This window comes from Nuphar pumila, chromosome 10, assembly GCF_984573655.1.
Source record: "Nuphar pumila chromosome 10, dmNupPumi1.hap1.1, whole genome shotgun sequence".
NCBI classification, from domain to species: domain Eukaryota; kingdom Viridiplantae; phylum Streptophyta; class Magnoliopsida; order Nymphaeales; family Nymphaeaceae; genus Nuphar; species Nuphar pumila.
The window spans coordinates 104,875,228-104,938,360 of record NC_143258.1 but is presented as its reverse complement, the minus strand read 5'-3'; the positions used below and the strand labels follow the sequence as shown (position 1 = coordinate 104,938,360).

Below are 63,133 nucleotides of genomic sequence, written 5' to 3'. Positions count from 1 at the left end.
TTGAAGCGGAGGCATAAAAAATGATTGACGAGTTGCAAAATAAAAAACTTAATGATCGATAATCTTTTTAGTGACTAACAAGATACTCAAATGATAGAAACATTATTGTCGGCCAAAGGTCTAGTGATCTAAAACATTTTCATGAATTTTTGAATGATCATGTGATCAGGTATAACTAAAAAATAAAATTCTTGAATAGTTGTTGTAATAGAGTAATTGTTGTATACATGAGAAAGAACACACAAACTATTGTTGATTGCTCTGTGAAGATCTATTATACAAAGGTGCACAAAGCAACACTCTTTAAAGTTAAAAGAGCATATATGTAGTGGTTCATTGGGCAACCTTCGAGTGAAAAAAGTATCTTCCATGTAGATTTCAAGTGTTTTAATATCCTATATGATAAACCAAAGATGACTTAAAAAAAATCATTAATGACATCAATCATGAGAAAGCTATGGAGAATTCTTCGATCTCCTGAGTGGTCAGTGCCATTTGAGATTATGTGTGACGCATCGGATTATGCGGTTGGAGCAATTCTCCTATAACAAGTTTAGAGAGAGAAGACAAGTAATTATCATATTGAATATTGCATGAAGTACTTGGCAGATAACTTTTCAAAAAAAATTAGTTTACCACTCAATGCACTTTGGTGTAGCGCAACACGAGCATTCATGATATAACAATGCACATATTTTTCTGAAAAAAAATCAAGAAAAAAATCAAGTCGTATATAATTATATTATCACTAACATGGAACCAAAGTTTTGATCTACAATTCATTTTCAGAAAAAATATATGGGTGTTTGACATCTAATGTAGCATAGAGCTTCAATTCGTAGATTTTTCGCATACGTGACAAGCCCCAATTGCCTCTTCTTAAGAGATTTTGTATCATATTGATGATACTATTTAAGAAAAAAAAAAGAATATCGAGTAGAAAATGTCAAGCATTATGCCCGAGGTAAAAGAAATATAAAAGCACTAAAAAAAGGCACATCAACTCTGTGTGGTTGTCATACATTACCATTGACATCGGTATAAGGCCCGCATCCAATGTCACAATTGCAACATTGATCTTGAGAAGAGAGAATACTTTTGTAAGGAGCCATTGATGCATGAGGTTATATGTAAACATGCATTCTATATGAAGGCAAACTACGATAAGATTGCTGCAGCAAATACTTTAAAGTAGATTCATATAAAACGGCATATCATATATTCACATTTTTTTAATGGTGAATAATGTCTCACACAACCCCTCATTGAATCTTATTTTAGCCTATCCACCAAAAGTGACATGTAGATGAGGGTGTCCTAAAGTGAAGAGACGAAAAATAATACCAAAGGATGTTATGTCATACAAGTACATTATATGTGGTGAGATTGACCACCACAAATGAAGGATATAAGCTTACTACATTAAAGAAAAAAGGCAGGCAACGGAGACTCACATGAAATTTGAATTAAAAAAATAAAATAGGCTATTGAATATGAAATTTTTTTTGCCTATCGTGCCATTGTTTTCCTGTTTCTCAAAATAACTAGTTGGGGACCACACAGGTTGGGGATCACAAAACCCTGGCAAAGAAACCCTAATATTATGCGAAAATGGTCATCAAGTGTGAAACACAACTTTTATACATACACAAAGTTGCATTTAATGTGCATATGGAGCTTCACAAATGTAACATACGAGTGTCAAGAGATTCATGAAAAAGTAATGAAAATGTTTGCAAAACCTGAAAAGTTTACATGTGAACGCAACTGACATTTAAAAGGTCTACATATATGAAGGAGGTTTGCTAGTTGTTTACACGAACGTCCGCAAATGTATAACGCAAATATTTTGAATTCAAACCAGAAAACATGCGAAGATAAGGACATTTACAAACTAACCCTAAGACATTCACATGTTAAATAGATTTGTATTGCATTGATAGGTTTGCTTATAATATTTGTGAATGTTGGACTTTTGCAAATATCACACCACACATTTACAAACGTACGTCATGAATTTATTTGATTTTTTAGTTAAATAAGGTTTGCATGTCATCTGCATGAAAGTCAAGACATTCACAAATGTATAGAGCAAGCCTGTCGAGTCTGAACTTTTAAATTCTAGAAGGTTCGCATTAGGTTTGCGAATCTCAGAAGATCTGTGCATTTCATATGTAAATTTTCTGTGTTGGGATTCAAGTTAGTCAAGTTTGTAAATTTTTTATGCGAATTTTATCATGTATTCAAAATTTTCATGTGAATCTCCTTGTTATTGAGATGCTGCAACCTTCAAATGACGTACCTATCTATCACGTGAACATCAAGAGGTTTGCATGTACGAAGGGTAAAATTGTTCTAAAAATAAGAAATCATTATTTTGGACATGAGGAGGATTTTGTCAAATTGGTAGGCATTTTGGAAGGACAATATGTTCATTTTTTGTTTAAAATATATGTGATAACACTAGATCCAATGAAAAATGATAAAAAGTTCAACTCTTTATATGAAAACAAAATGGATTGGATTTGAGTTATATCTGATCTAAAATACTGATCCAAGTCTGACCGATTCCAAAAGCAATCTGGTTTAGCAAAATCGAAATTTTGATCTAAATCTGCACTCATCTTTTAATGTAAGGATGGAAACCATGTGTCAGATTCAGAGCGGATCTCTGTTTATATCCCCCCCCCTGTCAAATGGTAGTGTCATTTTCATTTATCTGATACCAGGTAGTTACCCTATGATGATGGCAAGATTTTACACGGTTACGGCTGGAAAAGTTTCTCATGCAGCATCATTCCCGTGTCCTATATACATTGAATGTGAAGTAGTTGGATGGTGAAAAATTAGATCATTACTTACCAAATTACCTACAAACGGTGAGCCCACCCTGTGAAAGTTGCCATAATAATAGCCATGTAGCTGTCTTTTTTCTTTCCTTCTTTGGACAGAAATGAAAAATTGTAGCTGTGTTTGTTTAAGTGAGAATAATTGATGGTGCAAGAGTAGGAGCTTCCATTTACTGTACTCATCATGTTTGATCAATGTGTGTGTGTAAAGAGAAGCTGTGCAAGAAAAATTACACCTAAGAAAAGAAGAGCACTTCGTGATCCACATATATAAATCTTAGTCTCCTGAGATTTTATTTATTTAAACTCTGTGTGCACGCACATGCCTGTATCCTTACATGAGTTTGCATATGTGTGGTCGCTTTCTCTATATGTAAATGGAATTCAGTTGAATATTTATTCATAATAGAACATAAACCTAAGAGAAACGAGTATGCCCTTGGGAGCAAGAGATTGGCAACCATGATTTGGATCCTTGATGAAATAGTATTTCAATAAGAGGATGATAAGTTTAGTGGTTCGGGTTTTGGGTTTGGATTATTTTTCTGCTTGTAAAAAGAACATTATTTTGTTTTTTATAAGCCAAAGTAAAAAAGAAAAAAAGATTTACTTCTGTGAAGGTTGCAAATGTAAACAATCTTTCTTTCTCATGACCTCCCAAAAAGTAGGTCTGAAATTATCATACTTTTTTTCAACTTTTTGAGCTGCTTTTATCAAAAAGGTGCATGTTGGGATACGATTTTCATGTGGCATCATAATGACCAAAATAAGCAGAACAATGCGTTAGTTTTGTGCTATTTCCAATGATCATTAGTAATTGCAACAACTAATATATTATTAGCATATCATCAAAGAAGATTTTTTTTTTAAGAAAAAATAAAACAATTTCTTAGTTAGAAGCAAATATATGCTTTACATGATTGCATGATTATGATTAGGCCAATGAGACGTTGGCCAGCATAAGAGAGAACAAACCAGATGATTAAATTCAGTTCATCAAAATTTGCAGATGAAAACTCAAAAAGATCATTACTGGCACACAAAAAAATTTAGTGAGATGTGAAAAAGATTTATTGTTGACAAAGGATTCAAACCGAGGTTTTTCTCTTTTATGCAGAAACATTTCCGGAAAATAGTTGTGTTTTTCAGTGCCACAGTTAAGAAAATTAAAATAAAGTCTAAAAATGCTAAAAGATTTATTGCAGCTATACAGAATAATTAATGTAAATAATAACACACGACCACAAATCTACATTATAGAAAAATATAAAACTTATACTACTACAAATTAATGATCATTGAAAATAAGTGACACACTTAATCATAAATCCCTAACAATACTCGAAAACTAATTGAAACAAATAAGTAAAGTTATGAAGCAGTATGAATACAAGAAATATCAAATAAACACACACACACACACACACACACACACACACACACACATATATATATATATATATATATATATATATATATATATATATATATATATATATATATATATATATAATGATCATAATCTGATTATCTAACTCAAGATTTAGTTGTAAAACAAGAATAAAACCGTAAAAAACAAATTGGCAAAGTGGCATATGAGTTTCAAATCAACTAGCACCGAAGAACACTGCTAAAAAATGAGTGAGCTACTCAAAGTCCACATGGGCCAAAACCAAAGTATGCTTATGTATAGGGAATGTTCACCGAGTGGTAGCGGGTGCGGGGAGAAGGTGCTGGCCCTTTCGTCCCGTATTCAACTCTCACCAGGTGTACGGATACCTTTAACCGGCCGGTGGGCTACATTAAGTGACTCGCTTCTCGGCAACGGTCCCTTGTCATTAAAAAAGTAAAATAAAAACTGTTTCAAAGTAGTATGAGTCCAAAATAGTATAAGACAGGAGATCATGAAACCAAATTAGTGATGCAAAGGGATCGGATCTGGGTCAGCTAAATATATGAAAAATTCAGATCCAGATCGTGTGGGAACAGAAAATTCATAAAAGTTCCATACTAGATCCAGTCCTTTTGCATCCCTAAAACCAAACATATTCCATACATATATAAATCTTATGGGATGGAGACGGATCAAATATAGTTAGATATCTGATCAATCCTACATGTTATTCAGGATTCAGATCCATAAACTAAAATCCAAATGTGCACTCAGATGGGATTCAGATTTGCTTTATGGGATTAGTTTTTGTATTCATATCGGATTCAGATTAGTGCTTATGTCAGATCTAATTCAGATTGGGATCAAAATCCAATCTAGTTGTTTTTTCTACCCGTAAAGAGCATACTTTTAATCTTTTTTTTTTTTTACCAAATCCAATATTACCACATGTACTTCAGTTCCTGATTCAACCCGACCACGTTAGATATGATTCATATCCAAACTTTTATTTGGATCTACTATTTGAGTTTTGGATCTGAATCCAATTCACCCCTGCATATAATACGGGAGCGGTGCCCAGCGGATTGTACGCCTTCCATATTCAAGAAAAAGTATCGGAATTTATGATTTTTTGGTAGAAAGGCACCACTACTACTGTCCCTAACTGCTCAATGGTTTCAGTGTCGGTGCGTATCGTATGGGCCGATACGTAGATTTTTTATACGATACAAGCGCCTGAATCAGCCTATTCGAAAAATGAGCTCATTCAGTCCGAAACGATTCAGCAGGGCCGATTCTATCTGAATCGGTCTTGCTGAATCAGCCCTGGTCCTTTCACTTTCGAGTTTCCTCCTTTCACTTGCCCTTTCCGGTTTAGAGTTTGTTCGCCGGTTTGCCCTTTCACTTCCGCCGCAGTTTCACTCTCAAGTTCGGCCATCCCTACCGGCTACCCCTCCTCCGTCGCCGATTCTGATTGTTTATTTTTTTAGTTTATATTGATTTTTCATTTTGTTCTGATTTTGTATTTTTTTCATAATTTTTCTAATTTTTAATAAATTATCTATTTTTATGATTTTTTTATTAAAAACTTATTTTTAAATAGACCGATACTAATTGATACCGATATTTTATGAAAAAACGAAACAGGTCAAATTCCGATACTGACAACATTGTCACTACCACTAAGGCAGGTACACATCATCACTTCTCTGCATCTCCAAAAAAACCTGTGGTTTGCATGCAATAAAGAATCACTCAACCACTCTCCAACACCAGACCTCCCTCACATCTCCCTTTTGTGCTCCCTGACTTCTAGCATGATATTCTGACCACCATCATTTTCTGTGATACCCATCTTCAAAAACACCCAAAACCCACATCAATCCCTTCACATGATTCCTCCCAATTAGTCCTTTCACCCCTCTTTAATTTGCGAAGAGAGTTCTGCTGTTGTGGGTTTCTCTGTTCATAGTTCATAATGATGGTTTCAATGGCTAGTAATGGTGTTGGTACACTCCAAATAGTAAGAGCCAGAGCTGAAACAAGCACCATCTTGAGGAAAGGCCAATTGGGTCATCCTTTGAAGCTAGGCTTCTGTGGGTCTGAGTCATGTGGGTCACTCCTGCCTAGCTTGGGGTTGGTGTGCAGTAACAAGAGGAGCAGATTTCAGAAGCCCATGTGCAGCTTGTCCTCCTCTAGGCCTGTTTCACAGCCAAGGTTTATCCAGCACAAGAAAGAGGCCTTCTGGTTCTATAGGTTCCTCTCTATAGTGTATGACCATGTCATTAATCCCGGCCATTGGACTGAGGATATGAGGGATGAGGCCCTTGAGCCAGCTGATCTCAGTGACAGGAACATGGTGGTCGTCGACGTCGGCGGCGGCACCGGGTTCACGACGTTGGGGATCGTCAAGCACGTCGGCGCGAAGAACGTGACCATTCTGGACCAGTCGCCGCACCAACTGGCCAAGGCCAGGCAGAAGGAGCCGTTGAAGGAGTGCAGCATCATAGAGGGAGATGCGGAGGATCTCCCCTTTCCAACTGATTATGCTGATAGATATGTTTCTGCTGGGAGGTATATGATTGGTTCTGTGTTATGTATGCCAAATGATTGAATTCTCTTCTTTGGAATATTCCCCTTGATATAGTTGATGGCCACTTTTGTTTTCTTTGTGTTTGTGAGGAGAAAAGGTGAAAAACTCAGTTTGAAAATTATGCCTCTCTGCTTGCTTTGATGGATTTTTCTGTAGATGAAGCTAAGAGGTTTATTAACTTTATTAAACTCATTTTTTGGTATCGAATCAAGTAGTTGCATTCCATGTATCAGACACCTTAAGTTGTTTAGGTCTGTACTAGTTTGGTTGGTATGTGTAGTTATAAGAATCTGTGTTCGATTTTAGTGGTGTTCATTCTGTGGCCACGTGATTTGAGCATTAGAACCATAGATTTGTTCCTCTGATGTGCTCATTCAAACTTGAGTTTCTGATAAAATTGGTGACTTTAGGTTTTTTCTTCTAAATTTGGAACTGAAAACATGTCTTTATTTGTAAATTGATGCCCAATCTTCTCTAAAAAAAATGATGTCCAATCATATCTTCTGCTAATGGTTCATGACATTTCACATGTTTGGAAGTGTATTTTAGATCATTTTGTGCATAGATATACCATTTTGCTCAAAAACTCTCCCCCCCCCCCTCTGAACCAATTTTACTATATCTTAATTTTTCATCTCTTTGTACTTCACTGAGACTTGAATAAAATCTTTTTAGATGATACTTTCATCTTTGGTTATTTAAATCTCTGATATTTAGCCTCATTGATAAGTTTTTGGTTGCTAAACCCAAGTGTGAATCATGTGTTGTGTGGACTTGGGAGTCTGATCAACTTGGATGACTATGATGAAATATTGCATTAGTTGCTAGGGCACCTGTTGTTCAGCACTATAAGTTGTGCTTTCAATTCTGAGGATTTGGATTTTATGTTGATTGAGTTGGTAAATAAAACTCCATGTTTTCTAATGACCAAGAAGTATGATTATTTACCAATAGAAATGCTTGTTTCTTTTCAGCATAGAATATTGGCCTGATCCTCAGAGAGGCATCAAGGAAGCATACAGGGTCTTGAAACTTGGTGGAAAGGCTTGTATTATCGGTCCAGTGTACCCAACTTATTGGTTGTCTCGTTTCTTTGCTGATGTCTGGATGCTCTTCCCCAAAGAGGAAGAGTACATTGAATGGTTTGAAAAGGCTGGATTCAAAGATGTCCAACTCAAAAGAATTGGCCCAAAATGGTACCGAGGTGTGCGCAGACATGGTCTGATTATGGGATGTTCTGTTACAGGTGTGAAGAAAGAATCTGGCGACTCCCCATTGCAGGTACTTTGCTAACTTCAGTGCATCTTTAGCACCTTGTATCTTTCTTTTTTGTCTCATCTACTCTGCTATAAAAAGGAGGAGAGAAGAAAAAAAAAAGAGGTGGTCAAATATATTGGCAGTAGTCCCTAGTGGGGTTCAAACATGAGATCTTCCTCAATTTTACTAAAATTTTATCTTAATTATAAATAATAAACTATCTCAAAGAAGCAATTGGGGGTTCTTTAGAATTCTTTAGTCTGGTTTTGGAGTATTTCTAAGATTAAGGTTATTATGTTTGCTGTAACCATGGATGAGAATCACGGGTTGATAGATCTGTACATGAATCTTAAATGAATATTTGCGCTCAATGCTAATTTCTTGCATGATTCAGTGATCATGTATATTATGTTCCACTAGTTAGAAATTGTTGCTTTCCTTTGACCGATAGATGCTCTAGTTGTACAATGTGTTATAACCATTTTTGAGTGATATAATGGCTTGCTTTGTTTCTTATTTCTGTGCTTCCTGAGTGTCCCTTGCTTATTCTTTTACTGCAATGCAATGTTCTGCTGGATAGAAACTGTTTTTCTCCTTCTACTGGTAGATGTTCCAGTTGTACAGTGCGTTGGTTCTATTTTGAGTATTGTAATGCTTGCTTCATTTCTTGTTTCTACACTCCCTCTAGGTGCCTTGCTTCCTCTATTGCTGCCAATGCCATCTCGGTCCTAGCCTTTTCCGTTCTATGGATCATATATGATCTCTGAGACCTAATCAAAGTATTGATCGCTTCCAGAAACTGCCATTATGTTGGTCATTATTGTTTATGTAGTTTATTCTAAGCCTCATTCCAGATGTACAAACTGTACTTTTTGCTAGATAGTTACCTATATGAAAACAAGTTTAGAGAAGATTCTTCATGACCATTGCAAGAAATTCTTTCCGAACCAATATAACTAAAATGAACAACGAGAACTAAGGAGCATCGTTGACAAGGTGTCACCAATCCATTCATTGCTGCAGCATGGATAAACTGGTGGACTGGTGAAGTTCCATTGTATTGTCTCTGAAAGTAGAGAAGAATTAGCTCATTCAAATTTCTGATAGGAGTAGAATACCAAACATATACAACTATCATAATGCAATAAAATATATGACTGAAAACAACACTTCTTGCAGCTCATTGTAATTTCTGTTACTCTGCGTGCACGTGCCCAATACACCTTGCCTTTGTCAGTTGTAGCCTCAATGCTTTCTGTTTCCAGCAGAACCTCCATTGCTGTCAGACAGTATCATTCAGTTGGGACACAGTTTTCCAATTTCCTTCATTGCAGACTTCTTGGTCACTTTGAAAGTTTCATTCCATTGCCATCAGATGTCTCCTTTTCACTTTTTAGTTCTGTCTGCATACTTTGTCACTAGTTGATGGCACTCAAATTACTTGACCACTGGTCAGGTCAGCTCCCTACTGCATCTTCACATCCTGGTGGTTCCTCTTCTATTCCACAGATCAAGCATTGTCTTAGATTTTCTGTCAATCAATTTTTTGTTTCCCCAAATACTGACTATGGTTGTGATATATTTTTTTTTCCTCTGTTGGTCCTCTCTGCTAGATTGCCACTGTGTTGAGAACTGCATTGGGACTATATCTTGCTTGCTATTTTGGTTTATTTTTTATTCTCTCTCTAGTTTCTGTATGGTTTTTGGCCAGCCTTCAACATCCTGACTTGAACATGTTTCATGATGAGGGTAATGTTATTTTTCTTTTACTTATGATGACTTGTATATCATGACTATGAAATTCTAATTTTTTTGTTCTTTTTGCTGTTCAATTATTAGTCAATTCTCATACTTGTTTGTGCTTGAATTCTGACGTCTTCTTTATTTATAGTTTCATATTGATATTATTGAAGTCCAATTTGACACCACAATTGTTGTTATTGCTTAACCCAGTGCATGCTCTCATGTTCCCGAGGAAAATGGAATCACCCACTGCAATCTTAACCATATCACTATGGCCACTAGGATTTTTCTATATGCCAGTTCCTTTCAAGTACTGCCCCAAATTGTTCATATATCTACCTTTCAGAACAAAGTGGTTTCATCATCCTTGAAAGCCTTACACCAATGGGGAATCTCTCTTTCCTTTTACTTCTCAAAACCATAACATATCCTCAACTTAAACCGATGATTCCTCTTCTTGAGCTACATAAAACGCAAAAAAAAAAAAGAATATTGCTGCTACAATTCTGACCAAGTCAAATTGCTTATTGGGGACATCCATTCTTTTCAGTGCACACTTTTCTTTAGTTCCAACTTCCAACCCTGTTCCTATTTATCTTTCTTTATACCTTTCAGGATTATCCTTGTCCCCCACTTACACTGATATATCTTCCTTTCAGTTTTCTTTCCATATTAAGCATCATTGACGACTCCATTCTTTTTAGTGCACACTTTTCTTTAGTTCCAACTTCCAACCCTGTTCCTATTTATCTTTCTTTATACCTTTCCTGATTATCCTCGTCCCTCACTTACACTGATATATCTTTCTTTCAGTTTTCTTGCCATATTAAACTGCATCATTGACTCCTCCATTCTTTTCAGTGCACACTTTTCTTCAGTTCCAACCCTTTTCCTATTTATCTTTCTTTATACCTTTCCTGATTACCTTGTCCCCCACTTACACTGATATATCTTCCTTTCAGTTTTTTTGCCATATTAAGCATGCACCATGGACTCTCCTCCATTCTTTTCAGTGCACATTTTTCTTTAGTTCCAACCCTGTTCCTATTTATCTTTCTTTATACCTTTCCTGATTATCCTTGTCCCCCACTTACACTGATATATCTTCCTTTCAGTTTTCTTGCCATATTAAGCATGCATCATTGACTCCTTTAGCTCTTTGCAAGAGCTTTTTATATGGGTAGTCTCCTTATTTGCACACAGTGTTGTCCTATGTACTACATGTCTACCCTTCATTCTTGCGATATACTTCTCTTCTCATATCATGCGCCTCCAAGTGATTTCTTTTCTATCTGCTGCATTTCTCTCCCAATGTCATTCTTTCTGTTTGTTCTTTAATCTTTTTAAGACGTTCACATTCTTTCTAACATCTATTATTCTGACATCCGAATCATGTGATGATTCTTATCTTAATGGTGATCTTCAGGATGATAAATATAAGAGGCCATATCTAGGTCTCTATGTCACATGGATACTGCTGTAGATACGAGGATATAGCCATTTTTATGAAGTTTTCTATGTTGGTACTATATAAGGGGGGACTGAATGGTGTGAAAAATGGAATATCTGTCTGACATAGCTAGGTATTTTAGTTCCATCTGATATTGCATGTTCATTCAAGATCCTTTGCATATCAAACAGCTTTCTAATGCTTGGTTTTGAAAATTCTACTGTTATTGTGCTCTAGTCTGACTTCTGCCATGCTATTCTAGTATAACATCATTGAATTAATATTCCTCTCAGTGTATTGCTACAGTGCTCTGCATAAAATGGCATCCCCGTTATCAGGTTAAAGGCCAATGCAAGATGATGGACCTTTACTTTTTGTTTTTCGTTGTGATTTCCACATCTAAATTGCGTATCATAATATCAGTATGTTATCTCATCCATTCTTTGCCTCCAAACTTTTTGTTTGCTCATCTACCTATCTGATGAACTTTTTGAATTCATAAGCAGATTGTCAACATCTTATGTTGAACCAAACCCTATTAATATCAAACTCTCTCTCATGTCTACTTGTCGGACATCTTAATTGAACTGCAGTCTGCAGCCTGTGAATTGTTTCTGGCCCTAGTTCATTTTAAGTCAGAGTGGTATTTTGCTGTCATTCAGTAGCAACAGCTATCATCAGGATAGTTGTCATCAAATAGTAGTTTTCCACATCTAAATTGTATTAGTAAGCTTTCAAGTTATGATTCATTTGTTATAATATTGCGGGCTTGATAAATTTTTATTTGTTTTGAATAGGCAATTTGGACAAGAAGCTTGTAAACATGCTTATATGATAATAATTTGTGCTCCTTTTATTTTGGTTTTTGCGGCTTGCATGCACTAGTGTTCCTTTCAGAATGGGTGGCTATGCCCATTAATTACATATAGGGTATTTGCTGCATTAGGCTTGTAAACATGTTCATTTTGTGTGTGAATTAATATATGCTCAGATGGAGGCTGCATAATCTGAGCCACTGTTTGATCTCCTTTACGTGTTTTCACAGCTTGGACCCAAGGTTGAAGATGTGAGTGCCCCAGTAAATCCATCCGTGTTTCTGTATCGCTTTCTTTTGGGAGCACTAGCTGGAGCATATTTTGTTCTCGTGCCGATCTACATGTGGCTTAAGGATCAGATATTTCCCAACGGCCAACCCATATGAGAGAGAGAGAGAGATGATTTGTTTCTTGTAGTAGTGCAATCTTGTTCCACAACTGAACTGTATTAGACTTGATTTTATCTCTGAAGTATCAAGTGGCTGCAAGGAAAGAACTGCTTTTCTGTTCTATTGAGTTCATTAGGTGAAGCTTGAAGGAACCGAGCTAAGAATTGCACTCAAGTACTTCAAATTCCAAGCACAAATATTTTAAGATGGAATTCTGAGCCACCAATCAGTGACCTGTTTGGAATATAAGCAATTGGATTCCTGATGAGTTTTCTTATGACCGTCTCCCTAAATGCTATGATAAACAGATTCAAGAATAGGATAATTCCCTGGAATTTGACCAATGAACAAGGTCTATAAGAATAATCAGAAAACGAAAAGAAAGAAATGCGTGCTTGACATTGGATAGTGGATAATTTTCATTCCATGGGCATTCCCCTGGTAACTAAAATTATTCACTAATTTTTTTTGAAAGCCAATAATATTCCATCATTTTTTTTAATGCATGCAATATAGAAAATTAATTGCATCACAACTAAAACTTTTTTTTAATAACAATGGAAACCCAAAGTGTACCTTTGCCAATCACCCTTCGTGAATGTAAAATCTCCTGGAACCTACAACTAGGGCTGGTAAACAAGCTGAAGGAGCCGCACTTGATTCTGACTTTTGCAATTTACTATTCTTTCATTTAATTAAGGCAGACTCCTAGTGGCTAATTATTTACGAGTCTATTACATTTTATTCAAACTAGGAGATCTTTTTGGAGGTTTACCTTTCCAGATATCTTAATCTATCCAATTTAGCAACAAAATTAGGATTCTCTAAACATTTGAGATATTTCAATATTCTTTTGTACCAAAATTGGAATTCCTAAAACTCCTTATTTTGAGGAGGATTTCAAGAATTATAGAATTTTGTTGACAAGAATCTTTTTTGGGTGTAATACTCGTGCATTTTTAACATATTTCTTTCCAAATTTGCTTTGGAAGCACTGATGAGTCAATGGTTTTACATAATTCAACATTGGCTCAGCGCTAATTTGGACTTGAATAAAAGTAGATTTTTATTTTTATTTTTACTCGGAGAAACTGCCGCAGGCAGAGACCTAGCCACACTGGCTCAGCCTGCCATACTTATGGTCACTGTCCTGTCAGTGTAAAACTCCGAGGGTTTACCCCTCGACCCCAGGGAGTCGCCATGCTTCGGCTTAGGTGGGGGTAGACCTGTCAAACTGTCTAGGCCCCATCCCACTATGCCAAACCCCTTGGGTCTAAAATAAAAGTAGATTTGATAAGGTAATATTATAGGGTTCGGACTCTGGACTAAGCAAGCAATTTGTAACCCACTGATAGTTTCAGTCTTTCCATTTCAACTTGAAATCCTATAGACTTAAGCCCAGAGAAGATCCTGCATATGTTCGACGCCAACGACTGGATGGCACGTAAATGCCTGCCCCCCTTCAAAAGGCCGATGTTTAGCATATATATAATATGGTAACACTACATTCTTGTTACCAAATTCCAATAACATGCTTACGTTATAAAAGGCTATTTTTTTGGTCATACACTTGCGGTACATAGTGAATCCTAATTGGATGACCAACTCAAAATCTGATCCATATCATACGAAGTGAATCAAACTGACAGTCACATGAGTTATCCTTGGATTGAGCTCATTGAACCTTACTCTGGAGCAAGACATAATGATTATGTTTCACGCCATGCCGGGTTAGATACGGTCCAACTAAGATCCCACTCCATCAAAAGTTATTTGGATACTTAAATTTAGATGTGCAAAAGACGCACACTGATCTTAAATTTCAGAATCTTCGAAATCATTATTCAAAATTGGTCTCTTTGGGTTCACGTCACTGTCTGTCAGTGATTTGACATCTTCACCGCCCATTGCTCCATCCCACAAAGACCTCAGGATCATGGTCCTTGTGTACATTGTGGACGGATCACTTTTATCACTTGATCTGCTCTCCTCACCGATCTACTACGATAACCCCCAACAATTGGTTACACTTCCCAAGCAGGCAAACTCAGAGCAGTATAAGGATATTTGGTGGTTCATGCATTTGCCTTGAAATGAAGGGAAATCTCAAGTTCAAAAACCTGGGGTGTTCCCTGCGCAAGCCAAAGCATAAGAGAAAGCTTTCCAAGTGGTTTCTAAGGATTCCAAAATTATACATATTTACACACGAGTAAACTACAGAATGCAACAACATGAGGGATTCTCAGATAGCCTGATTTGGCTCCATTAGGTCGATCCAAACCTTACCATTTTATATTGTTCATTCAAGTTCAGACTTCCCTCAAACTCGAGGTGGGTACCTCCCAAACAGAATCGAAGCAAAACCAATTAGTAATTGGTATTTCGTAAGCCAGAAACAACTCCATATGTTATTCGGATACCCCACATATTATAAAATTCCTAGATTTCTTTCCAATGACAAGCCCCCCTCATGCACCATACTTACTACCCGTGGAGTCATGGTCCAAACCCATGACTCGGGCATTTAACTGCTAACGACCATAATGAGGAAGTTCTGTCAAATTTATATCGCCAACGTTTAAGTCAGTACAGACACACCATGTAACCACAATGAAGCAATAACCTATCAATTTCCAAATTTTCAGGGAGATACCTATTACCATCGCCTCCCAAAAGAGGGAACCTGGGTCGGTGTCCTAGCACACTGAGAAGGAAATCCCAAAACAGAAGGTTTTCTTAAGATAGGTCAATCTACATCAACAAGTGAAAGGAGTTCCAGAACAGAGAAGGAACAAAGGGGAAGGCAACACGTAAGCTAGCTACCTTACCCAACTTACTCAAAAGAACCGGAAAAGTATAATGGTATCCTAAGCTGTCGCCAAATAGCTCTCAAACTCACTAAAAACTACCTCGTTCCATTATCTGGACTTCCATCTCCATAAGAAACCAAACCCTTGTTTACAGCAGGGGAACTCGATCTGGATCTGGATCCGCTGGGTGATCGGTTGTTTCTGGACGGTGGAGACCTAGACTTCCCTCTGCCATCACGACTCCTAGCCCTTGCATCTGGAGAAGATCCTGCCTCAGATACGCTCCTGCTTCTTGAAACGGATCTTCCTCTGTCTGAAGCATGGCTGCTACCTCTAGGACCAAGACGTGATTGCAGTTTCTCACTCGCGGCAGGCCGTTCATCTAGCGGACTGCGGCTCCGAATTGGACTACGACTATGGTCTTTAGCACGGCCACGATAGGCCACTGGACTACGTGAGATGCTCCGGCTTCTCCTGCTCCTGTATCTACAAGATAAAATACACATGAAAGAGTTGGACATCTGCGACATTTGGCACACAATCAAATAGAGAGGAGCGACGGAACATCTTGCAGGAAATGCCCTTCATTGAAATAAAGTGCATGCAACCCGGGTTTTGAGCACAATGAAATATTAGTGCATTCCCTTGGATGACCTAGCACTCACAGGTGAAATTCTGGAGAGAGAGAGAGAGAGAGAGACCTGGGAGGTGTTCTGCCTCTTGGTGGGCTTCGATACCTTCTTGGAGGTGAGCGCTCAGAATAACTTCTGTAGCTAGAATACCTGGAAAAAGGGAAAGCAATGTGTAAGCCTGTAAGGTCTTCATGACAACATGCTACCAACCATCGCAGTGGCTGATATTGCATACCTGCCCCGGTCCCTCTCCTGAGCTCTGTAACGGTAAGAACGTACAGGAGAACGATCTGGAGACGGCGTCCGATATCTACGAGCATAAGAGTAACGCTGGCTAAAACCACGGCCTCTCCTGACGCGTTTGGGAGACCCATCTAGGGAAGGGCTTCTCGACAAGTTACGGCCATAGTTTGAAACAGGTGTAGGAGCTTTTCTCACGGGGCTCCTGTTCCTCACAGGACTCCTTGAATAACTCCTGCGGTTACCCTGGCTAGCAGGTCTCACTGGACTCCTGCTCATGCTTCGTGACTCTGGTCTATTCCTTGGGCTTCTTCTGGGACTCAAGCTCGGACTGGGACTCTTTCTTGCACTCCTTAGGCTCATGCTTCGACTCCTTTTTGGACTTGGTGTCAGACTCCTGTATTGATAGAACTTAGTGGTCATGCACAGACACGTTTTCATAGAGCTGCACAGGGAGAGTTCGTCTGAAATTTCACTATCCAATGAAGGATGAAAAACCTTGATTTGCTTGAATTGTCATCTGAATGAGAGTTCCTGTCAACAATTTTGTCAGATTTGGCTTCAGATTTCTCTTCTACAGCATTCCCATTATGTGGTAGTTCACCATTCTCTTGGGAAAATTCCCTTGCCTCTTGTGAGGCATTCTCTTGAGTAACCTTTGCATCCTCTTTCTTTTGACGGTCAACACTTTTTTGTCTTTCTGGCTCAGGTGACCGAGATTGCTTTGCTGAAAAAAGAAGAAAAAAACATGTCATGCAAATCAAAGATATTCATGATCAAATAAATCTTACAATAGCTTACTCATCAAGAGTTTTCAAACACATCATTAACCACCCACATGAATTCTAGACAATTTAATAAACAATAGGTGTCAGCCATAAACGCTCAGCTATGCAAGTGTAAGCGCATATAATAATATGCACAATTAGTCCATACTACTAAACTATATTTTTAGGAATAAAATCGTCCTAATTATAATACATTTTGCCAGGATAGCATTTGTTACCGGCGTGGGTAACGAACCCCTTAGTTGGAACTCATATGGGGAGGAGGTTGTTTTGAGATGTGCTCAACATGGTTAAAATAGTAAGAATATATGTCATGTCACATAGGTGCGGGTAAGAGTGCGGATGGGGCACTTTAAAAAAACTTGGGTGCAGAGTCCGGAGAGGGTATATATATAATTTTTAACAGTTTTAAGTTAACACTACACGTGTATGTGTGCATTTATGTATATATATATATATATATATATAATATAGATAAAAATAGACTTGATTAAGATTAAGTGAATCGACTTTTGGATAGAAATAGACCTCAGTGTGGTTGACTTCACCTAACACAAAGGAAGTTGTGCCCAAGTGTTGCACCTGGTGCAGGTGCGGTGCCCTGTTAGAAGAGTCTGTGTTATATAGGTAGGAATTTACCATTGCATGATAGTTCTTTGAAGTAAAAATATGCTTTTTGAGGTTTTAAAATTTGGTACATTGTAAGCCGTTGATTTTTCAATCCTCATAAAATCTGACATATACGTCAGAAGAACATGATCCAAAGGTCAGTTTCTACTAAAATTAAACATGTAGATCACATTTGAAGGGTCAGATGTGCAAAAATATTGAAAAAAAAATAAATAAAAATATTACAAATTTTCACTAGGAGGTTCCTTACACACGAGGGTAGCAAACATTACCCCCTTTTTGCCCATTTTCTCAAAAGGATATTTTAAACCAGTTCACTTAAATACCCAAACCACACCCTAGCACCACACACTAGTAACAAAAGAAGCACGAGAGTTGCGCCACCAAATATTTACAGCTTCCCTGCATTTGATACATTGCTTTTGCATTGACAATCCAGAATACTTTTATCAATGTCACAGTTTCACAAGTTTCCATGGACAGTTAATTGCAGAATTGGACAGTCTACAAATCATCATTATTAGTGGAGTCAAACAGTGGAGTAAGACGAATTTACTTTCTATAGTTCATACTTGGTACTTGTTGACATCAGTTGTATTGTATCACGAAGTATTATCTAACTGTAAGTGACATTTTTAATATTTTGATGTCATAGATGTTAAGGTTTATATATATAATGCCCAACAGGGGCATTTTGGTCATTTCATATCATGTAACTAGGTTAGTCCAATAGGAATAGGTAGTTAGTTGTTTTTTCATTTTTTTAATAAATGTAATTATGTTAGCCATAAGGGGCTTTATGGGAAATACCCATGGAGCTGTTGGGATTGCTCCCACCGGATATAAATATAGCCGGTGGGAGGCTCCCTCCCCTTTGTATTGTTGTGTATAAATAGGGACATATCCCCATTTATTGGGTGCTTTTTGCTAAGCATTTCATTAATAAAATCATCCATTTTTATATTTATTGCAAGCCCTAGTTGGCTTCATATGTTGTCCTTAGTAATCTTAGTTGTGCACATTGCATTGTGCTTTTGTCTGCCCTTAGTTGGCTTATATTATTCTTTCGCTCATTTCATTACATAGTATGAGAGTCATAGTGCTCTTGATCTTGTGAAAAGTGTTTGTGTTTGTAAACAAGCATCCAAAAGTGTCCGTGTGTTTGTGGGGATTGTAAGTGAACGTATTCTTCCACACTTTTCTCTTTCTCTCTCTATCATTAAAATGGAGCATGATCACAAAATTGATTTTTCATTCAAACTCAATGGTACCAACTATATGATGTGGGCCTCCACTATAGAGAACAATCTCAAAGGAAAGAAGCTTTTGGGATATGTGATAGGTTTGATTCCCGAAGCTCAATTCAAGCTCACCAAACTTGAAGGAAGTCAAGAAAAATCTCTTAAAGGAGCTGCTCGATCCAAAGCTATTGAAGATCATCAATCAAAAATAAAAGATTGGAAGAGTAATCATGCAAAGATATTTGCATAGTTCATGAACAACGTTGAAATAAAAATTTGTGTTAACATTGTCAAGAAACGCAAATGAAGCTTGATTGTTCATGAAAGACATGTATATTGTATATTCAAAAAGATCTTGCAAGACTATTACTTGCAACAAAAAATTAGAACAATCAAGCAAGTAGACATGAGTGTCCGTGATTGATATTTTTTAGTGAATTGTCCTCTATTTGAGATGAGTTGGCACTTTTGAAAAAAAAATGGGTGGCCACCGAAGATATGAAACTTAGGAAAAAACAAATAGAAAAAGAACATTTTTTCAATTTTTGTATGAATTATGCCTGGAGCTTGAACAAACAAGATCTTCTCTCGTTCATAGGATATCTTCATTTCCTTTAAAAGATGTGGTTGCCAAAGTGTGCCAAGAGAAAACTCATCTTGGCATGGCAAAAAGAGGGGATGAAGTATTAATCGTATCTAGACCCGAAAACAATGTTAGAGCATATAGACATCGACAATTTGAAATATAAAATGCCTCGTGAAACTATGAACGATCAAAAAAACATATTTGTCATTTTTGCAATGAGCCGAGTCATATTAGACCGCTTTGTCAAAAACTTATAAACAAGGTGGCTTCCGTAGAAGAATCCACACCAAAGAAAGAAGAAGGCAAGAGTAAAGGTGAACTAAAAGACACTCTTTGTCAACTAACTATGATGCTTCAAAAAATTCAAATCTTATCTTCTACATCGGGTGTCGACATTGCATCCTCTTCTTATTCAAGTGAGTACTCATGGATTCTTGACTCGGGAGCTTCTTTTCGTATGACCCCACATGAGATAGCTTTGTTTGGTGTATGAACTAACTTAAATTTGCCCTGTGTTTATACCGCCGATGGAACATCTTTAAAAATTAAAAGTATTGAAAATTTAGATTTTAAAAATTCTCAAAACCTTTTTGTTCCAAAAATTAGAGTTGTTCCTAAGTTAAATTTAAACTCTTTTTTCGTATCTCAAATTTTTGACCATGGATGTGAAATCTCCTTTTCATCTAAAGGTTGCTTTGTGTAGGGTTTCCGGTCCAAGAAACGGATCGAGCAAGGCTATAGGAGCAGAGATCTCTATTTCATGAACTCTATCTCTTCTATCACAAACTTTTCGTAACTATGTCCAAGATAACGATATTGAAACTTGGCAAAAAAGACTTAGAAATCCAAGCTATTCACAAATGTATCTTTTTCCTTTTAAGAAAAAATTTAGTAATGACAAAAATGTTGTGCAAAGATTGTATACTTACAAAATGAAATCTATTATTTTTTCAAATAGAACTTTCATTTCTAAAAGGCCTCTTGAGTTAGTGCATTTGGATGTTTGGGGTCCTTCTCCAACTGTATCGAAAGGAGGTTATTCATATTATGTGACATTTATAGATGATTTGACAATATATGTACGAGTCTACTATTTCAATTTAAAATCCAATGTATTTTCTTTCTTTAAAGAATTTCATATGATAGTCAAAAATTAATTTCAAAGCAACATTTTCATACTTAGATCTGATTCACGTGGAGAATATTTGTCAAATAAATTTCAAAACTATTTAAAACAAAATGAAATTTGCCATCAAAGGTCATGTCTTAGAACTCCCCCAAAAAATAGGCTAGCGAAAAGAAAACAGACATATTATGAAAACCGTTAGGACTCTTATTTCTAAAGATGTTCCAATTTTTTTTGGGCCGAAGCCGTTCTAACTTCACATATTTAATAAATTGAATGTCATCATCATCCTTGCAAAATATTTCTCCTTGCGAAAAATTGTTTAAAATGGCATCCGACTTCAAAAGATTTTTTTTTGTAAATGCTTTGTACTCCTACACAAAAGAGATAAATTATTCTCAAAAGTCATTGAATGTGTTTTCATTGGATATGGGGAAAGTCAAAAAGGAATATAAATGTTTTGACTTCAAAAACAACAAACTTTATGTTTCTAAAGATGTGACTTTCTTAGAAAATAATAATGATTTGATAAAAGAAATGACAAAGAGAAAGTAGACTATACATTTTTATTTGATCTCGCTCCAAGAAATGATAATTCTAATTATGATAAGTCTTTGAATAATGAAGATGTTGATGATGATCATCCTAGTAATGAATATAGAACCTTATGATAGTCATACTAAACATAGTGATATAGTAAATGAGAGATCTACTAAAGATATATGTGTTTATACTCAGCGTAAGAAAACTAATCCTCAAAATGCATTAAAAAAATATTCTTCTCCCGAAGAAGAACCCTTAGATGAAAATTTAGAGATTGATCATAATTTTTCTAGAGAATAATCTGACCTTTGAAGATCTAGCCGTACTTTCATTCCACCCAATAGGTTTGTGTCTTATGACTCTTTGTCGCCAAACTATAAAGCTTGCTTAATAGCATTACACTCTTATCACCAACCACCTAATTATAATGATACTAAAAACTTCTCTCATTGGAATGAGGTTATGAAAGTGGAATTAGATGCTCTTATGAAAGCCAAAACATGATAAATAGCTATTTTACATTTAGGAAAGAAAAAGTAGGTTGTAGATGGGTGTTCAAGGTTAAAATCAAGAGTGATGAAAGTCTTAAGAGATATAAAATAAAGCAAGATTAGTTGCCAAAGGCTAATAGCAATATAAAATAAAGCAAGGTTAGTTGCCAAAGGCTAATATCAAGAATACGGGATTGACTATGAAGAAACATTTTCACCTGTAGCCAAGAATGACTAGTGTTAAAAGCTTAATAGTTGTTGCTTCCATATAAAAATGGCTTATCTATCAAGTTGATATCAAAAATGTTTTTCTCAACGGAGAATTAAATGAGAAAGTTTACATGGATCCTCCGATGGGCTTTGGTATTGATAAAGAAAAAATCCTTAGACTTAGAAAGGCCTAATATGATAGATTTAGTAGGTGTTACAACTCAATTGGGTTTTCATTCTTGTTATACTAACACTGTTTTTTTGTTAAAAGTGCAGGTAGCAATATTGTTATTCTTCTACTATACATGGATGACATGATAATAACATGAAATGGCGAACAAATGAGTTAATGAAATCAAATAATATTTTAAAAGAAAATTTTGATATGTCTGACTTGGGATTTTTAAGATATTTTTTAGGTATTGAAGTCACCAATTCTCTCAAGGGTTATATTCTATGTCAAATGAAAGTTTTTTGCTAATATTTGTGCTAGTCAACTTCAACATGCTCCAACCACCGTACACATGAGTGTTGCGTTGAGGATTATAAGATACATAAAGAATTCTATAAATAAAAGACTTTTCTTATCTTCAACCTCATCTTTAGATTTAATTGCTTATACTAATGTTGATTGGAAAGAAAATTCAAATGATAAGGTCTTAACTAATAGTTTTTTAGTTATTTTAAAGGACTCTTGATTTTGTGGAGGTACAAGAAGTACCAAAAGGTCTCACTATCAACTACTGAAGCTGAATATAAGGCTATGGCTACGACAATTACGAAACTTGTATGGCTAAGAAATCTTCTCAGATATATGAGAATAGACATCTCCAGATCTTTGAAGATGTACTGCGACAACAAAAGTGTCACCTATATTGCTAGCAATCACACCTTCCATGAGCGCACCAAACATATGAAATGGATTGCCATTATATACGAGATAAATATCTGAAAGGAGTTATCAAGCTACCATATCTGAGTATCAACTTGTCGACTTCTTTACCAAAGTTATTGGTGCACCTCATTCCATATTCTTACTTAACAAATTTTCAGTGTATACATAGTAAGTTTGAAGAGTGGTGCTAAAGTATGTATTTACATATATATTCTTAAATATAAAAGAATGTATAATGCCCAACAAGGGCATTTTGGTTATTTCACACTATGTAACTAGGTTAGTCCAATAGGAATAGATTAGTTGTTTTTTTAATAAATGTAATTATGTTAGCCATAAGGGGCTTTATAGGAAAGACCAATAGAGCCACTGGAATTGCTCCCCGTTCGAAGCTCCCTACGCCTCTATGGGAGCTCCCAAGGCTTCCCTCTCCTTTGTGTTGTTGTGTATAAATAGGGACATATTGTCCCCATTTATTGGGTGTGTTTTGCTAAGCATTTCATTAATAAAATCCTCCATTTTTATATTTATTGCAAGCCCTAGTTGGCTTCTTGTGTTGTCCCTAGTGGACTTGTGGTTGTCAGTTGGCTTATATTTATCTTCCGCTCTACTTTTGCCATTGCATGCACTTTCTATTCATATAATATATTTATACTATTTTTATATATATATGATAAAAGTTAGCAAAACCCAGCCGAATCACTGGGTTGACCTGAGTGAGTCAAGTCACGACTCACTGGATTTTTTGAATTATGCCTGAAACACATGCCAAAAGTTGATGTCCTTGACGGTATTAACCTTGAGAAAATATGCACACATTCATCAGAGCAGAAGCATATCAAATATGATTTTTGGGGTTCTTCAGTTATTTGAAATTGTAGGATTCTCAGAATCCCATTTCCAAATACACAGATAAATTTTGAGAATTGTAGGAATCCGAGGATTCTCCAATCATAGAATCTCCAGACACTAGTTACGCAATTGCAATTAAAACACGCCCTTGGAGGGTCTTGTGTCCACCACATAGCAGCACATCATTGTTTACCCCAGCAAGTTGTGTTGACTATGCAAAGAAATACAGAAAAAATTCCAACAATAAAATAGGAATATCAACATACCACGAACACGAGGCGAATCCACTACAGGTGCTGAAATCTTGGCCTTTTGAGCAGGACCCCGAGCATCTGCTTCATTATCTGTAATGTTTCTGTTAGTGTTCTCACTCTCTGAATCACTTTCACTTTCTGAGCTCCTGAAATCAGCATTATAAATACAAAATCCCCATCAAAATGAAGCATAACAAGTAAACAAGCAATGAAGGTCAGGAAAATTTAGCTGAAAATTATTAAGATATACTATAATAATAAAACAGACCGTTTGGACTTGCGCTTCGACCTTCTGTCACGCCGTCTTCGGCGCCTTTCACGACGTCTGTCCCTCTTCCTTTTCCCACGCCTATGTTTGTCTCTTCTTGAAGATTTCTTTCTCCTCCTATGCCTGTCATCACTGGAAGAACTAATATCTGATGAAGATGTGTATGAATCAGATTCAGTATCGGAAGAATATGAGTCAGAATCACTATCATCAGAAGTATATGAATCAGAAGAATAGTGTCTCCTCCTTCGCTTCTTTCGTGTGTCTCTGTAAGATCTTCTACGCTTCCCCCTCCCTTTTTCTTCATAGCTAGCATCTTCAGAAGAGGAATCCTTTGTAGCCATTGATTTTTTGGATTTTCTCTTATCTGCAGAGAATGAATACACATGAGGACCATGATAATTGCAACATAGGCAAAAGAAAGATATCAAAGTAATACCTTTCTCTGTCACAACAGCACCTTGGATTTTATTTTCTAAGTATTCACCACAATTGACAATTTTTACAGGCATGGTTGGTCTCCCTTGATCTGTAGCGACCTGTTCAATTTTCTTCACAACATCCATGCCTTGCAAAAGCTTCCCAAACACGACATGTTTACTGCGAGAAATCATCCAAAGATTATATGACCAGCTGATATCAATAAATTAAGCTAAATCTAGAAACCTGTCACAAGGACACTTAGCATGTGTGTCCAGTGTCAACACGAACACGACACAGGACACAGCATGAACGAACATGACACAGGACACAGCATGAGACTTCATGAACACAAAGATCTGTCAGAAAAAGTCAACACTGTGCCCCTATATTTATTTTTTATGATCTTGATTGTTTATCTTATATTTACTTGTGTGTATTTTCTTTTAAAATCTGACATTGATTACATCATTTTTCAATTTTCAACTTGTGTTTATTGGTATGATTAGAAATGTTATTAAGAATCTGAACTTCAGATGATATTCATGTCTAATTGCTTTCCATATTTATGTGTTTGTGTGTATGTGTGCATGTCATGAGTGTGTAATATATGACTGCATCCCATGTGTCCTAGTTTTACAAACTCCCATCCCATACCAAGCATGTCCATGTCCTGTTCCGTGCCTGTGTCAATGTCTGTACAATAACTAGAAAAAAAATAAAATAAAAGACAAAACACAAAAAGCAAAACAACAAAATTCATGGATAGCAAGAGAAGATAAATGTACCCGTCAAGGTGGTGTGCAGCCTTGAAGGTGATGAAAAATTGAGAACCGTTTGTGTCTCTGCCAGCATTTGCCATCGACAAGAGACCAGGTCCATCATGGTGCAGCTTAAAGTTCTCATCTGCAGAAAAGATCAGGATTATCACATGTCTAGATAAAGTGTCCAAATTTATAAGCAAGATTCACAATTACCTGAAAATTCCCCGCCATAAATACTCTCTCCACCAGTTCCTGCAGAATGTTTATAAAAACTATAGCTTAATGCATTCCTTCCAGTGAAACATTCATGAGAACTGAAATCAACCACTGAATTAAATTCATTTAAACCCAAATAACAGCTAAAAACAATTAAAAGGGGACAAGTGATATTTCAAAATGTTGACAATATGAAAATATCATCATACTATCATTGTGAAATTATCACTATATTTCAAAGAATCAAAACCTTCTATTTTCTTATTTGAATTTTAGACATGATTTTTCTCATCCTTCATTTTCTTATTTTTAAAACTTTTCTACATGTTCTTACATTTTTCTAAAGAAGTTACTAAAACTTATATTTTCGGTTTGTATCTTTTGTAACTTCCATTTTTTCATGCTGTGGTTTTCCTGACATTTTTTCTAGATTTATCAAAAAATCTACAATATTCCAAGATTTTGACTGCCAAGATAGAGTCGACATTGCTATATGTGACTACAAGCAAAACTATGTGTGTCTTTCCTAAGAAAAAAGAGTAGGAGAATTAATTCTTGATTAATATTTCTCATACCTAGAAAGCAATGAGACTTCCATCCTTGACATACACTCAGAACACTTAGGCAGAACTAAACTTTACATGTGAAATTCCCACAAATAAAAAACAAAATAAGCTAAAAACAAATGGCAAAACAATCAACATAGATATAAATTCAAATAAGTTCTGTTCTAAGTGAAATCATTATAGCTAGTCCTACGTTCATTTTTTTTTACTAAAAACGGAGGGGAAACTCAGTACTCATGGAGGGTCGTCCTCGGCAAGGAATTGGCATTGGCTCCCCAAAACAGGCTCCACAGGGACAAGTGGTCCCCAGGGTTCCTACTCTTGAGAAAGAAAAAAGGAAGCGGATTAGGATCACCCTACTTCTACAGAAAGACTGTCCTCATTTCTTTGGAGGTGCCCTATGTATGCGGCACTACTTGTACTAGACACCAGCCAGAAACTCTGGAAGTCGTGCATAGGTTCACGGCAGTTCCATTATCTTATTTGTTAGTTACTCAAAGCCTACTTGTGAACAGTGCAAGCATGTTACTCTTATTGGTTGACTTGGGAAGTGCTCATTTGCATAACTGCAGTCAACAAGAAGTTATGCACAATCTTCATTTTTTCTTTAGACAGCTATAATGAACCCTGGAATGGTAGATCAGTTCTTACATCTCTTTTTCCCCCTTACCATACACTGACTAGTGCTATTTGTCTTTATGAGATGTATTTTGTTGGCTAAGTTATGTTTTAGAACTTCAATTTTACAGAAGTATATTAGTACCTGTTAGTTAAGATTACTTCACAGTCCTGCATGCTTCATCTTTACTCTTCTAAATCCAGATATGATTTGATTCCTAACATGCACCAGCTTTTATTTACTAAGAAAATGATGAACTGATTGTAGTACAAATATTGAAATAACTGTATCATAGCGTAATGGCAATACAAATAAATCATAGTATCAGAGGTCCCATGCAGTACAATATAATGAACTTGAATAAAAGTATATTGTTTCATCAAACCAATCAACATAAACAAAAAGACACACCATCACGCTTTGAGAAATCACCGCCCTGCAATGAGTCAGGAAAAAAAAATCAAAACCATGTTTGTTTAATCTAATACTGGAAAAAAAGAAATATAAGAACTTGCAAAATCTTATTTTATTCTACACAAGCCCAGGAAAGGATAAGTTCAATACTCACTTGAGCCATAAATCCTTTAATTATGCGATGGAAAATTGATCCTTTATAATGTAAGGCCTTTCCAGTGGAAGCTCCAATACCCTTTTCACCTGCAAAAGCATAAAAATATCAACCTCCTCTTCTAAAAGTGGGGAGGAAAGAAAAACTTTGGCACAAAACACAATAAGGTGCAATACAGAAATCCTGTAAATTTATTCTACTCTAACAGGTAAGCTGTAACAGAATCATAAAAAGAATTGTCATTTTCAGAAGAGTAAAATATCAGTCGAGAGAATTACTGTATCATTTTAACTAGATAATCTGCATAACAGAACGCCACCTCTTTGTTTTCATTGCAGAAAGAGGAAGGCTGCTATTAATAGTTCAAGTATAAAATTTACCTATCCACAACTTTTGGATTTAACAACTCTTATGATTACTGAAATAAAAACTTTAAATCACAGAGATGTGCCAGCTCATTATTTATAGTTATAGAATGAGAAAGGTGGCAGATAGCTACAAAAGAAAGGGAATAACATGTACCAGTACAAAGTGCTCGGAAGTTCTCTGCAGTCTTCGGAACAACATCTGAAAAGAGCTGCAAATTTCATAATAAAATCACTGTTACACTTTTACTCACAGAAATGCCAAAGCTTAGAAAATTAAAATACACAAAAAAAAAGGAAAAGCTTTCCTTCAAAAGGGCCAAGGGGAGACCAAAGACAGGCATTACTTTTATTTGCCAACATACCTCGAACACCATTTTCTCTGCAGGATCTCCACCAATAGATACATCGAGAAACACTAAAAGATTCTTCTTTTTAGCCATCTCTCACAGCGTTGTGGTTGCTGCAACTTGAACTAATCAAAGAAAAACACAGTATCTCAGTATATTAGACTCAATATAATACTCGAACTAAAACTTCTTCCAAAGTCGAAAGCAACAGGTTTTAAGAAGTTATGAACTATCCAAGACAACAATAGCATGATCGAAATCGTGACATAGAAAGAAGAGGAAAAGATTGTTAAACCGCGTGTGACGATAGCTAGAGCTGATTCACAAGAATACCACATAACAAGTATATACATATAGCTTGTCCCAGAACATATTTACCAGATCCCACAAACTGAACAATGGAAAACCAACTCGTTACCGATCGTAACCAAAACATCTTCAAACCACTCAAAAATATACCGAGAACAAAAAAAATCCAATAAAATACGGAATGAAACAACTTGTTTTCTCCTACAGAATTTCTGCGTTTGCAACCCACGCCATGTTTCTGGACAAACTCAAGATCCCCCCCCCACCCCCACTGATCAGAACTGACTAAGCGCATTTAACAAAACCATCAAACTGTAACCCCTAAAGCATCAAATCAAACAATTCAGGAGTAGATAAGATCCCACACAACCCACTAACACGACAAAAGATACACTCCCACATGCGTGCACGCACAAACACACAACAGCAAAAAGAAAATCTACATGCGCTCATCCGCAAACAACACCAAAACCAAGCGGAGATCTCTAAACCCTAAACCGCAAGAAACCCAAAACCTAGCACACAAACACGCGTGCAAACCCAGAAACAGAAAGAGCAACCAATTCGATGGAATTGCAGAAACAGAACCGCGAAATCCACATCGAAAAGCAAAAACTTGACGAAGAAATCCGGAGCCACCAGCATAATCGAACGAAAGAGATGCAAATTCTTCGCAGAAAAGAAGCAAACGAAGAAAACAAAATTAGGGTTTTGGAGGATACACTTACTAAGGTTAGAGGGTGCGGACGCAGAGAGAAGAAGGTCGACAGATTTAGGGTGCGCCCCCCCTCTCTCTCTCTCTCTCTCTCTCTCTCTCAAGGGAGCGAAGCAGAGGGGGTAAAAACCTAAACTTAATGTAAACCCTCTCGTCTTGAAATCCAAAAGAACCGAAAGAAACGTGCAGGTTAATGTGGTGCGTGAGCATGTATCTTAAGAGGCGGTGAGGATGCCCTGTTTGTGGGCCAGGGCTTAAAAAAAAGATCTGACAGCCTTGTTAAGAACATAGTCAGATTCTTGCTTTTTTTGCACAAGCTTATGCCCAACATAGGCCCCAGGACTGAAGACTAGCTTCGGCTGTCACTTGAAAAAAAAATAAAATCTTAACCAAAAAGTCATTAAAATCTGATGAATTTTACAGCAGTTGATCTTTTAATAAAAAAAAAAACTGAACATATACACCAGATTCTGGTGATTTGAAAGTGGACTCCCAACTGACCGTGTAGTTCATAACTGTAAGCTTGTATTCACTTGAAACAACATGAGCAATAAAATACTTATTGCGTAGGGGTGTCAGCGGGTTGGGGGGTAGAATCAGACTTGGATTAGATTTTTGGGTATGGTATCAGGTTTGAACCCCAGTCTAATCAGGTTTGAACCCCAGTCTAATCGGGTTCATTATAAGAAAAACCATACCCAAACCCGATAAAAACTACATGAACCAGGCCTGGACCATACCCAATAAAATAATATTTTTATCATTTTTTATATTAATCAAAACTCGTATAAAATTTCACAAACTATACTCAGGTTTATGTATTAATTGGACCTTTGGGTCTGAACCTGAGTCTTCTTATTTGTCATCATTAAGACTTGCAATTTTTTAGCAAAAATTATGAATAAATTCATGAGGTATTTTATATAAAAATAGTATATGAAACCGAAATATGAAATGAATCGATTTCAATGCTCAAAGAGCCATAACTTTCTCCATGAGTAAAATTAAAAGATTTTAATGAGCAAACTTTATTAATTTCGTTGTTACGAAGAAAATTGTGTACTCAAAATTTTTTGTAAAAAATTTGACCAAACTCTAAAAAAAATCGTGGGCTCCACAAAAATGTTGGTGGCCCTCAAATAAAAATATCTTATGAAACCCACAAAATATCTCATAAAAAATTCAAGTGAGCCCCATTTGTCCTTGTCTTGAAAGAAAGGTATTTAAGTAAAAAAGGCAAGTTTTATCTTTTAAATCTATGCTCCAACCATTTTCCATCTATTTGATGGGGTCTTTTCTACTTACAATCAGGGTTACTGAAATCTGTGCTCCAACCCATCTATCATACTACATGGCACTATGGCAATACTATAGGAACAAAAACAAGACATTTCACAGAAGTTGGGCGCTTTTCAAAAGAGGGTAGCATATAGAGGTGTCAACGGGTCAGGTTTACTTGTACCCAACCCAAATCAAATCATATAGGGTCTCGGTATGGTGATAAATAAGAAGACCCAATTATGACCTAGGTTTGGACCCAAAGGTCCAATTATTACATGTATCTAGGTATAGTTTGTGAAATTTTATACCAGACTCGGGCTCAACCAGACTTTCGATTAAGACCCACAAAATTTCAATGTAAAAATAATAAAAAAATATTGTTTTACCTGCGCCGAGCGAAGGTGCAGACGAAAACCATTTTTGTGTGCTCAGGTTCTCTCTCTGTGTGTGTTGAGTTAGCCAAGTTTTGTAATTCTCGGCTTGCTTTTGGATTGACTCACCAGCCAGGGGTCTGCCTTTGTGTTCTATTTATGTAGGAAAAAAATTTGATCTGTTGAGGCTTATGATATCTCTTAAAACAGGTAAAAAGAAGAAGAAGCACTCAAATTCTTTTGATCAATGTGAAACATGCCCTCATCACCACTTCAATTTTAGTTCTTGAAAAAATTTGGTTTTTTTGTTTTTGACTTTTAGAATGTCGGTATATTTTTGTACTTGTCAACGGAATTCGGCATGGATATCCTCTGTTTTGGAGTTGTTTCTGGTTAAAAAGATAAACTTTCATTTCTTCAAATGTGTTCTTACCAAAAATAGTAATTTTATAATAAGATTAGCTATCACGAGCTCGACTCGACTACAAGACGAGTTCAAACAAGACTGGCCAACCTCGTCCGCTTTGAGCTCCAACCGAGCCAGTATAAGCTTCTTGAGCCTCAACTTGGCTCGAGCCCGGCTTGTGCGCACCCGTAGGGGTCAACACTTTCACCATAAATTCACTACCACAGGGGTGACCCCATTAATTAATCTCTTTTTTGAAAGGGGATCCAGGGAGCGCTTAAGTATCATGACTATGTGACACGTGACAACATTCAATGTGGGTCTTGCAATCTGTTGTTGTTGTGGGCCTATGTAATGTTGTCATGTGATTGGTTGCATCATATAGTTGGGGGGCACTTAAGCGCTCCCTAAATCTCTTGAAGCCCACAAGGGTCAACGCACTTGGTCAAGTGGGTCTACCTAAGACATTCAAGCCAAAGGGTGTTGTGAGTTCGATACCGGAGGTGTGCATCCCTTATAGCAGACTCGAATCAACAGGCTATCTGGTGGGCAAGAAGAGTGGCCACGAGTTTTACGTTGTTGGGTGTGGCCACCATAACTTGGCAGGACCTAGTAGGTCTCCCAATCCGACACCAGTTTCCCAGTTAAATAAATAAATAAATAAATGCATAATTTAAGTTTTCTTGAGCAAGAATCTCCTATAACCATATACTATAAAACGGTAATTACAAGAACACAAATTTGTCATCAATTTAATTTATTTGTATTTATCCATTTCTATATTTTTATTTGGACTCCTCTGTTAAGGTGGGGTTGAATGTATGAAACACGCATAATGAGCATAATTATTTGATTAGTCTCTAGAAAAAAGTTTCATTTGATGTAAACAGAGATAAACACTTTCAGTTCTAATTTCTAAATAGAGAAAATGAAAGACTACACAAAGATACTAAATCTCTAACACTATACTTCTTAGAAATTAGTTTCTTTACAATTTTTTCACACTGAGCTAACTGTCACATGCCTATTTCTTCAACAGGCCAGTGTGGCATGACGGTCCTTTCTTACCGTTGCAAGCCTATCTAATCGCTTGCTTGCCACTGCAAAAGCTTTGGATATAAAGAGTGTAAGAGAGCGAAAGAGAAGAGATAAAGAGAAATTGCAATCACTTGAAGGTAATCACAATGAGGGTGAACAAAGAAAGCTCAACACATTTGTATTCTTTTACTATTTTGCCCGCAGGCTCATTACATTTCAGATCTATGGGCTAACCCTTTAGGGTATTGAACAACTTGAACCAAAGTAAAGGGTGACTCGAAGAAAGTTAAAGGGTGGCTCGGAGAAAGTTATAAGTTTGACACTTACATCATGACTCAAACAAAGCAAAACAAACTCTAGATACAATTGTATAAGTAGGTCACAAGGGAACATGCTCCCCCCTTCAAATCATGTGCCGCCCTTGGCGCCATTTGTTTTATGGTAAGCCCTCACTTCATCTGAATAGTGGTTCTTCATCCGGAAAGTTGACTCCCACATTGGTTCTGTTGTCTCCTCTCAATGCATAAAATACTTCTTCGCTACGCCCAAGTAGTTGATCTTGTAACAAAGGATCGTACTGAGATGCTTCTCGACCTATTGTATTGTTTGGGCCCTCTATAGGATAGAAGCTTATACTGGCTCGACTACATGACGAGTTCAAACACGACTGGCCAACCTCGTCCGCTTTGAGCTCCAACCAAGCCAGTATAAGCTTCTTGAGCCTCAGCTTGGCTCGAGCCCGACTTGTGTGCACCCGTAGGGGTCAACACTTTCACCATAAATTCACTACCACAGGGGTGACCCCATTAATTAATCTCTTTTGAGAAAGGGGATCCAGAGAGCGCTTAAGTATCATGACTATGTGACACGTGACAACATTCAATGTGGGGCTTGCAATCTATTGTTGTTGTGGGCCTATGTAATGTTGTCATGTGATTGGTTGCATCATATAGTTGGGGGGCACTTAAGCACTCCCTAAATCTCTTGAAGCCCACAAGGGTCAACGCACTTGGCCAAGTGGGTCTACCTAAGACATTCAAGCCAAAGGGTGTTGTGAGTTCGATACCGGAGGTGTGCATCCCTTATAGCAGACTCGAATCAACAGGCTATCTGGTGGGCAAGAAGAGTGGCCACGAGTTTTACGTTGTTGGGTGTGGCCACCATAGCTTGGCAGGACCTAGTAGGTCTCCCAATCCGACACCAGTTTCCCAGTGAAATAAATAAATAAATAAATGCACAATTTAAGTTTTCTTGAGCAAGAATCTCCTATAACCATATACTATAAAACGGTAATTACAAGAACACAAATTTGTCATCAATTTAATTTATTTGTATTTATCCTTTTCTATCTTTTTATTTGGACTCCTCTGTTAAGGTGGGGTTGAATGTATGAAACACGCATAATGAGCATAATTATTTGATTAGTCTCTAGAAAAAAGTTTCATTTGATGTAAACAGAGATAAACACTTTCAGTTCTAATTTCTAAATAGAGAAAATGAAAGACTACACAAAGATACTAAATCTCTAACACTACACTTCTTAGAAATCAGTTTCTTTACAATTTTTTCACACTGAGCTAACTGTCACATGCCTATTTCTTCAACAGGCCAGTGTGGCATGACGGTCCTTTCTTACCGTTGCAAGCCTATCTAATCGCTTGCTTGCCACTGCAAAAGCTTCGAATATAAAGAGTGTAAGAGAGCGAAAGAGAAGAGATAAAGAGAAATTGCAATCACTTGAAGGTAATCACAATGAGGGTGAACAAAAAAAGCTCAACACATTTGTATTCTTTTACTATTTTGCCCGCAAGCTCATTACAGTTCAGATTTATGGGCTAACCCTTTAGGGTATTGAACAACTTGAACCAAAGTAAAGGGTGACTCGAAGAAAGTTAAAGGGTGGCTCGGAGAAAGTTATAAGTTTGACACTTACATCATGACTCAAACAAAGCAAAACAAACTCTAGATACAATTATATAAGTAGGTCACAAGGGAACATGCTCCCCCCTTCAAATCATGTGCCGCCCTTGGCGCAATTTGTTTTATGGTAAGCCCTGACTTCATCTGAATAGTGGTTCTTCATCCGAAAAGTTGACTCCCACATTGGTTCAGTTGTCTCCTCTCAATGCATAAAATACTTCTTCGCTTCGCCCAAGTAGTTGATCTTGTAACAAAGGATCGTACTGAGATGCTTCTTGACCTATTGTATTGTTTGGTCCCTATATAGGATAGAAGCTTATACTGGCTCGACTACAAGACGAGTTCAAACACGACTGGCCAACCTCGTCCGCTTTGAGCTCCAACCGAGCCAGTATAAGCTTCTTGAGCCTCAGCTTGGCTCGAGCCCGACTTGTGTGCACCCGTAGGGGTCAACACCTTCACCTTAAATCCACTACCACAGGAGTGACCCCATTAATTAATCTCTTTTGAGAAAGGGGATCCAGAGAGCGCTTAAGTATCATGACTATGTGACACGTGACAACATTCAATGTGGGGCTTGCAATCTGTTGTTGTTGTGGGCCTATATAATGTTGTCATGTGATTGGTTGCATCATATAGTTGGGGGGCACTTAAGCGCTCCCTAAATCTCTTGAAGCCCACAAGGGTTAGCGCACTTGGCCAAGTGGGTCTACCTAAGACATTCAAGCCAAAGGGTGTTGTGAGTTCGATACCGGAGGTGTGCATCCCTTATAGCAGACTCGAATCAACAGGCTATCTGGTGGGCAAGAAGAGTGGCCACGAGTTTTATGTTGTTGGGTGTGGCCACCATAGCTTGGCAGGACCTAGTAGGTCTCCCAATCCGACACCAGTTTCCCATTGAAACAAATAAATAAATAAATGCACAATTTAAGTTTTCTTGAGCAAGAATCTCCTATAACCATATACTATAAAACGGTAATTACAAGAACACAAATTTTTCATCAATTTAATTTATTTGTATTTATCCTTTTCTATCTTTTTATTTGGACTCCTCTGTTAAGGTGGGGTTGAATGTATGAAACACGCATAATGAGCATAATTATTTGATTAGTCTCTAGAAAAAAGTTTCATTTGATGTAAACAGAGATAAACACTTTCAGTTCTAATTTCTAAATAGAGAAAATGAAAGACTACACAAAGATACTAAATCTCTAACACTATACTTCTTATAAATTAGTTTCTTTACAATTTTTTCACACTGAGCTAACTGTCACATGCCTATTTCTTCAACAGGCCAGTGTGGCATGACGGTCCTTTCTTACCGTTGCAAGCCTATCTCATCGCTTGCTTGCCACTGCAAAAGCTTCGAATATAAAGAGTGTAAGAGAGCGAAAGAGAACAGATAAAGAGAAATTGCAATCACTTGAAGGTAATCACAATGAGGGTGAACAAAGAAAGCTCAACACATTTGTATTCTTTTACTATTTTGCCCGCAGGCTCATTACAGTTCAGATCTATGGGCTAACCCTTTAGGGTATTGAACAACTTGAACCAAAGTAAAGGGTGACTCGAAGAAAGTTAAAGGGTGGCTCGGAGAAAGTTATAAGTTTGACACTTACATCATGACTCAAACAAAGCAAAACAAACTCTAGATACAACTGTATAAGTAGGTCACAAGGGAACATGCTCCCCCCTTCAAATCACGTGCTGCCTTTGGCGCCATTTGTTTTATGGTAAGCCCTGACTTTATCTGAATAGTGGTTCTTCATCCGGAAAGCTGACTCCCACATTGGTTCTGTTGTCTCCTCCCACTGCACAAAATACTTCTTCGCTCCGCCCAAGTAGTTGACCTTGTAACAAAGGATCCTACTGAGATGCTTCTCGACCTATTGTATTGTTTGGGTCCTCTATAGGATAGAAGCTTATACTGGCTCGACTACATGACGAGTTCAAACACGACTGGCCAACCTCGTCCGCTTTGAGCTCCAACCAAGCTAGTATAAGCTTCTTGAGCCTCAGCTTGGCTCGAGCCCGACTTGTGTGCACCCGTAGGGGTCAACACCTTCACCTTAATTCCACTACCACAGGAGTGACCCCATTAAATAATCTCTTTTGAGAAAGGGGATCCAGAGAGCGCTTAAGTATCATGACTGTGACACGTGACAACATTCAATGTGGGGCTTGCAATCTGTTGTTGTTGTGGGCCTATGTAATGTTGTCATGTGATTGGTTGCATCATATAGTTGGGGGGCACTTAAGCGCTCCCTAAATCTCTTGAAGCCCACAAGGGTCAGCGCACTTGGCCAAGTGGGTCTACCTAAGACATTCAAGCCAAAGGGTGTTGTGAGTTCGATACCGAAGGTGTGCATCCCTTATAGCAGACTCGAATCAACAGGCTTTCTGGTGGGCAAGAAGAGTGGCCACGAGTTTTACGTTGTTGGGTGTGGCCACCATAGCTTGGCAGGACCTAGTAGGTCTCCCAATCCGACACCAGTTTCCCAGTGAAATAAATAAATAAATAAATGCACAATTTAAGTTTTCTTGAGCAAGAATCTCCTATAACCATATACTATAAAACGGTAATTACAAGAACACAAATTTGTCATCAATTTAATTTATTTGTATTTATCCTTTTCTATCTTTTTATTTGGACTCCTCGGTTAAGGTGGGGTTGAATGCATGAAACACGCATAATGAGCATAATTATTTGATTAGTCTCTAGAAAAAAGTTTCATTTGATGTAAACAGAGATAAACACTTTCAGTTCTAATTTCTAAATAGAGAAAATGAAAGACTACACAAAGATACTAAATCTCTAACACTATACTTCGTAGAAATTAGTTTCTTTACAATTTTTTCACACTGAGCTAACTGTCACATGCCTATTTCTTCAACAGGCCAGTGTAGCATGACGGTCCTTTCTTACCGTTGCAAGCCTATCTGATCGCTTGCTTGCCACAGCAAAAGCTTCGAATATAAAGAGTGTAAGAGAGCGAAAGAGAAGAGATAAAGAGAAATTGCAATCACTTGAAGGTAATCACAATGAGAGTGAACAAAGAAAGCTCAACACATTTGTATTCTTTTACTATTTTGCCCGCAGGCTCATTACAGTTCAGATCTATGGGCTAACCCTTTAGGGTATTGAACAACTTGAACCAAAGTAAAGGGTGACTCGAAGAAAGTTAAAGGGTGGCTCGGAGCAAGTTATAAGTTTGACACTTACATCATGACTCAAACAAAGCAAAACAAACTCTAGAAACAATTGTATAAGTAGGTCACAAGAAACATGCTCCCCCCTTCAAATCACGTGCTGCCCTTGGCGCCATTTATTTTATGGTAAGCCCTGACTTCATCTGAATAGTGGTTCTTCATCCGGAAAGCTGACTCCCACATTGGTTCTGTTGTCTCCTTCCACTGCACAAAATACTTCTTCGCTCCGACCAAGTAGTTGACCTTGTAACAAAGGATCCTACTGAGATGCTTCTCGACCTATTGTATTGTTTGGGCCCTCTATAGGATAGAAGCTTATACTGGCTCGACTACATGACGAGTTCAAACAAGACTGGCCAACCTCGTTCGCTTTGAGCTCCAACCGAGCCAATATAAGCTTCTTGACCCTCAGCTTGGCTCGAGCCCGGCTTGTGTGCACCCGTAGGGGTCAACACCTTCACCTTAAATCCACTACCACATGAGTGACCCCATTAATTAATCTCTTTTGAGAAAGGGGATCCAGGGAGCGCTTAAGTATCATGACTATGTGACACGTGACAACATTCAATGTGGGGCTTGCAATCTGCTGTTGTTGTGGGTCTATGTAATGTTGTCATGTTATTGGTTGCATCATATAGTTGGGGGGCACTTAAGCTCTCCCTAAATCTCTTGAAGCCCACATGGGTCAGCGCACTTGGCCAAGTGGGTCTACCTAAGACATTCAAACCAAAGGGTGTTATGAGTTCGATACCTGAGGTGTGCATCCCTTATAGCAGACTCGAATCAACAAGCTATCTGGTGGGCAAGAAGAGTGGCCACGAGTTTTACGTTGTTGGGTGTGGCCACCATAGCTTGCCAGGACCTAGTAGGTCTCCCAATGCGACACCAGTTTCTCAGTGAAATAAATAAATAAATAAATGCACAATTTAAGTTTTCTTGAGCAAGAATCTCCTATAACCATATGCTATAAAACGGTTATTACAAGAACACAAATTTGTCATCAATTTAATTTATTTGTATTTATCCTTTTCTATCTTTTTATTTGGACTCCTCTGTTAAGGTGGGGTTGAATGTATGAAACACACATAATGAGCATAATTATTTGCTTAGTCTCTAGAAAAAAGTTTCATTTGATGTAAACAGAGATAAACACTTTTAGTTTTAATTCTAAATAGAGAAAATGAAAGACTACACAAAGATACTAAATCTCTAACACTATACTTCTTAGAAATTAGTTTCTTTACAATTTTTTCACACTGAGCTAACTGTCACATGCCTATTTCTTCAACAGGCCAGTGTGGCATGACGGTCCTTTCTTACCGTTGCAAGCCTATCTAATCGCTTGCTTGCCACTGCAAAAGCTTCAGATATAAAGAGTGTAAGAGAGCGAAAGAGAAGAGATAAAGAGAAATTGCAATCACTTGAAGGTAATCATAATGAGGGTGAACAAAGAAAGCTCAACACATTTGTATTCTTTTACTATTTCGCCCGCAGGCTCATTACAGTTCAGATCTATGGGCTAACCCTTTAGGGTATTGAACAACTTGAACCAAAGTAAAGGGTGACTCGAAGAAAGTTAAAGGGTGGCTCGGAGAAAGTTATAAGTTTGACACTTACATCATGACTCAATCAAAGCAAAACAAACTCTAGATACAACTGTATAAGTAGGTCACAAGGGAACATGCTCCCCCCTTCAAATCATGTGTTGCCCTTGGCGCCATTTGTTTTATGGTAAGCCCTGACTTCATCTGGATAGTGGTTCTTCATCCGGAAAGCTGACTCCCACATTGGTTTTGTTGTCTCCTCCCACTGCACAAAATACTTCTTCGCTTCGCCCAAGTAGTTGACCTTGTAACAAAGGATCTTACTGAGATGCTTCTCTACCTATTGTATTGTTTGGGCCCTCTATAGGATAGGAGCGCATTGTGACACACTACATTTTGAATCTCCCTCCTCTGCATAGAACAGTTTTAGGATGCACACGTGAAACACCGGTTGCACCTTGAAGTTCAGAAGCAGGTTTAGCTTGTATGGCAGCTTGCCCACTCTCTTGATGATGGTGAATGATCCCTCATGCTTTCTTTTTAGTCTGTGGTGCTGTTTACGGAAAATGCCCGTGCAATCAGGATAAAGCTTCATCAACACTTGGTCCCCAACATGGAACTCAGCAAGCCAACGACGCTTGTCTGCTCACTTCTTTCATTCTCTTAGCCGCATTGTACAGAAACGCCTTCTCCAGCTCAGTCTGCTTATGCCAATCTCGAACAAACTGATAGGCAAATGATGGCCTTCTCTTCTCCTGTGCAGCTAGAGTATGTGAAGTCAGCAGTTGTTGCTTCGTGGTTATTTTGAACAAGTTGTGGCATGAAGACTCACTCTTCTAAAAATTATAGCAGAATTGGGTCACGTCTAGGAGCTTCACCCAGTCTTTCTGATTTGCACTAACAAAGTGCTTGAGATACTGCTCCAATAGTCTCTTGATGTGCTCTATCTGTTCATCTGTTAGTGGGTGAAAACATGTTGAAAATAACAAATCAAAGCCGAGTAGTCGAAACACTTTACACCAAAATTTGCCCGTAAAGTGAGCATCGCAATCACTCACAATGCTTCTTGGTACACCCTAGTGCTTCACAACATGCTTGATGAATACCTCTGCAGTGTTCTCTGTATGGCACTCCTTAGAAGTTGGGATGAACGTGGTATATTTAGAGAAACGATCCACTAATACCAGGATGGAGCTGAAGCCATCTGCCTTTGGCAGACTAACAATGAAGTCCATGAAAATGCTCTCTCAAGGACATTCTGAAATACGCAGAGGCTTAAGGAGGTCAATAGTTTTCTGGTTGGTCCCCTTGTCTGGCTAGCAGATGAGGTATGTTCGCACATGCCCCTCCACATTGTCTCTCATATGCGACCAATAGTAGCCACGCTCAAGGAGTGCTAAGGTCCACTCCTGACCTGAATGACCAGCTTAAAGTGTATCATGGCACTCCATAAGCAATTTACGGTGGAGGCTTCCCCACCGCGACACGAAGACGTGTTCTTCTTTTGTCATGAGGAGGTCATTCTGTATAAAAAATCGTTGAGTATTACCTGCTTGCGCCAGAGAGACAAGGTGTTGTTGTAAAACCTATAAAATTTTGACAATTATCAAAATAAATAAAAGTGAATTTTCTTCAGAATAAATATGATAATATGATATTATTCTAATGGATTTGATCCAAATAGATCTTGGATCCGAACAAGATCATATGGATCTAGTATTTGGATTTGGATAATGCAAGTGAATTTGGATTCCGAATGGATCCAAAACCCAATTGAGATTTTATTGAATTTTTAATATATTCAAAATATTGTATAACCCAACCAAGATCCAAAAGCCAATTATGGAGGTTTATAAAATTCAAAGTATTCTTAGATCCAACCCAAATCTAAGATCCATTAGAAAACCCATATGCATATAAATAAATTAATAGAGACTTTAATTGCAATAAAAAGAGAAATAGTGTTGTGGAGAGTTTTGTTGCTTTTTGTGGAATGACCTGAGTTTATATCCCACCATACACGACTTTCTCTTTGAAAAAAAAAGAAAGGACTACAAGTAAATTGATTTGAGAATTCACATTTCTAAATTTAAAATCATTGTGACATTCTACAAATAGCTACACATTTTTCCTTTTCTTGTGTACTCTAAGTTAAAAAATTAATAAAAAGGGAATCAAAGTGGGAAAGAGGAAATAAAGGAATAAAAATTCCATTAAGGTAGGTTTTAACCCTTCTCATATACACATTTTTTTTTAAATGGCTGCCATGTAGGCATGGCTGAAAGGAAACAAATTAAGAAAGGGTTGGAAAAAAAATAATGAGACCTAACCCTTGAGAAGGTAAGTATTAAATAAGTAATAAAAAAGAAAACTCTTGGTAGCCTCTCATACACCTAAATAGAGAGAGGGGGACAGTTTCAAGGAAACATTTTTGGCAACTAATGAAAAGATCTAAGAAATATGGAAAGGTTGGAAGAAACATTTGAAAAGGGTCATCTTGGGTATTAGAGGCCAGCCTCTCATATGCACAAATGAAAGAAGGAGGAGGTTTCAATAAAAAATTAACTTGGCATTAAATCAAGAAAATAAAAGAAGAAGGTTATCTTTGGGGTTTCTGTAACCCCTTACATGTTATTTTGTTCTTCTCCAAAACACTCTCATAGCTCTCTCTCTCTCCTCTCCTTTATGATTGCTCTCTCAAGCTCTTCTCCTTTCTTCTCAAACCATTTCCCTCCCACATGGTTTTTGTGTAAAAGCTATAATTGAAGAAGATACAATTAGTTGAGGACCTTAAATCACAATGAATCAACCAACAAATCCGAAGAAGACACTGACTTGAGCGATCCTCCTTGTTCAGGGGCGTAGCTAGAATTCATGTGAGGGGGGGGGGGGGCAAACAGGGGTGTAGCAAAAAAAATTTTATTTGTGCGATAGTCGGGGGTTCGGGGGCAGCGCCCCCCGGAAAAAAAATTTGAGATAAAATAAAAAATGGCTACAATTATTAATAAAAATCTATTTCATATGGACAAATCAAACTATTTGCTGCAGTCAGGGCTGGGCTAGGACTGGGCTTTTAAAAACAAAAAAAAAAAAAAACTGTTTCGGGAGGCAGGACTGGGCTGTAGCCCAGTTCTGCCCCCCCTAGCTACGCCCTTGTCCTTGTTTGATGTCTCGTTCCTTCGAAAGGTAGGTATATACGAGCTCTATGTGTTTACACCATGCTAAGTGTTTCATGGACAACGTTCACCTCTGAGATATGTATTACGATATATATAAGCAGTCATTGATGTAAATGGTGATTGGTTACAGGTCTGTCCAACCCAACAAAAAGAAAAATAAATATATATAAACATGACTAGAATTATGCGATTCACCTTGTCGAGGTCATGTATTAATTCGGGGACTGTCCCAAATGTGGGATCAACACTCATAAATGCTGGACCAGCATGTAAAACTAAGCTAGGCATGAGTACCTTTGTGCCTTGATCCACCTTTATCGGTGCGAGTGAAGGCACCATGAATCAGGTCATACCGATATGAAGGAAGAATTTAAACAAAATGTTTTTTGGATATGTCCATTGGTGCTATATTCTAAGATATGGGGTACTAATGAGTGGTTGATCTCAATAGTTATGGATGAAGGTTGAGGCAGTCATGTTACTCATTATTTTTGGATTTTTTAATATCTCGTCCAGCTGCCTGCGCAACTCATTTAATTCTATCGGTCCCATGCGATAAGGGACCATGACAGGGGGATTTGCTCCCTGGGTCAAATCAATTCCGTGGTCGACCTCACGTCTTGGCAACAAACACTTTGACAGTTCTGGGGGCATCACTTCTTGAAACTTCGCCAACAGTGGGGCAAGGGTGGACGTCACTGTTGCTTCACCTTGCCTTCTTCAGTGCGCACAACAACTAAGAATGTTTGTTATCCCCGCTTAATACCCTTCTTCAATTGCATCGTGGATAGCATTGAAGTCTTGCCTTCAAGAGTGAAGTATTGCACCATGTGCGAAGATTTTGACCCCATAATTGTCAATGAGTTCACCTTAGGCAACATCATTACATTCTAGCTACGAAGAAACTCCATGCTCAAAATCATCAAAAAATCGTCCAAGGACACAACTGAGAAGTTAGCTTTGTTGGTCCAACTCCCAATTTGGATAGCCACATCCCTTGCTTCGCCAAGGATGGGCTTGGCCACAAAGTTCACCATTTTGATGGTCCTCTACTTTGGCTCGGGCTTCAAGCCCAACCACTCTGCCTCTTTTCGCGAGACGAAGTTATGTGTGGCTCTGAAGTCTATCACTTTCATAATGACTTCTAAGTACATGATTTTTTTGTTGACCGCTATGCTTTCTACTGCACAACTTCTAACCACATTTATGGTTTGCATGGCCCCAATCCTGCGTTGCATGACCTAGGTATCACTACTCTCTACTTGTACCGCATTGACCTGTTTGTCGTCCTTCATGAGGCACTTTGGACATTGCCTTGCGATATGCCTATCACTACAGAACAAACAAGTCACAACTTGCCCTTTGTTGTTGTTGTTGTTGTACTTCTTATAATTCTGCTTCTTGTCGAAGTAGTGTTAGGTTGATGCCTCACCCTTGTTGTCGTGTCGATCATCTTTCTTGCCTCTGTGGTCCGACTTGTTACCGTCCTTAGTCGATGGAGTGAAGGTCTTGCACTGAGTATCCACTAAGCGCTCGGTTGTCACATATACATCTTTCAAAGTTTCGAGATTGCTCATTTCCACTTCGGACTGTGCCCACGACTGTAGTCCCACAATAAACTAGTTGAGTTTGTCTTCATCTGGCATATTGGGTATGTCCAACATGATCTTCTAGAACATTCTGATGTAATCTATCAAGGCTCTAGTGTGCTTTAATTCTGATACCATCCAATAAGCTTGACATTCTATATTTTGTGGCATAAAGTAGTTTCGTAGCTCAGTTTTGAAGGCCTCTAAAGTATCTATTATGCAATACCTTCTTTCCATGTTGATATGTTTCCATCTCCACCAGGCTATAGCATCTCCATCAAGCAGAGCTGCTGCATCCTTCACACTGAGGTCCTCGGCCAGTACATTTTGAATATCCATATAGTCTTCCATCTGGAACAGAAAATTTTTAAAGACCTTGTTGTCTCTCAAACTATTGAACTTTGATGGTCTCTGCACATCTATCTTTCATGGCCTATCGCCATTTCCACCATTTAGGGTCACTGTCCGCTGCAACATGTTGTTCTTTAACTAAAGCTCCCCTACTTCTATCTGCAGGACAATTATTATCATAGTCAGCGACGTAACCTGCTCCATCAGTAAGTTCACCTGTTCTTGTAGGCTTGTTACATCATCGTCTAGTCCTCCGAACGACTCCAATGTACATAAAATTGCTTCATCATGCAAAGTCACATCAGTCACCAGTCTATTGACAATCTTGGCTATTTGTTCTTGGCCCCAAGGTGAACCCATCTCCCCGGTCTTGGTGATTGCCTTACCTTTGGTGCTACACAAGTTGTATTGGAGGCCATGATGTCTTGCTCACAAATTACGACATGTTGGCATGTCTCTCAACACCAACTTCAAAGTCTTTTCCTCAGTTCAAGAATGAGCTCTAATACCACTTGTCAGAGGCCTATTTCTTCAACAGGCCAGTGTGGTATGGTGGTTCTTCCTTACTGTCGCAAGCCTATTTGGTCGCTCGCTTGCCGCTGCGAAAGCATTGGGTATAGAGAGTGCAAAAGAGCGAAAGAAAAGAGAGGGAAAGAAATAGCAATCACTTGAAGGTAATCACAACGAGGGTGAACAAAGAAGGCTCAACACATTTGCATTCTTTCACTATTTTCCCCACAGGCTGATTACAATTCAAATTTATGGGCTAACTCTTCAGGTTATTGATCAACCTGAACCAAAGTACAAGGGTGGCTCGGAGAAAGTTACAAGTTTGACACTTACATCATGACTCAATCAAAGCAAAACAGACTCTAGACACAATTATACAAAGTAGGTCACAAGGGAACACTAAGAGAGGTTTACAATTGTAAACAACTTAAATAAACAAATGAATCTGAATTCTCTAGAAGATAAGAAAAAGCTTCAACTTTAGGCATCTTAAACTGTAGTCATTATAATAACAAACTACTCATAATTTACAAGGTCATCTCAATCAGTGTCATCCTCACTAATCATTTGATTGTTTTCCTCATCTGTTAATTCCTCTTCAAGATTGATCATCTCATTCTTCAACTTCCAAAATTAACAAAATGGTCACCCTTCTATGGGTTTTTATAGCTCGTATACAAGAACTAATCAAAGTAAAATTTTGATATAAAATTCACAAAAAGAAAGGAAAACAACCAAATCACCTTATCTGCAGATATAAAGCGGGTTTTATCCTTATCAAATACTTTGAAAGTTCATTAAGTTCATCTTCTGCATCAGTCTCTAACATTAGTGAAAAACAGAATATCCGTTCCACTTTTTACTGATGTCGAGATGTGCCTTGAATTCTATATTACAACCCCAACACATGTCAATTGAAGAAAACCATATTGAGAAATTTTTTGAAAGTTTGTAATGGTGCCTGAGGGATCGACCGTTAGGCTCAGAATAATTTGTAACAAGGTCTTATAGATACTCTTTTAAGGTTTTTATGCTTAACTTATTTTGTGAGTTTGAGAGTTTTGTGCAGCTTTAGAGTTTCCTGTGAGAGAGAGTCGTCATCTACCTTTGTAATTTTTTTTTACAGTGAAAATCTTTGCTCCTTGGACGCCCATGAACTGGACCACATAAATCGTGTGTGCTTGTTTTTTATTGAATTTTTCTCTCTCTCTCGTGTTTATTTTGTTGCTTAACTTTCTAACAACTAAACATTTACATGCACATGTGTGTTGGTGCTTGCAAAAAAGCTTTGACAAATAGTATGCATTTTGATTTGTGTATTAATTTATTCATATTATTACACCTGTTGGCTTTTGAAATGTCACCCATTCATTAAGCGCATTGGCTAAACAAAAACACCAATCAAAATCGAATACAACAACAGGTAGCCTTAACACCCTTTGGCCATTCATATTCATTAGGTGTATTCACTAGGAAAGCTCGCCAATCAAAATAGGATGCATAAGTAAGCAGTTGTTAAACCCTTTGAGGTTTAATATGCCATACATATTCATTAGGCATATTACTAATTGAAGTAGGGATGGCAGTGGACTGGGGAAAGCGGCGCCCTGCCCCGCCTCGCCTCATTTGGATTGGGGATGAAGGGCATGAAACGGGGATGGAGGTGGGAATGAAGGTTAAAATCCATCCCCGTACTGGGATGGAGGCGGGGATGGACTTATGTTTTTCCCTGCCCCGCCCCATCCCCAATCCTTCTAAGGGATGCCACTAGATCAAGGGGAAATGGTGCCCCGCCTTGCCTCGCCCCCGTTTGAACTGGGGATGAAGGACACGAAACATGGATGGAGGCAGGTTGGAGGTAAAAATCCATCCCCGTGTAGGGATGGAGGCAAAAATGGAAGTTCGGATTTTGAGACAGGGTGGGGGTGGAGACCTTGTCCCCCACCCCAGTCCATTGCCATACCTAAACTGAAGTCACCAACCAAAACAACATGCCATCATCAAGCCATTTCATGTTTGTTGTATTGTTCTGTTCATTTGGTGTATCCTCTAAGTGAAGTCGCCAACTAAAGTAAGATACAACAGTAGGTAGCCATTGAACTCCTCGATGTTTGAAATGCTTGCTTTCGTATTTATTAGGTGCACTTGCCAATCAAAATCGGATGCAAAAGATAAACAGTTGTTAAACCCTTTAGTACATTAGGTGTATTCACTAGGCGAACTTGCCAATCAAAATAGGATACAGAGTCCAACAACCCTTTGGTGTTTGATGTGAACCCTTATCCACAAAGAGTCCAATTTGGTAGTTCATGTCTATAAATGACATTATAATTGTGTTGTCATGAACTTACTTTTTCAATAAGCCAGTGTGGTGCGATGGTCCTTCCTTACCGCTGCAAGCCTTCCTATCGCTCTGTCATGGGTATGGAATTTCTCGCAAACCCACAACACACCAAATTACTCAATCTGAATAGCCTAATGACCAAAGGCCGCACATAAACACTTTTCCATATGTTGAATCATTTTTATTGGCATTGTGCACCACCTCGCATGCAACTACCTAGCGAAAGATGATCAAACATATTTTCAAATGCGAATTTCATCTAGTCCATATCGCTTAGTGCATAGCCGTCTCATACCAGCTATCACTTCTGAAAAGGGAACAAACTTTCCTTAGCCTTGTGTGCCATAGAACAAATCACGACTTTATGCGCACGTTACAACAAAACCTCATCACTGAAGGAATAAGGCCTTGCGGCCCCCAATCCAAAGACCAGTTGATGATTAAACACCACAGCAAAGAGCACCACCCAGACTCATTCACCGGTGCCTAAGCATTCACTCGCCTTGGCCTAAGTCACCATACTCGTCTGGAATCACTTAAGGTGATCCCTGAGAGAATTAGCCCTAACCCACATGCACCGTCGTGTGTTCAACCGCTATGCGTGAAAAACTGCAAGCCAAGAGGTCCTTAACCAAATCTTCAAAGGCAACATCCTCTGATCCATTGGTAGGGATGGGAGTGGGGTGGGGCGTGGGACAAGGTCTCCACCCCCGCCCCGCCTCAAGATTAGAACCTCCATCCCCGCACGGGGATGGATTTTAACCTCCACCCCACCTTCATCCCCGTTTCATGTCCTCCATCCCCGTTTCATGTCCTCCATCCCCGGTTCAAACGGGGATGAGGCGAGGCGGGGCGGGGAATAGGCGGGGACGGGGATGAGGCGAGGAATAGGCAGGGATTGTGGCGGGGACGAGACGGGGTGGGGAAAAGTGAACGTCCATCCTCGCCTCCATCCCCAAACGGGGATGGATTTTAACCTTTGTCCCCGCCTCCATCTCCGTTTCATACCCTTCATCCCCGGTCCAAACGGGGCGAGGCGAAGCCCTGCTTTCCCCCGGTCCACTGCCATCCCTATCCGTTGGCACTGTTTAACCAAACAATGCTCCACGTCTATGATGTCATACAATGATACACTAACGGCGATATTGTTGTCTATCATGTGCCATGTTACCACCGCACGTCACCGATCAAGCCAATGCACACCGCATGTTCCTACACTCGATACATTTTTCACTTAGTAGAGATCCGCACTGCACATGCCCTATTCCGAAAGGCCGGTTCGAGATAAGTGTTGTGGCTTTGAGTCACAACCCTAACAAGTTCGCATTTTAGTAAAAGGGGCAGAAGGTATAGGCTGACCCCTCCCAATATGCCTCAGCCCACAACTCGCATACTACATCTCAACAACATTCATGCAATGCATTCAGACATTCCTCTCCCCAAGTTCCATTGCCAAACTTATCCATGTCTTCATCGTTGTCATAGGGCATCCATGTCACTTGTAATATAGAGGTACTAAAACTTATGATGGATTCACACTAATGGAAGGAAATAAGATATATTACTATGTACTCTTAGCTTACATGATCCTCAGACAGTTTATCCAATTTTCTTTGTGCTACACTCCATGATTGGCGCACATCAACAGGTCGGATTTACCTGGACCCGACCCATGCCAAACCCTATAGGGTTTGTGTATGGTAATAAATAAGAAGACCCGATTAAGACCCAAATCCGTACTCGAAGGTCAGCTTAATACATGGACCCGGGTATAGTTTGCAAAATTTTATACCAGACCCAAGTATAGTTTGTGAAATTTTATACTAGACCGGGCCTGACCTTATTTCCAATTAAGACTCACAAATTTTCAATGTAAAAATGATAAAAAATAATATTTTGCCGGGTATGGCCCGGGTCTGGTTCATGTAGTAGTGATCGGGTCTGGGTCTAATTTCTCTTATGGTAGGTCCGATTAGACCTGAGTCCAAACTCGATATCATACCCAAAAATCGGTGCCAGGTCTGGTTCTACATGAGTCTGAACCAAACCCGCCCCGTTGAGAGTCATGCTTCTTGCCCAACACAGAGCCTGCTGCTTAGCCCTTAAGGCAAGAAATGCATACCCTGACCAACGGGGGGATTCGCTTGTCTGGTAGGAGTAGTTAGTGCACGTCACCTTGTGTTGGGACGTTTCAAGTTAGGGGTTTGCCTAAAACCAGCTTTGTCTGTCAAAAAAGCAGAAATACCTAACTTTTGACCTCTTGGCATCCTTCAACTTTAATGCCTTAAGCTGACCCATCTAATCAGCTGTGTGGAGCACTTGTTGGTGTTGGTGTGTTTGTGTGTGTTATAATGAACACGATTATTCAACTAATCTGTGAAAAACAAACCAAAGTTTTATTTGATGCAAAGCAGAAATAAACACCACATTTAATTTCCAAGACACGGAAGACCAAAAGCTACACAATGATCGTGATCTCTAGCTCTATATTTCATAGAAATTAGTTTGTTTACAAATTTTTCCCTACCAAGGAAGCCAGAATTAACAGGGGGTTACAATTTGCAGACAACTTCTTAACATAAATGAACAAATGAATCTGAATTCTCTAGGAAACTAAGGCTCTGTTCTGAAGCCGGAGTTGGAGAGGAGATCATAGGGGTGATGCGAGTGGAGAAGAAAATGAGAGAGTCTCTTCTCCACACTCAACACCACACTCATCTCCCAAAACAGGGTTCCCAAACACCTGTGGGGATAAGTGGTATTAATTAAAGCCTCATTAAGTACCATCTCCCCTCTCATCTCCTGCTCCCAAGCAGAGCTTAAGTGAAAGATTTAACTTTAGGTATCTTAAATTGTCGTCATTATCTTAACAAACTCCTCATAATTTACAAGGCCGTCTCCATCAGTATCAGCCTCACTGATCATCTGCTTTGCTTCTTCATCTGTTAATTTCTCTCCAAGATTGATCATCACATTCCTCAACTACCAAAATTAACAAAATGGTCAGCATTTCTATTGATTCGCGGCATTCTAATCAAAATTCAATAGAAAATTAAAGGAACAAAAAAGAAAATAACTAAATCACCTCATCTGCAGATATATAGCCATTTTGATCCTTATCAAAGACTTTGAAAGCTTCTCTAAGTTCTTCTTCTGCATCAGTCTCCTGCATTAGTGAAAGCAGAATATTAGTTCAATTTTTCACAGAGCATTTATATATGTGCATGCGTGTGTTCATGCGCGCATTTATGTTTACAGTTTATATAGTTTTCCAAAAAAGCGTATAGCACTACTAGTTCAAGCACAACGGTTATTTGGGCTATTTTAATACCCATGATGATAGTTTTTTTTTTTTTGACAGGCAAACTAGGGGTAACCCAATTTCGAACCCAAGGCCTTTCGGTTATGACAGTGCAATCCAACCATCCAGCTATCTTATCAGGTCTCGAAACAATGATGCTTAGATATCGGGAGGCTTTACAACATTGGGTCTTCTATAAGCCTAATTGCTTAAAGGCCTTGTTATATATATAGGTTGGCTAAAGGGCTCATGCCCAACCTATTAAAAGAAGAGAAAATTTGTCCCACAATATCCCCAGACTTAAATATGGGTAAATATTGGCTACTAATGAAGGTACATAACTAATGAGCTAGAAATCGTAGGTGCAAGATGAATCTACTCAATCTAGCCATGCAGATGTTTTCAACATGGTTTGTTTGCTAAGTATCAAGCCTTGGATGGTACTTTTCTCATGTAAAAATGTGATATTTTTGAGTTGATTTTTGGACCCCTTTAAAAATCTAATTACTTATCATAATCACGTGGAAAATATTTAGGCTCTCATAAACCCAAAAAGCAGGTACCACCAAGGAAAGGCCTAAGAATTAAGATTATTAGAAACATGGGAGACAATGATACCATCTAGCAAAAACTTGAAGTGAATTTTATTGCATCGGATCTCAAATGGTTTTGGGGATCTAAGATCTCCTCCTTCTGCATGAAGGTTGGATCTGACATGGGTGGCATGCAAGATTCAACCTCGAATTGCGAATCTTCGGACCTCTAGAGGCATTCAAACAAACCCTTACAAAGCTAACACAAAATAAAAAAAACTCATGTAGATGGTAGATTAACATCAACTGTATTTTGAACTTTAGAACTAGGTGTAGGCTTGAAATTCCATCTTTCAGTTCAAAGCTTTTAAGGTGGCCAGCCTTGATAATGACCATTGTTCTCCTAAAAGACTGAAACCAAAAACCTAGCAAAGACTTCATAAAACAAAAACCAGGCACCCTACTCATACCTACCCATGGTCCATCCTTAGAAGGAGTACTAACTTACCTCAATTTGGAACAAGTCAATATCCCTATATCCACCTTTTGGAAAAAATGGACACCCTTCTGAAAAAATTGGACTCCCTTTCCTCAAAAACTTCAAACATGATCTGCCAATATGGAATGGTGGGCCCTAGCCAAACCAACCCCATTTCTGGTCAACTCTTGACTTGGTCAAGTCAACTGGGACCAAGTACTGTGTGTGCCACAGTCTTGGTAAACTAGGCTTACTGAAACTTGGCTGAGTTTTTACCAACGGCCTTTAGATTCAACACCTCTCATGTTAAAATTAGGTCTTGGCTGAGTCAAATATTGAGTTTTTGACTTGACTGAGTCAGATGGCTCAGCCGATGCGGTCATATATAAACATGAGGTTCAATGTAACAACTGAAAAGTTGGACAGTAACTGATAAGTTGAATGACCTTTTGTAATTAACAAAATTATGTTTTCTTTTTTACCTTGATTTTCCTAGCCATTAAATTCAAAAACTCGCCGAACTCAATGGTGCCGTTGCCGTTGACGTCCACCTCGCTGATCATTTCCCGCAATTCCTCATCCGTAGGGGTTTGACCCAACGACCTGATCACGGTTGCCAACTCTTGGATGGTAACGCATCCTGTAATAACCATTTAATTAATTAATTAATTAATTAATTTAAATTACTAAAAAAATGGATATGCTACATGACCTATATCCTTCTCAATCTAAGATTGATCCCAATGTCCCTGCTTTTTAAAAATGGTAATCTCACATTTTTTGTTAGATAACAGAGAAAAAACCACCTTGCATATACTGAGTTCATTGGCATAAATCTCCAGGTCCTCCTTCACTAAGGAGTAGATCCGGCTTTGTTTTCACGACAAAAGAGGAAACACCTATGGATTTCGAACTCGTGATGTCCCATCAACTTGATGACATTCACCAGTCACCCCTTCCCAGAACTTGAAGATATGAAGTAGTAGTTTGGGCTGATCGGTTACCAATCCAAAGTCCAAACCATATCCATTTTCAAGGATATGGGTCAGGCTTAGCTTCGTTACCACATGGACTTTGTAATGTCATAGCTATAGTCACAGATATAGGGGATATTTTGAAAATATAGCGATAATATAGCTGTAAATTTATAAAATGATATTAAAAGCAAAATATCATGCTATTTTGGAAATATCAGAAATTTACATATACGACATATAATATTATGAGTTACCTTTTACTTTTTTACTTCTTTTCTATATCTTAACTATGTTTTTCTTCCTGCTTTTATATTTTTTACTTATTTCTTTCATTATGTGTGTATTTTATTATCTGAACAAGTTATTTTTTTTACTTATTTTTATTATTTTTATATTTTAATTTCTTAAGCGACTTTTTCTCAAGATTTATCAACTAAACCTATATCATCACGGGAAATTGCCTTGTCCAAATATAGCCAAGACGGACATTTGTGACTATGGTTATAGCCACTTGATGTGGAATTATGAATATCAAAAACCATATTACACATGTCGGTGACATTTTGAAAATATCATGATTTTATCATAAAGTTTCACAAGCAAATATTATGAAAATATGTTCATTTTGAGTTGCGTTTTTTTATCGTGATATTAACTCAATATGTTTTTATTCAGATTTATATGTACCATTATTTTCCTAAAAAATTCTTTAAAAAAGGAAATTTTAATTTATCATGAGATTTTAGTCACCAAGAATATCCAAGAAGGAGATTAATGACATTGACTGAAAAAAATACTAGTCAAACCTAAAATGAATTATATTCAACCATATCCAACTCATATTTCTATACTATAAGACGTACACATGCTAAAAATTCAACTCATATCCAACTCACATTTCTATATTATAAGACGTATAATCAGATTAGTTAGATTCGGTAGCCAAATTGGGATCCGATTAATATTGAGATCTGGATTCAGTATTGAGTTTTGCATCTGAATCTGACTAAGATATGAATCCGATTATATGTAAATATCGGATTTTAAGCTAATTGGATCTGGATTGATTTCATCCCACTCTGAATCTGAATCCAAAATCGATTGTCAGATAGATCCAATTAGGTCAGCTTCAGTAATGACTAAATCCGACCCGTTTACATCCCTAAGTAAGACGCACCTGCTATGAAAATATGACCAACGTGCCCAAAAGGGTCATTTTCTATGAGGGAGTGTTTGGAACAATGTTGTTGTCAGTATCGGTGCGTATCCGATACTTATCGTATCACCAGAAAATCGATACGATTCTGACTTGAATCGTTTTTTTTAATAAATGTAAAAATAGCGTAAATTTATTGTTTAATATTATTTAATAGATTTAACACGTGTTTGATTGACACGTAATATTTTTAATTATTTTTTGGCCGATTCAGAACGATAAACTTGAGTATTGGTATTGGCCGATACACCTGAATCGTTGGCCAAACGATACAGGTCCGAATTACGATACTGACAACATTTGGAACTCCGCGTGCAAGTTCTAGTGTTCAACAATTTATCCACAAAACTGGGATAAGTTGGGATATTATATGTTCCATAATCCAATATCCCAACTCATCTCCTTAATTTATCCGGATAACTCGGTGCATGCAAACACCACCTTCCCCATATACTTTATTACTTCAATGGATTAAACTAACCAAACATTTTAGAAACATACAACTCATTTCCAAAAGTTGGGATATTGTATACTCTGTATTCTGCTCCATATATGATCCAATATCCCAACTTATCTGGATAAGTGGGTGCAAAAAAACTTACTGTTCATTTCCAAATTAAACACAACATTTTTCACAATATAATGAAATAAACTTAAACGTTAGCTTCGTGATTTACCTCTTACACCCATTTTTCAATTTCATCGAAAAAAACCGTTTTTTAAAAACCAACAACGAAAAAATACCTCTCGGTAATTAGTCAAAAACTACCTCTTCTTTTGTATAATTTACAGAAAAACCCCAACAAAACACAAGAACTGCAACACCGCCTAAACTGTACAAACCTCATAGAAAAGGGAAAAATCAAAACCATGTCGGTCATTTCGTTCATCTTAAGGGTCAAAAAAGGGAAAAAGAAAAAGAAAAAAAAATCTAAACCAGTAACTATTATTCACAAACAAAAAGTAAAAAAGAAGAAGAAGAACTTAAACTAGCAGGGACCAAAAGCGATCAAAAACCCCAAAAATATCTCAGACACCCAAAAGGCGAAAATGCAAATACCGTCTCCATCTTTGTCGAATAAGCAGAAAGCCTCCTCGAACTCTTGAATCTGATCTCTGGTCATGCGTTCCGCCATTACCGAGCCTCCTTTTTGCAAATATAAATAACACAGAAATGAGAATGAAGGAAGGGAGGTAGAAAAGGAGGAAACGGAAGAGAAGAGAAGGGTTTAGAAAACGGAGGAGGAAGGAAAGAGGGAGCGAAAAAGAGTGCGCTCTAATGATCTTCGCGTGGGCCTTTTTGTAGGCCTTTGGTGACTCTTAATCACTGTCATTAACGCTAATTAATTAACGTAAGGTGAAGTTAGGGAACAGCTAAACGATTACTCTTTATATGACTAACAAACTACCGAGATGCCATTGCGTTTTCGTTCGATTATCGGGTATGTTATCGGGTCCGAAACTGGGTCTAATCGGACCCACTATAAGAGAAACCATATCCGGTAAGAACTACATGAACCAGACCGGAGCCATACCTGATAAAATAATATTTTCTTTATCATTTTTACATTAAAAAATAATTACGAGTCTTAATCGAAACTCAGGTCAAGACCGAGTCTAGTATAAAATTTCACAAACTATACCCAGATCAATATATTAATCAAACCTTTGGGTCCAGACTCGGGTCTTAATTGGGACTTCTTATGTATCACCTTAACCAGACTCGTTGACACCCTGGTATAGGATTAGGGTTTGGTGATAAAAAAAAGGAGGCCAGATTACAAACTGGGTCAAACCCAAAGAGTTTTATTAGTATATTGAGCCGGGTATAGTTTGTAAATTTTCATACCAAACCTCGGTATGACTTGAAGATCAGTGATTTTTTAATATAAAAAGATAAAAAAAATATTATTTTGCTGAGTGTGGTTCATATAATCCTTTTTGGGTTGGGTATGGTTTTTTCTATAGCAGACCTGACAGTATCCAGGTCCAGACCCAGTGCCCGCACCTCAAAACAAATTCGGGTTCAAAGTCACCTGTGTCCAAAATCCATCCTCATGCAGGAATGGAGGTTTGGATTTTGAGACAGGACGGGAGTGGAGACCTTGTCCCCCGCCCCGCCCCGGTCCACTAGGCAGGTTTGTGTGGCCCTTTATCCTGTAGCTCAGTTCAAGCGAGAGAGCAAGACGGGATTAAGGGTTGTGGGTGTTGGGTGATATCGCTGAGGTCACTCAGCGTTTTATGCGATCTGCTTTTGAGGTCAGTGGTCAAGTTCTTTGTCAAAAAACATGTGCATGAATATAAGCGCATTTTTTTAATTATGATAGTTACGGACTAACAGATTTGAGAAAAAATTCAGGACTTTCACACGAGGACTTGACAGAGTAAATGACCAAAATGCCCTTTTCAAATTTTAACACGTTTTGTAATTGGAACGTATACACTGTACGAAAAGTGTAGAACCTGAGGTGAAAGAGGAGGACTTTTACGTCTTTGACCAAGAAATCCGTGGCCAAGAATTCACGACCTTTTTGGTCTGGGTCAACGGATTGGCACGTGCCACATCCATTGACGCGGTTTTCCTGACTAAAATGCTCAATAATATAAGCACACGCTCGTATCACGCGGTGGTGGACTCAACGCTGACGTGGATATCTTGCCAGCCAAGGAATAAACCAAGTTCAAATAAAGAAATAAATGAGTAAATCAAAGCTAAATAGAAGCATTTTAAATTTATTGGTTGTAATATTTTATGTCACCAATGTTGTCAGTATGGGAATCAGAGCTATATCGTTTGGCTAACGATTCCGCTGAATCGGCTCATACCGATTCTCAAGTAAATCGTTATGAATCGAGCAAAAAATAATTAAAAAATATTATATATCAATCAAAACTTGACATATGTTAAAGCCATTAAAAAAATATTAAAAAATTAATTTTAAGATATTTTCTTATATATATTAAAAATAGCCGATTCAGGTAAATATCGATTTTTTGCGATACTCTAAGTATCGTCCGATTCAAACCTAGCTAAAATCAGATGGCGAGCCATATTAACCAATCTGACCTTATGATGTGTTCATCATGGTCTGTTAATTTGCTAGGGGACACATTTTGGATCGTGTTTTTTCCATGTAAAAATATGGTGTTTTGAGCCATCAAATTGGACAGAAAAAGCTCGGATTCCTTCATGTTTCCTTCTTCTTTTTTCCTTTTTTGTGATTTAGATCTGTATTTTTTGTCAGATTTCCATTCGGATCTGGATCAAAGTGAATCATTTGCACCTTTTACATGTAAAACCCTAGTTTTCGAGTTTTTTGGTTAGATCCAATATAAACATAAAAAAATTCAGATGCAGATCTGATTCTACTACACCTGGTCTAGTTTGGATTCCGACTTGTTGTCCGATATTTGGATTCTGATTTGAATCTATCATTATTCGACCCGTTTGCACAAACATGGAATTTTCATATATAAGTACAGGATTGATCAGTGTGGCACCTCTTGAATGTAACGGGATGTCTGAATCATAACGGTGGCTTCTTCCCATTATTTGAAATAAGATTGATTATGAGTTGTTAATAGGTAGGATTAAGCAGGTTAGTAGCGTGTTAGAAATGATTGGATATAGCCTAATTAATCGGATCTGAAATCAGATGGAGTAATTAAACATTGCCTAACCCCAATCCGATCGGCTTGATATTATATTGATCCAGTGTCGAATTCGGATCCAAAATTGGAGTTTGATGTAAATGACAAAGCTGAACCTTTGACCTGATTAACTAATCAGATCAGATTCTCTTCGCCGAATCTTTCTTAACAGGTTCAGGTGCCTTTACACACCCTTACCAGCGCTATCAACTGGCCGGGTATGACCAATACAGACCGAAATCCGATCCGATCAGATTAATGTAATAGATTTCGTTGGCACGCGATAACCAAGTAGCACATTGGATGGACCAAGATCTCATTTTATAAATCTTCGAGGACTCAAAGAAAGAAAGCAAAAAGCAAAAGTGATTCGTGTAGTAGCGGCAAGGTTGAAGCTGCACACCATCCAGGTGGTATCCCATGTGGTAAGCGAGATCCTGTGTCCAGCTGAAGGCCCAGGATCGAATCACCGTGCCACATGGGTCGGGCCGTTGTTTTGATAGGGGTCCGCCTAACCCCAGCTTGCCTTTCAAAAAAAAAAAAGGAAAAAAAAAAGTGGAAGCTGGGTGTACTCCCCGGTGGGCAAGGGAAACCTCAAGGGTTTTATTAATCGGAGGCCAGCCAATGTGTCCCTTGGCCTATATAGCCAAAAGAAGAAAACAGAAAAGTAACGAGTGAAATGAGAGTAGCATAAACAGTGAAGACATTGGACATTGCTGGTTCAAAACCCCAGTAGTACAATTGAATAATAACTGGTGGGGGCCTGCCTAACCCCAACTTGCCTTTAAAAAAAATAAACATTACTGCCTTAAAGCAATACAAGCATAGTTTAGCCCACCAGGGATCCACCTTCTTGGTTTGGGGGGGGGGGGGGGGGGGTCTGGTTTCTCACCTGACATGGGATGACCATGGTTTGAAACCCATATGGAATATTCCTTGCCGCCCGGCCGGCAGGGGGACCTCAAAGGTTTTGAAAAGCGTGCTCTGTGATGGGGTGGGTTTTCTTGGCCTTAAAGTACAAACGTTGTTTAGGTTGAAGATGAGTTCTGATTGAGATCCAGATCTTTTCAATGTGGAATATGTAAGGGGCCCTGGTTTCTCACCTGACATGAGATGACCATGGTTTGAAACCCATACAGAACATCCCTTGCCGCAAGGTTGAAGTTGGGTGTACTTCCCGGTGGGCAGAGGACCTCAATGGTTTTGAAAAACCAGGTCTACCAATGTGTGGTCGGTGATGAGGTGGTTTTTCTTAGCCTCAGTAGTAAAAGTACGAATGCTGTTTAGGTTGAAGACGAGTTGTGATTGAGATCCAGATCTTTTCATAGTGGAATATGTAAAAACACAGATTTTAGTTACGCCGCGCTTCAGCCTTGTGACAATGTATGCACACAAATTGCGTTTCAAACTCATGACATCCCATTAACTTAGGCTATGTGAGAATCTTGGATTTTGCGGTTGTGTTGTGGTTTTAGTCATGCACCATTACTCTTTTGTCGTTTGATACTAATGGGTGTTGCTGAAACAATGGGTTGTCTGGCCCAACACCACATTTCTATACCTCTGACAAAGAGGATGTTTTTGGCAACTCCATCTCTCAACATCACACATGGGATAAATGATATTTTGGAAACACGGTTTCCATGTCCTCTTTCTCATGAATATCCCAGTTACCAAAGATCAACAAGTGTTGGACTAGGAGACATGGCACAAAGGAATCCTGATCCAAGAAATCCAATGTCACAAATCTCGTTCTTAGGAGAATCTCAACAGGGAAGGTTCTCGCTATATTTGAAATTTTTGATTTTTTTGAAAAGACAGTCATATAAAATTAATAAAAAATATATCATACAAATATAAAAAATAAAATAAAAAAAGCATAAAACTGTTTTTATCGTGACCACGGTTAAAAGTCCTTTTCATTATTGACGCGTGCACGTCCCATCTATCATCAAACACATTATGTATATGATACAGGTCTCTCTCTCTCTCTCTCTATATATATATATATATATATATGGGTTAGTGACAATGAACTATTGAGTTTAAATTACCTTCTTTTCATTTTTCTTTTAGATTAGACCTAATGTGATTATAAATTGTAAGTAGATTTTTTAAGGAGCTTAAAAAATTAATGGCTCCAATGCACTAAAATTTCATGACTCAAAAAAACACAATTTTAGATCTAAATAAAACAATCCCAGGTTTTGATCCTTAACAAACCAACTATGTTGAACATATTTATATGGTCAGATTGAGTCGATAATGCTTGAACCTATGATTTTCATTTCAATAATTGTGTGCCTTCAATGACACCAAATACTAACCTTAATATATATAAATATATATAGAGAGATAAAGCTATTCATATTACATTAATATTTTAATAAAAAAATGCAAAATTAGAAAGATAAATACCATATTTTTTGACATTATATTGGCATTTGAAATGTCATGATATTTTCAAAATATCGGTGATATTTGTGACTTTGGTTTATGTCATGTGGACACTATCCTCTATACCAAAGAGTTCATGCCTATGGAGATGCATGTTTTGAAAACAAAGACAACCTAAAGTGTGCTCTTGACCTTTGAAATTGAATGATCGAAAAGGCGAAAATATGTAAACCAAAATGACCCCGCTACCAACTTTTTGTCTATGTCTTTCTTTCATCAAAATAAGGTGTCCCTCTTTTACCTTCGATTATGATTATCATGGTGTCATGTGTTGCTTTTTCAGCGACGCCCTCAGGCCTCGGCCACAGTCATTATGAGGGAGGTTTGAGTGAAATGTGATTGCATAATTTCAGTTTTTTCTGGATATTTCTCATTTTCAAAGCCTGGAGGTTGCTATACATAAACTTCTTCATTGATGTGTCTATTTCAGAATGTACTCTTAACATCAATTTGATATAACTTGAAGTTCATGTAACTAGCAAAAGCAAACATCATTTGAATTGACTCCAATCGAGCCACTGGTGCATAGGTTTCATCAAAATCTATGCCTTCTTCTTAATTATAGCCTTGTGCTACTAGCCTTGGTTTGTTATGAATGACTTCACCATTTTCGTCCAGCTTATTTCGGAAGACCCATCTTGTTCCAATTACCGGATGATCCTTTGGTCTATCAACTAGATCCCAAACATCATTCATAGTAAATTGGTTAAGTTCTTCAAACATGACCAAAAGCCAAAATTCATCATCACAAGCCTCATTGATATTCTTTGGTTCTATTTTAGATATGAAAGCAACATTTGCAATATATTTTTCTAATTGCCTTCTAGTTTGAACAACACTTTTTATTTCTCCAATAACTTGCTCATGTGGATGATTGAGAACTTCTTTCCAAACCGGTTGAAGAGGAATATTTTCTTGAGAAGTACTCTCTATCAAGGGTTCTTCTTGAAGTATTACTTCTTCTCCTTCGCTTAAAGGTATAACCTGCTCACAATTCTCATCAAATGCAACATGTAAAGATTCTTCGATGCAAGATGTTCTTTTATTGAAAATATGATAAGCTTTACTTCTAGAAGAATACAACAACAATAACAACAACAACTACTACGCCTTCATCTCAAAACAATTGGGGTCGGCGATATGAACCAACAAAGAAAATCATTCTGGGTCTTCCACATGAATCCTTCTCCTCCATTCATTTCTATCCAATGTCATGTCCTCGGTGAGGTTCAAAGCATTCATATCCTTTCCTATCACCTCCATTCATGTCTTCCTAGGCCTACCCCGACCTCTTTTAACTAATATATTTTCCCATTTCTCCATCCTTCTAACTGGAGCATCATTAGGCCTTCATCGAATATGTCCAAACCACCGTAAACGATTCTCTCTCATCTTATTTTCAATGGGTGCAACACCTACCTTCTTACGTATCTCCTCGTTCCGAATCTTATCTTTTATTGTATTTCCACACATCCATCTCAGCATACGCATCTCAGCTACACTCATTTTTTGAATATGATGTCTCTTGGCAGCCCAACATTCCGTACCATATAGTAAAGCGGGCCTAATATTCGTCCTATAAAACTTTCCCTTCAACCGCAATGACATTCTACGATCGCACAACACTCCAGTTGCACTCTTCCATTTTATCCACCCAACCTTTATCCTATGATTTACATCTCCATCAATTTCTCCATACTTTTGAATGATAGATCCCAAATATTTAAAAGAATCATCCACCAGTATTTCTTGCTCACCAAGCTTCACTACACTCCCATCTCTATTTCGTTGCTTACTAAATCGACATTCCATGTATTCTGTCTTACTCTTACTCAACTTAAAACCTCTTGCTTCCAATGTCTGCCTCCATAATTCTAACTTAGCATTAACCCCAGCTCTAGACTCATCAATCAAAACAATATCATCAGCAAACAACATACACCACAACACATTTTCTTGAATTGATCTCGTAAGCTCATCCATCACTATAGCAAATAGGAAAGGGATTAAATCAGATCCTTGATGTAACCCAACCGTTATAGGAAAATTGGTTGTCACTCCTCCACAAGTGCGGACATTGGTTACTACTCCTTCATACATATCTTTAATTATACTAATGTACTTGAGAGAAACACCTTTCTTCATTATTGTCCACCAGAGAACGTCCCTAGGTACTCTATCGTAAGTCTTCTCCAAATCAATCAAAACCATATGCAAATCTTTGTTCCTCTCTCTATTTCTCTCAATAAGTTGTCTAAGAAGATGTATAGCTTCCATAATAGATCTTCCAGGCATAAAACCAAATTGATTCTCCGATATCATGACAACCTTCCTCAACCTAGTCTCAATCACCCTCTCCCAAAGTTTCATAGTATGACTCGTGAGTTTTATACCATGATAGTTTGTGCAATCTTGTATATCACCCTTATTCTTATATAGAGGCATCAAAGTACTCTTCCTCCACTCATTAGGCATCTTATTTGTCCGCCAAATCTTGTTAAAAAGATTTGTCAACCATTCTAAACCTTTCTCTCCCAAGCATTTCCAAGTCTCGATAGGTATACCATCTGGGCCAACTGCCCTTCTTGATTTCATTTTCTTCAAAGCCTCTGCAATTTCTTTCTTTTGAATCTTGCGCATGAAGTCACGATTCATCTCATGAAAAGGAATGGAAAAGTCTCCAAAATCCTGAGCATGACTTTCATTAAATAGCTTATCAAAATAATCTTTCCATCTCTCCTTAATCTCCTCATCTTTGATTAAAACCCTTTGCGTTTCATCTTTGATACATCTAACCATACTCAGATCCCTCAATTTCCTATCTCTCATTTTTGCAATCCTATAAATATCCTTCTCACCATCTTTGGTATCCAACTTGTCATAAATCTCCTTATATACCTTATCCCTCGCGTTCCGAACTACTTTTTTAGCTTTCTTCTTTGCTATCATATACTTCTCCAAATTCTCATTATCACGACTTTTACTTAGATTTCTATAACACTCTCTTTTAACCTTAATAGCTAATTTGACATCCTCGTTCCACCACGATGTATCCTTACCTAGCGGTGCACCGCCTTTAGACTCACCCAATACCTCCTTAGCCACCTTTCTCATGCCACCCGCTATCTTATTTCACATAGATTCTGAATCCTCCTCGAGACACCAATCAACTTCCTTAACTACCCGCTCTACAAACATTCCTTGTTTATCTCCTTTTAGTGCCCACCACTTAATTCTAGGATTTATCCTATGTCTATCCCTTTTGCGGCATTGTCTAATTCTAAGATCTAAAATTAAGACTCTATGTTGTGTAGCTACACTTTCTCCCGGTATAACCTTACAATCGATGCAACAACCCCTATCTCTCTTTCTAAGTAGGAAAAAATCTATCTGACTCGTATTAACCCAACTTTTAAATGTTACTAGGTGAGACTCCATCTTCCTAAACCAAGTGTTTGCTAAGATCATATCATAGGACAAACAAAAATCTAAAATCCTTTCTCCACTATCGTTTCTTTCTCCTATACCATAGCCTCCATGGATACTCTCAAATCCATCCCTACTAATGCCTACATGCCCATTAAGGTCACCGCCGATGAAAAGCCTTTCTCCATAAGATATCCCTTGTACTACTCCATCTAAATCTTCCCAAAATTGACGCTTAGTGGAATCATCTAAACCTACTTGAGGTGCATAAACACTAATAATATTAATAATATCCGTACCTAATACTAATTTAATAAGTAAAATCCTATTGATTCATCTGATTTTGAATCAAACTTATCAAGATTATCTTTGATATTTAACAAGAAACATTTACTACCAAAATT

General features: G+C 37.9%; 3 protein-coding genes across 4 annotated transcripts; 1 reads left to right on the top strand and 2 right to left on the bottom strand.

Moving 5' to 3' along the window:
* Window positions 1-5,969: 5,969 nt before the first annotated feature.
* On the top strand, window positions 5,970-12,701 carry LOC149827754 (2-methyl-6-phytyl-1,4-hydroquinone methyltransferase, chloroplastic-like). Its single transcript, XM_090019597.1, has 3 exons — window positions 5,970-6,816; window positions 7,810-8,116; window positions 12,331-12,701. Exons 1-3 carry the CDS (start codon window positions 6,221-6,223, stop codon window positions 12,484-12,486), a joined length of 1,059 nt encoding a protein of 352 aa, XP_089875723.1. The 5' UTR covers window positions 5,970-6,220; the 3' UTR covers window positions 12,487-12,701.
* Window positions 12,702-15,033: 2,332 nt separating this feature from the next.
* LOC149827753 (peptidyl-prolyl cis-trans isomerase CYP63-like) lies at window positions 15,034-29,100 on the bottom strand. 2 transcript variants are annotated; one of them, XM_090019595.1, is made up of 14 exons: window positions 28,961-29,100; window positions 27,939-28,048; window positions 27,731-27,785; window positions 27,209-27,297; window positions 27,052-27,076; window positions 25,453-25,491; window positions 25,264-25,381; window positions 24,495-24,655; window positions 24,056-24,422; window positions 23,800-23,933; window positions 16,670-16,898; window positions 16,167-16,568; window positions 16,001-16,081; window positions 15,034-15,785 (listed from the first exon to the last, which is right to left on the bottom strand). In XM_090019595.1, exons 2-14 carry the CDS (start codon window positions 28,014-28,016, stop codon window positions 15,395-15,397), a joined length of 2,169 nt encoding a protein of 722 aa, XP_089875721.1. In that variant the 5' UTR covers window positions 28,017-28,048; window positions 28,961-29,100; the 3' UTR covers window positions 15,034-15,394. The 2 variants fall into 2 exon arrangements, with proteins under 2 accessions (XP_089875721.1, XP_089875722.1); XM_090019596.1 differs by having other exon boundaries at window positions 15,034-15,779; window positions 28,961-29,096.
* Window positions 29,101-49,149: 20,049 nt separating this feature from the next.
* Window positions 49,150-54,462, bottom strand: LOC149827752 (calmodulin-like). Its single transcript, XM_090019594.1, has 4 exons — window positions 54,256-54,462; window positions 51,485-51,642; window positions 49,776-49,856; window positions 49,150-49,672 (listed from the first exon to the last, which is right to left on the bottom strand). The coding sequence occupies exons 1-4, from the start codon at window positions 54,329-54,331 to the stop codon at window positions 49,538-49,540; spliced, it is 450 nt and encodes a 149-aa protein (XP_089875720.1). The 5' UTR covers window positions 54,332-54,462; the 3' UTR covers window positions 49,150-49,537.
* Window positions 54,463-63,133: the final 8,671 nt, after the last annotated feature.

Coding starts and splice junctions, on each gene's coding strand:
- LOC149827754 (XM_090019597.1), top strand. CDS start 6,221: ATGATGGTTTCAATGGCTAGTAATGGTGTTGGTACACTCCAAATAGTA. Junction 6,817..7,809: donor AGATATGTTTCTGCTGGGAG/GTATATGATTGG, acceptor GTTTCTTTTCAG/CATAGAATATTGGCCTGATC. Junction 8,117..12,330: donor CTGGCGACTCCCCATTGCAG/GTACTTTGCTAA, acceptor GTGTTTTCACAG/CTTGGACCCAAGGTTGAAGA.
- LOC149827753 (XM_090019595.1), bottom strand. CDS start 28,016: ATGGCTAAAAAGAAGAATCTTTTAGTGTTTCTCGATGTATCTATTGGT. Junction 27,786..27,938: donor CAGAGAAAATGGTGTTCGAG/GTATGTTGGCAA, acceptor TGAAATTTGCAG/CTCTTTTCAGATGTTGTTCC. Junction 25,492..27,051: donor TGATTTCTCAAAGCGTGATG/GTGTGTCTTTTT, acceptor AACATTCTGCAG/GAACTGGTGGAGAGAGTATT.
- LOC149827752 (XM_090019594.1), bottom strand. CDS start 54,331: ATGGCGGAACGCATGACCAGAGATCAGATTCAAGAGTTCGAGGAGGCT. Junction 51,643..54,255: donor ATTCGACAAAGATGGAGACG/GTATTTGCATTT, acceptor TGGTTATTACAG/GATGCGTTACCATCCAAGAG. Junction 49,857..51,484: donor TAATGGCTAGGAAAATCAAG/GTAAAAAAGAAA, acceptor TCACTAATGCAG/GAGACTGATGCAGAAGAAGA.